The 72,089-nt window shown below is 42.8% G+C and overlaps 1 long non-coding RNA gene across 1 annotated transcript; it reads right to left on the minus strand.

Annotated features, from left to right (window-relative positions):
• Nucleotides 1-23,363: 23,363 nt before the first annotated feature.
• LOC132097936 (uncharacterized) lies at nucleotides 23,364-32,397 on the minus strand. The gene is made up of 4 exons (XR_009422801.1): nucleotides 32,229-32,397; nucleotides 31,973-32,103; nucleotides 23,697-23,789; nucleotides 23,364-23,496 (listed from the first exon to the last, which is right to left on the minus strand). It is a non-coding gene; the product is annotated as an uncharacterized LOC132097936 (long non-coding RNA).
• Nucleotides 32,398-72,089: the final 39,692 nt, after the last annotated feature.

Genomic DNA, 72,089 nt, shown 5'->3' on the forward strand with positions numbered 1-72,089 from the left:
AAAATGATATTAAATATTGGGGCAAAATCGGCTGCCAGGCCACCGAGAATTGTCCCGGTTCTCCCGGTGTCCAGTCCGCGCCTGATTTCCACAGACACGCAGAATGTGCAAGTCATATATTGCATTTTTGGGGCTTGATATTCACAGACACTAGTCCATGTCATGTTTTGATTCAAGTGTAATGACCTACTTTTGATTTAGTCATCCAAAATGTGGCATATTCCGTCCGCGTTAGGCATTTCGTTTTTATGACTGGATTCAACGAACCAGACTGTATTTCCGCATCCCGGAAATTATTAGGGCGGTATGTCTCAGAATAGTCAGTGCAATTTGGGAAAGAAATCAGTTAAATCTGTATGTGGTTGTGTGTAAATATTTAAATGTAATCCCCTTTGTAATCGTAAAAAATTTCATAAGTAACTGTAATTTAATTACTCATTTTTTCGTAGTAACTGTAACTAATTACAGTTACAATAATTTTGTAATTAAATTACGTAACGCCGTTACATGTAACTAGTTACTCCCCAACACTGGAAACATGTTATCTGTTTCTGATGCAGAAAAGCTAGTTCATGCTTTCATGACCTCTAGACTGGACTATTGTAATGCACTTCTAGGTGGTTGTCCTGCTTCGTCAATAAACAATAAGCTACAGGTAGTCCAAAATGCAGCAGCGAGTCCTTACCAGGTCAAGAAAATATGATCATATTACCCCAATTTTACAGTCTCTGCACTGGCTACCTATTAAGTTCCGTATCAGTTACAAATTATCATTACTTACCTATAAGGCCCTAAATGGTTTAGCTCCTGCGTACCTAACTAGCCTTCTACCACGCTACAACCCATCACGCACCCTAAGGTCACAAAACGCTGGACTTTTGGTAGTTCCTAGGATAGCAAAGTCCACTAAAGGAGGTAGAGCTTTTTCACATTTGGCTCCCAAACTCTGGAATAGCCTTCCTGATAATGTTCGGGGTTCAGACACACTCTCTGTTTAAAACTAGATTAAAAACGCATCTCTTTCGCCAAGCATTCGAATAATGTATCTCTTAAATTGTGAGTGTAGTTGCATCTGCATTTTTATTCTTTAGCTTGGGTTAAACTAATTTTACTTTGTTGGATCAGCAGCTATGCTAATGATGTCTCTATTTTGTTTCTATGTTTTGCCACGGGATTTACATCCATTGGTAACTAGGATTTACACAAGCTCCAGTCTGGATCCAGAACACCTGAGAAGAGATGACTTAATCCTAACCTTGAATCAACAAACAGAACTAACAATTATTGCTACATGTGTGACTGCATCATATAATTACTATTAATTAATAATATTGATAGTTCATCATCTAGCTGACTACGTCTTGTATTATTATTATTTTTATTTTTCTAAAATCCTGTCAAACGTGCACAAAATACTAGCTACTACTAAATATTGTAGAAACATAATTTTCTGTAAAGTTGCTTTGTAACGATTTGTATTGTAAAAAGCGCTATACAAATAAACTTGAATTGAATTGAACTGAATTGTTCTCATTTGTTATGTTGACTTTCAAACAAAAAAGTGTTGGTGGGGGGGTAATCAGTACTTTTGCTAATTTATCTCTCCTGTTTCACAAAGGAGGTTAAGTGAAAACTCTGAGTATGTAAACCCTGAAATGAGGGAAACTCTAGGTTTTCTGTTTCAGAATGGGAGGTTTGACAAACCTGAGAAAGCAGGGAAAGTCAAACCCGTTTCTGAAAGAGAGGTAACTTTTATACTCAGGGTCAGAGTTTCTTTTGGTCTTCTCCCCCTTTTTGAACACTTAATTGATGCACTCTGGAAAAATGCTCTTCTTACGAAGTGTATTTTTTTTTTAGTTTTTTTCCCCCAAGTACAAATATATAAAAAATAAAATAAAATAAAGACTGATTCTCTATATATGAAAATTATATAAGATACTTAGTCTTGTTTCCTGTGGGATCTAAATTAATTGCATTTTACTTAAGTAAATTTATATGCCAGTGTGGTAATAAAAATAATCTTAATGCAAATGGAAACAAGACTATTCTGAGAGTCTATTACTAAGTGCAAATCTACTGTAGCTCCGCTGTCCATCGACACATAAGGTTAAATTCGACACATGTGAATAACGGCTTCAATGTTGTAGGCAGTAATGTTTTGGGCACAGAAAACTAGCTTGTAACGCGATTGATTGGGTTAGAGTCTGCCTTTTGCCGAGCTCGTACTTCTCACTTTTCCCATCACATGTCACATCAGAATTTATTTTCAATAAAAATGAACAAAATGTTCTAAAAGTGGAAGTAAAGTGCCTAACGAGTGTTTAATAATGATGCAACTATTTATAATTGTAATAAATATAATAATTTACAATCTGTTATTATTGTATCCTGTTAATGTATAACAATACTAAGGTACCAAAGGGCCTAGTATGTATCTGCCAGTATAAAGTATAACTAGCATCCAATTACTATTTACACTCAGCCTGTTGCAAAGAACTGCTACTTTTACATGGTAAATAGAATATATCAAGATTTTCATTGTACATTTTTTCCTGTAAATAGCATCTAGAGCTACTTGGCACTTAGCCTACTGTAAATAGGATATATCGCTAAGAAAGAATTGTTTATTCCACTTAGTGTAAATAGCCACTGCTGTATTTTTCTTGCTCTCTTTGCAGATCATTTGTAAAATAAGAAAAATGCACTTCAAATATTATTATTATTATTATTATTTTATGTATATACTGTATATTTTGCCCATGAGATACCATAAAATGATTAGCTATTAGTTCATTAATCTAACGTTCTGCCAGTTTTCACCTGTGGTGTTATAACACTGAGAAGAATTATATTTGTATTGAGTCTGAAGTATGCAGACGGCTTTTTGGCGGGAGCTGTTGCCATGGTGAATCGTAATATTGGCCCTCCATTGAGTTAAGCGCATGCCCCACAACTATAAAAAGCCATTATCAGAGTCAGTCAATTTAGAGTTGATTAAACCAACTCATTTCAGCTGTTCTGTAACCGAAAACTCATAAGTCAACTCAGAGTTCAAGTTTAAACTCAGAGTTGGTTGAACCTCCTTAGTGAAACGGGCCCCAGGCTATAGAGGATACTGCAGGAGAGAGAAGAAAAACTTTTTATTATTGTTGTTATCAAAACTAATGCCATAGCTACTGTTGTTCATTGCAGTGGCTGAATCAAATGCATGTTACCTGATGTTTTAATAGTGCTACAAACAGAAAATACAATGTCTCTCACTTCTGAACAAATGTGATATTACTCAAAAGATACTAAATCATATGTTTGGTTTTGAATAAAATTCAAATCCCTGCATTAAAAAAGCAATTATTTCTAAGTAGTTTGAATCGAATAATGGGCATCAATGTATGTATAGACAAACATCCATTAATTGGTCTCAGTTAAAATTAGGTATCGGTTTTATCTAGTTAAAAAAAATAAAGAATAATAGTGACCTTTCCACATCAACTTGGAAGCATGGCTGGACTGGCCATTGGGCATACCGGGCATTTGCCCGGTGGGCCGACATGCTTTTTGGGCCGATATATCTCATACTCATACCTTTTTTTTTTTTTTTTTTTAAACGGCCCATAAAATTTGTACATCGGCGGCCTATTCGTTTTGTTTTGTTTTGCTTAATTGGCGGCGCTGGGTTTGTGCTGGTGTAATGCATTGGTCAAAGTCAGTGTTAGTTTTTTTTTTCCTGACAGACCAGCCCATGAAACATGTAGATCAGCGGCCCATTGGGTCTTTTCTTGATTGACACTGGGCTGGCCCAATCACAACTTTAAACGAGTGAGCGAGCGGCAGCAGTGTCAGTGTGTATCTGTAAAAAAATATTGAGAAGAAACGCAAGGAATGTGCAGATAAATAGCGTGAAAAAATAGAACCAGGCTCTTAAAGCAGACACTGTAAACTGTGTCAAAATATATGTTTTCTGACCTTCATCAGCTCCTGTAGCAGATGATGATAGTGAGGACGGAGGATCAGGAGAGAGATGAGAAAGTGTAGAGCCTGCGGTAAGCATAAATACTTTCAAAACACTTAGGACATGTAATGAGTGTAGATTATTTCCACATCTGCATAGTTGACGAATACCGCAATTCACTAGAAATTTAATAAGAGGTGTTTGTAAACCATGTTTTCCGCCAAAATAAAAGCTTGATGCAGTTTGCGTCAAAATAAAAGATCATGTGCTTATCTCTTTCAAGTATAGAAATTGGTACAACTAATTAAGAAAATTTCCTTTATTTTTTTGTGCATTTGTTTTACAAAATATGACTATTACTGTCATTGGATTAATATTATAACTATTTATAGGTGTAATGTAAATAGACACTGTAAATAAAAGATGTTTGAATTTTTCTTTGTTTAATTTGCACACTGAATATGGGTTGGAGCTTTTAATTTTGAACTCTCAAAGTGCACCAGATTAATGAATTTAACATTAAAATGCACAACATTTTCTCACGGGGGGGCATGCCCCTGAACCCCCCTAGAAGGACCGAGGACACACCACCATAGTTTTAACAAAACTCCTGTAAGAAACACTGGTATTGCTATGCCAGAGCCGCTTATAGCTTGTTTTAGGATTCACCGCTGTGGAGTATAGTTCAACTGTATTAATAAATATACAATTTTGACTTATTTCATCTGTTAACTCTCACTCGTTCCTATACTCACTCATTACATGGCATTAGTGGTTTTAATGAATAGGAGTTGGTATGCATATAATTAAGGGCGTGCAAAGATGGGTGGTGTTTATGATCATATAGTGGGCCGGTCTGGGCAAAAATGCCCGGCCGATTTTTTGTCCCAGTCCAGCCCTGCTTGGAAGGAAATAAAAATAGTACTAATAGAAACAGGGGATTAAAAACTAAGATATATATAAAAAATTGATAGCCGAGGAAAGTAGTCAAAATTCAAAAATCATTTACGATGGTAAAGTTTCTCAAAAGAAGCCACACTCAGATTCTGTATTTTAATAACACAATTTTTCAAAGGTGCCTGTTAAGCATATCTAGACACATTTACATTTCAAAAGGATAAAGATTGCTTGTTTTTTGTTTTTGTTGGGGGGGGGGGTGTTAAAGAGTTGACACTGGGTGCTGACATTCCATTTAGTAAGTTGTGGCTTAATGGTTAGAGACTTGGACTCGTAATCTAAAGGTTGAAGGTTTGAGTCTTGGGCTGGCAGGAATTGTAGATGGGGGGAGTGAATGTATAGTGCTCTCAATACCATGACTGAGGTGCCCTTGAGGAAGGCACCAGACCCCCAACTGCTCCCCAGGCGCCGCAGCATAAATGGCTGGCCACTGCTCCGGGAGTGTGTTCATTTCTGTGTGTGTGCACTTTGGATAGGATAAGTGCAGAGCAGGAATTCTGAGTATGGGTCACCATACTTGGCTGTATGTTACATCACTTAAAAAAAAAAAAAAAAAAAAATATATATATATATATATATATATATATATATATATATATATATATATATATATATATATCTCCAAGTTCATATGCAACATGTTAGACAGGTCCTTCAATGACTATTAGAGAACCGTCTTTTTGTCAAGGTTTAGAAATGCACCTTTCACGCTCAATCTGTCATGTTTCTCGGTTCCGTTATCTCTTCCCAGGGTATTAGTATGGACCCTGTCAAGGTTCGCGCTGTTACTGACTGACCCAGACCAGAATCTCGTGTCACTCTTCAACGCTTTCTGGGTTTTGCTAATTTTTACCGACGTTTTTTCCGAAATTTCAGGTAGCAGCCCCCCTCACTGCGCTTACTTCGGTCAAGACTCAATTCTCGTGGATGGAGGCCGCCCTTCGAACGTCTCAAATCACTCTTTTCATCCGCTCCTATCCTTATCTCCCCCGACTTAGAAAGACAGTTCAGCGTCGAGGTCAACGCTTCAGAGCTGGGTGTTGGGGCCATCCTCTCTCCTCGGCTGATGATCAGATTCATCCCTGCACCTTTTATTCGCATCGCCTTACTACTGCTGAACAGCATTATGATGTAGGTAACCGAGAGCTTTTGGCCATTCGTCTCGCATTAGGGGAGTGGCGGCATTGGCTGGAGGGAGCTGCGGTCCTGTTCGTAGTCTGGACTGACCATAAGAGTTTCGAATACATTCGGTCAGCCAGGAGACTTAATGCCCGTCAAGCTCGTTGGTCCCTTTTCTTTGCGCCTTTTGATTTTACGATCTCCTACCGGCCGGGGTGCAAGAATCTAAAGCCTGACGCTCTCTCTCGCCAGTTCCCTTTTTCTGAGTCCGTACCATCTGAAGAGGGCATCCTTCCTCAGCGGGTCATAGTGGGCGCGCCAGAGGTTTTGGTGGCCCTTCCGTGAGCGAGACGTCCGCCGCTTTATCGCGTCCTGTCCAGTCTGTGCTCAGACGAAGGTCAGTAGTAGACCCCCTGCGGGGTATCTAAGACCCTTGCCCGTGCCATCTCGCCCCTGGGCGCAGATCGCCCTTGATTTTATCACTGGCCACCCTCCCTCCAGAGGTAACCACGTTATCCTCACCATTATAGATCGCTTTTCCAAGGCCGCCCACTTTATTCCCCTCCCTAAGCTCCCCTCCGCCAGGGAGACCACTCAGACAGTCGTAGAACACGTTTTTAGGATCCATGGTCTCCCACAGAACGTAGTGTCTGACAGAGGACCACAATTCTCCTCCCTCTTTTGGAAGGATTTCTGTCGCCTTATCGGTGCCTCAGCTAGTCTCTCCTCCGGGTTTCACCCACAGACAAATGGTCAGGCTGAACGCGCTAATCAAACTATCGGTCGGCTGTTGCGTAGTCTCACATTTCGTAACCCCGCATCTTGGGTAGAACAGCTTCCTTGGGCAGAGTATGCATACAATTCCACCCCCACATCTTCTACCGGTCTGTCGCCGTTCCAAGGTTGTTTAGGTTACCAGCCCCCCCCTTTCCTTCCAACACTTAATCCAAGGTGCCTTCCGTAGGAGCGTTCATCCAGCGTTGCAGACGAACTTGGAGAACGGTCCGATCTGCCCTTTGTAGATCGTGCTCCGTTATGTGCCGCTCTGCTAATAAACGCCATGTCAGAAGCACCCATTATGTCCGCGGACAGAGGGTCTGGCTCGCTACCACTAACCTTCCCTTTCAGTACCCCTCGCGTAAGCTGACCCCTAAATTCATTGGACCTTTTCGCATCATTAAGATTCTTAGCCCAGTCTCTGTCAAACTCCGGTTGCCGGCCAATCTCCGAACGTGTTCATCCCGTGTTCCATGTCTCTTGTTTGAAGCCTGTTATTCGCGCACCCCCCCCCCATCCGTCGTCCTGTCGTGTCCCCGGTTCGTGTTGATGTCTCCCCCGTCTACCGAGTTTATAGGTTGCTCAATGTTCGCCCCCAGGGGGAGGGGTCATCAATTTCTGGTTGATTGGGAGGCTTATGGTCCTGAGGAGAGATGCTGGATCCCCTCCCGGGACATTCTGGACCGCTCGCTTGTCGACAATTTTTACCGCTCCTGTCAGTCCCAGTCTTCTAGTGCGCCAGGAGGCGCACCTTGAGGAGGGGGTACTGTCATGATCCTGGCTCTTTCCTTCTCTTTTTTTCATCCCTTGCATCCCTCTGCTGGTTGTTGTTTTTTTGTCCTACTCTCACTCTTACCCCTCATTACCGTCAGCTGAATTCCATTCTCTCATCATCACACCTGTTCTCTATCTGCCTCTTTTGCCTTCGCTATATCTAGCTCTCTTTTTCATGTCTGTGTTGTCGGATTATTGTTTAACCTAGATGCACGGAGCTGAGTGTAACCATTACTTCGCTGTAGTCGTGTCTTGTCCTGTCTAGTCTAGTCCAGTTCTGTCTAATCAGTGTTTCACATAGAGCCTCAGTATAGCAGTTGTGTTTACATCTTCTGTGCTGTACCCAGCGGTCTTCGTAGAGGGTGGCAGAGTACTTCTCATCTCACCTGTGCCCCTGGTCTCTCCGTTCAAGAGTCGCCCAGATCTCCGGCTGAAATCTTCAGTTACCATTTTGAAGAAGTGGTCAAGGACCCTGAATTACTTTTGTGTATCTTTCAGTTCTGTTTGTCAGCCGTGCGGCACATCCTTATTTTCTCATTAAACAAGACTGTACCTGGTATCGTCTCTGGACCCCTCTCTTTCATCACAAATATAAACATAAAAGTATAAAAAGTCACATAAATCCACTGGAGTATAAACTTCTTCATAATGTGCAAAAGTGGTAACATGTCAGCCTTTATAGTGCTATGGTCAAGATAAGGAGGTATATCTTACATACAACTTTTGTTTATTGGCTACATAAAAAGGAGACTTAATGCCCTTCAAGCTCGTTGGTCCCTTTTCTTTGCGCGTTTTGATTTTACGATCTCCTACCGGCCGGGGTGCAAGAATCTAAAGCCTGATGCTCTCTCTCGCCAGTTCCCTTTTTCTGAGTCCGTACCATCTGAAGAGGGCATCCTTCCTCAGCGGGTCATAGTGGGCGCGCCAGAGGTTTTGGTGGCCCTTCCGTCAGCAAGACGTCCGCCGCTTTATCGCGTCCTGTCCAGTCTCAAACGGTTGTCCAGACTCAACCGTTTGCCCTCAGTGAGATGATCTGAGAATTTAGCTTTTAGTTTTATGAGTATGAAATTCATCCTGAGTGTTACATTCTAGGAGGAAAAAAATACTGAGCAATGATACGCATAAACAGACACACAGCACACATATAAACACAAATGTCCATGATATCACGTGTTGTGTAAATATTGGACGTGACCACCTGCAGGCGCAGTCTTCACTCGTCATTAGACAAGCAAAGCATCACCCAACTTCAGATCCCCGTCCTCACATCTTTCAAAACAGCTTTCACATACTTGATGCCAAATCCAGCAAAAACACTGTAGCACGGCCCCCTTCATTATCATCTCATTGCTATACTTTTCCTCATATAGCACATTGTTTGGGTTGCATATATTTTCTAGCTAAGGACCTAGATAATGAACACAGATGCTGTCTGAGCAGAACATGGAGAGCTGCAAGCAGGTGGCACCACCCAAAGAGCTCATCAGAAATCAACACTCAGAGTTTCTCACAAGTTAACAATTAAAATTGTTGAAGGTTTCATGTTGAAGCTGGTGTTGATGAAGAAGACCTTATTGAGGAAGACGGTCTAGGTTTAGCGGTCTAGCATTTCTCAAGTTTATTCAATGCAACTTTCCAGCTTTGCTAAAATACAAAAATGTACCGTTAGATTTTTTGCAGAAATCGCCATTCAATTTGATTTGGTCTTCAACAACAGACTGTCTTCCACCAGTGGAAAAAAAAAAAAATTTACTAAGTGGACTTTCCTTTGGAAGTCATAACCTTCACCAAACGTTTCTTGTAATTGAGGATCAGACCTGAAGAATTGTACACCATTTTTCTGCTCAAAGCTGTTTTAGTTCAGCATTTTTCTTGGTATGTCTGGTGTAATTTGTTCTCTTGAGGTCAAGCCAAAGCCACGTCAACAGAAATGCTAGATGATTTCTGAGACTCTGCTTTACACTCTAGAGTTCTTCTGAACATAATCAAGCATTCTGTGCTCTTGATGCCAGCTTTGACTGGTAAAAATTTTGAAAACTACTATGCTAAACAAATGTACGTATACTGTTATAAATAAAGGTTGAGATCCATGGTTCCATAAAGAACTTTTAACATTCATGAAACCTTCCATTGCACAAAAGGTTCTTTCACAAGTTCACCCTTACATTTAATCTGAAGGCCAATAGTATGCATATTTTGGCGTGCTGTCCTGGGGGAGGGGTCCGGGCCCGGAGCATAGCCCGAACCCAAATAACTTCCCCTATCCCTAATTTGGGATAAATAGATTAGAAGTGAGGAGTTGGGGTGGAGAAGGGATGCCGAAAAACTGTCATGGGACATGAGGTAGGAAGACTGGATATATATACACTTGTGTGCTAGTTAAGATGATTAGCTAAACGAGATGCACCTGTGCCAAATTGGATGATTATCTGATCATGCTCCTCCCGAACTTTGTTAATAAAACCACATTTAAAATGGAAACAGATAGCTGTGTTTAAAATGTTTACAGAATCTTTAAAAACGTTATTTAAAATGTTCTTTAAACTAAGGGAAAAAGGTTATTTTAAGAACTGTTCACTGCAAAGATCTTTAAAGGGATAGTTCACCCAAAAATGAAAATTAGATGTTTATCTGCTTACCCCTAGGGCAGGGATAGGCAACTCCGGTCCTGGAGGGCCACTATCCTGCAGAGTTTAGCTTCAGCCCTCATAAAAACTCACCTGCCTGTATCTATCTAGTAATCCCGAAAACACTGATTGCCTTGTTCAGGTGTGTTTAATTAGGGTTGGAGCTAAACTCTGCAGGATAGTGGCCGTCCAGGACCGGAGTCGCCTGTTCCTGCCCTAGGGCATCCAAGATGTGGGTGACTTTGTTTCTTCAGTAGAACAAAAATTATGATATTTAGCTTCAGTCGTTGCAGTCTATCAACCGTATAATGCATGTCAAATGGTTACAGAACCTATGAGAGTAAAAACACAAGCACAGACAAATCCATATTAAACCCTCTTACTCGTGACGATACATTGATGTGTAAAGACACAAAACAATCGGTCTGTCGGTCTGTGAACAGTATATATATATATATATATATATATATATATATATATATATTGTTTATTTTTTTAACTATATTTTCTATATTTTCAAAAACTATCTCTCAAGTGGACCATTGAAACACCTAATTGAGATTGTAGAAAGAGTGTCAATGGTACAATTGAAAGAAAGTTGTCGGTAGTGCACTTATAAGTCTGTGATCTGCCATAATGCAAAAGAAGAAGAATGCCTCACACGCTAGCTGCTGTGAAGCATGTTCACAACAGTTCGAGGCATTGAGTGAATCAAAGGTAAAAAAAATAAATAAAAAAATAAACCTGTATAAATACTGCTCAGTTTCTTGCACAGACCGATCGTTTTGTGTCTTTACACATCAATGTATCGTCAAAAGCCGCAGGAACTATCCGTTTAAGGAAGCCAAAATTTGTTTTATAGGGAGAAATAATAAATCTGTCAGATTAGAAGTATCCACTGGAACTGTGTGTCTAGGCTGCTCTACATTCCATAAGAGCCATGATGTTGTTGTTAAAGTAGATGGGAAACCTGTTAATCTGACAAGCTAATTTAGCTTTTAAACCTAATGTGCAGTAGTAAAAAAATAAATTTGTACCATTTGTTTGTTTTTGTTTTTTTTTCTTTTGCTGGATTCACACTCTCTTTCCACACTACGATTATTTTGTCGGTGTGCATCTAATTGTGTAAATCCCACAGCTGATGTTTTCCAATGCAAATATGTTTGTTTTCACAGCATGAAGTATAGATCTTTTGTCAAGTGGTCACATCAGCTTCAGTCACCTGTCAACTGTTGTTTTGTTTCACACAGCTTCCATCTGAGTCACATCCCCTCCCTCAATAAGCTGATTCCTGCACATGTATTGGCACAAGCTAAACAATTTTTCATTCACATAGTAGACACAAGGCAGGATCTGGGCCATTTATCAGTAGGGGTGAAATTATCAAATCAATTCATATGCAAATAAACAGTCTCTGTTTTCTAGCTTCACAAGAAAAAAAAAATAATAATGGAAAGGGGTCTAACAAAGATGCAGAATAAAAATACTTCCACAACTTTATTAATTCTGGCCAAATTGGCACTTTACGTAACAATTTTACTCTCTTCAGCATCAAATATGTTGTAGGTCTGACAGATGAATGCAATAGTGTACCTCACTGCACTAAAGAGGGTTGTACAGACAAACCATTGGATTGGAGGCGTCAAATCTGTTTCAGAAATATATAACTACAGTGGATAGTTCAGTTGTGTAGCAGGAAAAAGGAATTTTATTTTATTTTGAAACCAATGCTTGTTGCAAAGACATATTATTCTGCCTAGAACAACTGTGCATCACTCTGACTGCTTCACTACAGGGATTCAAAGCCACTTTTCCTCCAGTTTCTGCTAACCAAGCAGGCAATCTCCTGAATAAAACATTTCCAGGCATCAACTACAGAATTACCTCCCTGAATGAGAAGAGAATTTTTGCTATGATTTTTTTTCCCCCTTATAACATTGAGTTTTGGCATTGAGGCCACGGAGTGTTACAAACAATATACAGGTTTTTACAGAACACCTGTTGTGCTAATGTGACAATACATACACATAACAGCTACTCTACATACATGGTCGGGAACCAAACCAACAGATGCCCATTTGTCGTGAATATCAAAGTACTTCGTTTGTTTCCAAGCATAATCTTATTTCTACAAACATTTTGGTAAATTGTACTCTTTGATTCAAAGTTTAAGATACTTTTTTTAAATGAATTTCAGCACTCATTAAACAGATTGTGGCCCAGATCTAGAACACACAGTCATTCCATTTATAATGTTTTATAAAAAATAAGAAGGTGCTGACAAGTGACTTTATAAATGATCGATTTAACTATTTTACCAGTTGATTAAAACATGTATTCCTTCAGGGGCAAAATAAGTGACTGTTTTTGTGAGTGAGTCACTGAATCATTCATTTAACCGATTTGTTCCAAATCATTGAATTATTTTTCAGTCTAGAAAAATACATGAATTAACTGGGAATAATGTGTCTAAATTCAGACATTCACATGCCCATCCAGGGCATGCTTCTCCCAAAATTGCATTCAGAAATTAACTCCGTCTTTATTGAACTGCTGAATAAAATTAATCACATTTAAAATTGATCTGTTGGTCTGAATATAAGTATGATTCTGATTTCTTATTACCTGTGGTCCCCTGGGGTAGAAATCAGTGAATATCCCTATAATCAATTAATGTAATTTCAGCGGTAAATATTCCTGAAATGCAAATTGAATTATTTCTTTTCATACATACAACATAATGAGTATGAAACATTGTGAGATATGATTGTTTTGACCGAAACTGAGAAGGACATTTAGAAACTGAACCTCTGGTAACCTCTGGTTTAATTTAACACTGCTGCTTTCGATCATTAATTCTGAACACTCATTGATTGGAAAAACATATTCTAATATCCTTCTATCAGTTAACATCACATTTCTTTCTTTAATTCAGTATTACCCTCTTTCTGAAAAACGTACTCGGTTACTAAACGTAACCTCGGTTCTCTCTAGAAGAGCGAACGAGTACTGCGTCTTAGCTAAGACGCTACGGGAAAAGTCTCTTTTCACGAAATACTGAAGCAAAAAATTATCCTTAATTTTGTATTTTTGTAAAGCGCATTTGCAGCAGTACACAGCCATAGGCGAGACGGCTCGCTCGCTCATTGGCTTGTTCTGCGGCAACTGCACAGCCTATCGAGCGCAGGCTGATGCAACATCAGACCAATAAGGGCGCTTCGCGCCCTTCTTGCCACTTCCCGCCGAAACGGGTGTGGCCCAACCTATAAAAGGAGCTCGAAAAGGCTGACTCACCTGATTTATTTCATCGCCGATGCGAACCAGAGTGAATCGTACGCACGGCAGAGAACGCAGTACTCGTTCGCTCTTCTAGAGAGAACCGAGGTTACGTTTAGTAACCGAGTACGTTCTCTTACGAGAGCTCTCTCGTACTGCGTCTTAGCTAAGACACTACGGGAACCCGATGTAAAACGCCGTGCACGCAGGGATCACACACCAATAAACCTGAAGCAACGCCCAGGATTTACAGTGCACAGTCACCTGAGGGACTCACAGAGAGTCCGGGACAGAAAAGGGGGAAAGCCCTCCGTCCCATATCTAGCAGCATCCGTAGATGCGGCAATATGACATCACACAGCCGAGGCAAGGCCTGACCAATGTGGCAATGCGGGTCTTACGCAATACTGCCCATATAACAGTCGGCAGCGCAGCGCAGCGCAGCGGCAGCGCATAGCGCTCATGAATTCAGAATTCCCCTCAGGGCCCTGATTCTTCTATACCGACAGCACCTCCAGGTTATAGAACCTGATAAATGTAGACGGCGAGGCCCAACCCGCCGCCATACATATATCCTGCAAGGAGATCCCAGTAGACCACGCCCACGACGAGGCGACGCCTCTTGTGGAGTGTGCTCTGACGCCCAACGGGCACTGAAGGCCCCTGGAAGCGTAAGCTAACGCTATGGCGTCAACTATCCATCTGGATAGAGTCTGTCTCGAAACAGCCATTCCTTTGGAACGTCCACCGAACGAAACAAATAGCTGCTCCGTCTGCCGAAGGGCAGCAGAGCGAGACACATAAGCTCTTAAAACCCTGACAGGGCAAAGAAGACTCGAGTCTCCATCCTCCCCTGACACCGGCAGGGCAGACAGGGCAATAACCTGAGCCCAAAACGGTGTGTTGAGGGATTTCGGCACATAACCGTGCCTAGGTTTGAGTATGACCCTTGAGTCAAATCACCCACACGCTTCACAGAAGCGAGAGCCAACAAGAATACTGTCTTGAACGACAGATGCTGAAGGCTAACCGATTGGATAGGCTCAAAAGGGGGACCCTTCAAGGCCTCCAAAACCGCCGCGAGGTCCCACATAGGGACTGACGGAGGTCTGGGAGGATTCAGCCTCCTAGCTCCTCTGAGGAACCGGATGACTAAATCGTTCCTTCCTATTGACTGACCGGACGCCGTTTCAGAAAACGCCGCGATGGCCGCCACATAAACTTTGAGCGTGGATGGGGCTCTGCCCTTATCCAACAGCTCCTGTAGGAAGGAGAGAACCTCCGTCACCTCACAACTAAGGGGTGAATAACCTCGAGCTGTGCACCAGCTGGAGAACACCGACCACTTCGAGGCATACAGACGTCGTGTCGACGGAGCTCTAGCCTGAGTGATGGTATTTAGCACTCCCACTGCGAGATCAGCGGGTAACCGTTGAGTGCCCATACATGGAGGAACCACAACTCCGGTTGAGGGTGCCAAATCGAGCCCCTGGCCTGCGAGAGGAGATCTCTCCTCAACGGTACCGGCCATGGGGCGACATCTGCTAATTGCATCAAATCTGGGAACCATGGTTGGTTCTTCCAAAGAGGTGCCACAAGCAGTATTGAACATCTCGTTTCTCTCACCCGTTCTATCACCTGCGGAAGGAGGGAGACGGGAGGGAACGCATAAAGCGGGCAGCACGGCCATTTCCGTGACAGCGCGCTTTCGTTCTTGGAAAAGAACGCGGGGCAGTGAGCGTTTTCGTGGGACGCGAAGAGGTCCACCTCCGCCATGCCAAATCTCTCCCACAACAGCCGAACTGTTTGCGGGTGTAGAGACCATTCGCCCGTAGGGACATTGCCTCTGGACAGCCTGTCTGGACCCAGATTCTGCAGTCCAGGCACATGCACCGCTCTCAGCGAGCGCACGTTGCGTTGAGCCCAAATCAGGAGGCGTTCCGTCAGCCTGTACAGGTTTCGGGACCCGAGACCGCCCTGGCGATTTATGTAGGACACCACGGACATGTTGTCCGAATGGACTACGACATGGTGATACTTGATATGGGGACAAAAGCGCGTCAGCGCGTTCTCCACTGCCAGCATTTCCAGGCAGTTGATATGATGGAGCTTTTCCCGTTCTGACCATAGGCCAAAGGACGGTCTGCCTTCGAGCAGCGCTCCCCATCCCGAAGTGGAGGCGTCTGTCGACACCATTTTCACACTCGGGGAAGTCCCCAGGCTTACACCTGATCGGTACCAGCCGTTCGCTGTCCAAGGTGCTAGAGCCGCAACACAGCTCTGATCGACCTTGAAATGCAGCCGGCCAGACGCCCACGCTCTGCGCGGCACCCGAGCCTTCAGCCAGAACTGCAGGGGGCGCATGCGGAGCAGGCCCAGCCGCAGAACCGGAGATGCTGAGGCCATGAGACCCCGCATCTTTTGACAGTGTTTGAGCGACACAGTCGCGCCGCAGCGGAAAGAACTCGCTGCGCGCTGAATGCCCATCGTGCGCTGTGGTGACAGTCGCGCCGTCATGGAACACGAGTTCAGAACTATACCCAGAAACAGGATCGTCTGACTGGGGTTCAGCGAACTCTTCGCCCAATTGACACTGAGGCCGAGCTTCTCGAGGTGATCGAGTAAAACGGCCCTGTGGTCCACGAGCTTCGCTCGTGATTGGGCCAGAACCAGCCAGTCGTCCAAATAATTCAGCACTCATATGCCTCTGAGTCTGAGAGGAGCGAGCGCTGCATCCATGCACCTCGTAAACGTACGAGGAGCTACGGACAAGCCGAATGGCAGGACTGCAAACTGGTATGCCTGGCCCTCGAAGGCGAATCTCAAAAACCGCCTGTGGTTTGACGCTATCTGTATTTGAAAATACGCGTCCTTCAGATCTATTGACATGAACCAGTCCCCTCCGCGAATCTGCGCGAGGAGCTTCCTGGTCGTGAGCATTTTGAAACTGCGTTTCATCAATGCCTTGTTCAGCTGTCTTAGATCCAGTATGGGCCTGAGACCCCCGTCTCTCTTGGGCACCAGAAAGTATCTGCTGTACAGCCCCCCCTCGCTTTGAGCTTGAGACACAGGCTCTACAGCCCCTTTGCTCAACAGTTTTGATATTTCGGCCCGAAGTATGTGTGCTACTTCTGTTTTGACCGTAGTTTCGACGCGCGCTGAGAAGCGCGGTGGGCGTCGAGAAAACTGTAGCGAGTAGCCTCTCTTTATAATGCCTAGCACCCAATCCGAAACCCCTGGAAGCGCTGACCATGCATCTGCATGAATGGCTAAGGGCTGGATGTGACACGCGCTCTGTTGACTGGGCAACGGCGGTGCTCGAGTGTGCTGCGCATCTGAGGCGGGGAGCGCGCTGATTACAGCGGGCAGATCGCTCATCCTCGACCCCGTTCCGGCGCTTAACCGACTGGAGGGAGGCTGAGCGGGTCCCGTGGGACTCAATATATCTGCGAGTAACCGTGGGCTGCATGTGTGCACTTTTACCACTTCCAACTCGCCGTCTGCCTGTGCAGAATGTACGTGCACGGGCCTCGTTTTTACAGAAGCCCCGCGCCGTAAGTGACATAGTGTATGTGGGCACTGGGAAGTGGGCACGTTTACTATGCGGCGCGCTCGACCGATCTGTGTCGATCTTATGTGCGCCAGCCCTGTGTGCAGGGCTGTGCTTACATGCGGGGATGGGCACTGGGTAGTGGGCATCGTCACTGCATTTAAAGCACCATCGGCTGTGGCCGGACGAGCGTGCACGGGTTTCGTTTTTACAGAAACCACATGACGCGTGTGACATAGTAATTGTGGGCACTGAGGGGTGGGCACGTTTACTATGTAGTGTGCGCGACCGACTTGAGTCGACATTATGAGCGCAGGCCCTGTGTGTAGGGCTGTGCTTACATGTGGAGATGGGCACTGAGGAGTGGGCATCGTCACAACATTTATAGCACCATCGGCCGTGGCCGGAACACCAGAAAATACACTGTTTTTGTGAAACATCTGGGTAGCCGTGATAACGGCTTTTGTTTGCAGGCAAGCGGGCACTCGTGCAGGCTTGCGCATTGCAGAAGACACTGAGGCAGTCGCAACTCTTGGAACTGCAACAGCGGCGCGCTTGGGTGAGAGCTCGGCCGCAGCGGAACTCGAACACCGGCGCTTTCCCAGCAGTGCTAGGATGCTTTCGGGGCTTCTGGCTTCACCGCAATCCTCTGCCGCGGCTCCCGCGGCGCGGGGCGACGGCTCGAAGAGCGAAAACGGGGTCCCGAGCTGCGTTGCTGACGCTGTCGTGATGGCGCAGCAGGAGGCGGTGGGCGTGACTGAGAGCTCTGTGGGGCCGGTCTAGAGCGGCTAGCTGCAGAACTGGAGCGCTTCGGCAAGAAGTGCTTGAACGCCTGTGAAGCTTTCTGGTCCACAAACTCGTTGACGGAAGATCCAAAGAGGCCGGCAGGAGTTAGCGGAGCGTCAAGAAACGCAACGCGCTCAGACTCCTTGATGTCAGAAAGCGTCAGCCACAAATGCCTCTCAGCCACCGTAGCGGAAGCCATAACCCGTCCCATGGCCTGTGAAGCGGACGTAGTAGCGCGGAGGGAGAGATCCGAAGCACTCCTCAGATCCGCGAGACAGATCGCTTCAGGTCCCATCTCATCCAGCTTGCGGAGAAGATCGCCCTGGAAAATCTGTAGCGTCGCCATGGTGTGTAACGCAGACGCAGCCTGCCCAGCAGCAGAGAATATCCGTGCGAGCAGCGATGACGTCATGCGGCAGGCTTTGGATGGCAATGCCGCCTTAGTCCGCTGTCCAGCAGAGGGCGGGCAAAGGTGCGCTGCTATAGCCTGTTCCACCGGCGGAAGTGACAGGTAGCCTCTGTTCTTAGCACCGTCCAGTGTGGAGAATGCTGACGAAACAGATGAGCGGATTCTCGCCGAGAATGGAGCGTCCCAAGCCTTCGCCACTTCTTCGTGAAGCTCAGGAAGAAAAGGGGCGTGTTTTGAGCTTGAGGAAGAGCGCTCATCCGGAAGATAGCTACCATCCAGCCGGGAACGTGAAGGGGGCGCTGGTGCAGACCACTCGAGGCCGAGGCTCGCCGCGGCCAACGAGAGTACACGCATCAGCTCCTTATCGATATCCCCCCGTCTGCTGGGCCTCTGAGCAGCGGGCGCGAGATCCACGGAGCTCGCCCAACCCTCACTGCCCGAAGCAAGCAGAGAGCACGTGTCTTCTTCCTCCGACGCGGGCCTGAGATCCACTTCCTCCGATGACGCTTCAGCAAGCAGCGGACGCTGAGCATCGGGAAGCGATGCAGGGGAGACCGGCGAAGCGGAGGGAACCGGCGACCTCGGCCGAGCTGGAGGCGGTTCTGGTAGGCGCTGCGAGCGGCGCTTCTTACGTCGCTGCGGCGCAGCGGATGATGCAGGCTTCGAGAAGGATGCCAGGCGAGTCCTCAGAGTCACCATAGGCATCAACTCGCAATGAGGACATCCGCCATCAGCGAGCGCGAGCGCTGCATGGTCTTCACCCAGACAGGAGACGCAGATGACATGACGATCTCCTTCGCTGAGCGGGGTTCTGCACGAGCCGCACGAAGGCATCTTTAAAAATACGCAGCTCTTTTGTGAATGTGCGTCGCAGGGCGAACACACACACAGAATATCACAGAACAAGGATTATAAAGGATATGGGCGCCGGATAGCGCAGCAGGGACGGCAGTGGAAGGCGGCGGTGCCAGCGGCTTCAGGATGGCTCGTCCTGCTGATATGCTCTTCCAGACGGCGCTTGCTTCCTCGTGATGCAGCGATGCGTGAGCTTCGCTGAAGAGATGAAAAATCAGGTGAGTCAGCCTTTTCGAGCTCCTTTTATAGGTTGGGCCACACCCGTTTCGGCGGGAAGTGGCAAGAAGGGCGCGATACGCCCTTATTGGTCTGATGTTGCCTCAGCCTGCGCTCGATAGGCTGTGCAGTTGCCGCAGAACAAGCCAATGAGCGAGCGAGCCGTCTCGCCTATGGCTGTGTACTGCTGCAAATGCGCTTTACAAAAATACAAAATTAAGGATAATTTTTTGCTTCAGTATTTCGTGAAAAGAGACTTTTCCCGTAGCGTCTTAGCTAAGACGCAGTACGAGAGAGCTCTCGTAAGAGAACCTCCATTGCCAACTTGTTGCCTACTTACTGTTATGCTATGGAGAAAAACAAAAGTAAGACACCAGCTAATTATTCCAGTGTTAGCCAGCTAACTACTAAATGTCTTTCTCAAGATGTTACAGTTCACTCTAGGGCTGCAGTTTGAATTAGTAACAAAATTATCAGCATGTGAATACTCGCACACTTCATTCCATAAACCAACTGTGACGAGTGGGGCGGGGCCGAGGGACATGGGAGCGAGGCTGGTGGAGTGATTGGAGATGAGCTACACCTGTTCGACCCGCCGGTCTCGAGGCCCACGGAGGAGATGGAAGGATATAAAACTGGAGCGACGACAGTGAAGGACGAGAGAGGACCAGGCCTGGGCGTTATTTTAGGTTTTGGTTTCATTTTGTGCGCACCAGTCGTCCGTGAGGGGCTGGTGCGCTGTTTTGTGTTTGTTTTGTAATTAAAGTTTTATGTTGATTGTCCGCCGGTTCCCGCCTCCTTCTTTCCGATGACTAGGAAGTCTTTTATCATTACAGTGGTGCCGAAACCCGGGAGAAGGAGGGACGCGCTGCTGAAGATCCCTCGCCGCTGTGGTGAATCCGCGGTGCCAACGAGCAGGCGAGGAGTGTGCCGCCATGGACGCTCGAGGCGGTGGGCTGGAGCGAGTTGCCGGGGACGGGCGAGCTAGGGATAGGGAGGGGCGGCTGCCGTCCGTGAGGGAGCGGAGGAGTCTGTGCCGTTCGCCAGGTGGCCGGAGCCTGCTGCCATCCGCCGGAATGGGGAGGAGCAGGGAACGGGGGACTCCTGCCGGCTGCCCAAAACCGGAGGAGCCGTCGCCGTCCACCGGGCGGCGGAGGAGTGTCGTGCCGTCCGCCGAGGGCCGTCCAGTGCCACCGCCAGGCACCGCGGAGGAGATCACCCAGCTGGTGGAGGGCCGAGCAGCGGTGCGTCTGGGAACCGTTTTTTTTTTTTCCTCCTCTCTCCCCTCTCTCATCTCTGTCGCTCCTCCTTCCATCTCCTTTTCTCTCGCCTCGCCTGTCCTACCCCCAGGTTCCCGCAGGTCCCCGTGAGCGGTATCCCCCGGAGGGGGGGGGGGGGGAGTAGAGCGCAGTCTCGGGAGTACCCCCCGGCCTGCGAGGGGCGATGGGGGTATGTGACGAGTGGGGCGGGGCCGAGGGACATGGGAGCGAGGCCGGTGGAGTGATTGGAGATGAGCTACACCTGTTCGACCCGCCGGTCTCGAGGCCCACGGAGGAGATGGAAGGATATAAAACTGGAGCGACGACAGTGAAGGACGAGAGAGGACCAGGCCTGGGCTTTTAGTTGTGTTTTGGTTTTTATTTTCTGCGCATCAGTCGTCCGTGAGGGGCTGGTGCGCTGTTTTGTGTTTATTTGAATTATTAAAGTTTCATTTGATTGTCCGCCGGTTCCCGCCTCCTTCTTCACGATGACTAGGAAGTCTTTTATCATTACACCAACCAATTCACATTCATCCTAATTTTCTCCACTAATTGCTGGTGGACATAAGCATGATTTAGAAATGAAAAAAGGTTGAACAGAAGCATACCCTTTGGGTTTTAATTGGCTTTTTCTTTTTCTTTTTTTTTTTAGAAAGAAAAGGCTCGATCAGAAAGAAAATGTATTTTATTAGCATATAGGTATGATTTTAAAAAGCTAAAACTATTTGTATTTTTCAGAACAAGCAAATGCAAATGTGAATTTGAGTTTCATCCATTGTTTCATTCTGCTTCAGCACACCGTCCCTCTTCGTCTCCACTTCATAACACACACATTGGTACATCTGTCCTACCTGCTGGTCCCCTATCCCAGTACTCTTAAAGCTCTCATTCAAGTTCTGACAGCCATGGAACACGTTTATCACATCAGTGGGACTCCTGATCACTAGGGGCTTTGTCAGCACTGCTATCTCCATAAATTACTTGGATTGTGGAGTACGTAAGCAAGCTTGTTAAAACTGCAAATGAAATAAATGGAATTGAGGGGAAATAAGAAAAGGGGAGAAAGAGCAAAAAGAGAAATGGATTTAGGAAGCGATAGAGTCAATATGAGAAAATACTAAGAGAAGGCTGATGCTGTTACACCTACAAGGGAACATCTCAAAGAAGAGAACACGATGCTGGTGTAAAAAGAGAGAGGGAGCTATCAAACATCAAAGCTATTCAAATTGTTAAAGGGATGATTTGCAAATAAACGTTTCATGGGTGGGTCCACTGGGATGTATAAAAAGCTCTCGGTCTTCCTGAGGTTGTGAAGAGTGGGTGTCATGTCAACAGATGAGAAAAATCCACATGGGGCACATTTCTTCTTGCACTTTATCCACAGTTGGACTTTCTTACAAATATTGTTTCTTGATTTTTAGTGTATTTCAGAGTTAATACTGGTTGATTGTATGTAAGGATTCATGGACAAGCATTTTGAAAGCAATGACTGTTTAAAAATTAATAAGTCAATCTTACAATTTTTGTGTATGTTAAGTAAAGGGGGACGGTGCTTGTGTGTGTGTGTGTGTGTGTGTGGGGGTGCCAACAAAATTTTTTGTGAAATAAATTAGCTTTGTTTTTGTTTTGTTATATTACACACACACAGACACACACACACACCCACACACACACACATATATATATATATATATATATATATATATATATATATATATATATACATACATACATACACACACACACATACATACACACACACACACACAATTTTAGAAGCCAAATAGAATACCAAATAGAAGGTGGTCAGGGCTTATTTGTAGAAAAAAATATAAAAATAAATAATCAATTCTAAAGCTGCCCCTAAAAAAGGAGGAAAAGCACAGCTTCACGCTTAATCACATAATGGATAAATGTGAAATGTCAGCAGAAAAAGTTGGATTATCCTCTCTGCACAGAACTACAATTTTACAAGATAACTATACAAAGAATTAATAATATTGACATTAAACTGTCACTTCATAAAATCTATTATGCAAGAACTTATGTGCGAACATGTGAAATTGGTATCACATGTAATTGGCATGTTATGGAATAACAGTAGTTTGATGGAGTTTAGACTAATGCTAAATCAAAAATGCCTGTCAAAATTAACACTGGAACAAACACAATCTTTATTGATTGGACAGCACAAGTACTTCGATTTGAGCGTGTAGAACAAAAGTCATCATAACAGTTATTTGAGAATTGGCTTACTAGTCTGGAGCGAAGTGTCCTGGAGATGTTGTCAGAGAGCAGCTCCGCTCCGCCTCTGCTGGGGTGCAGGCCATCAGAACAAGTCTACTGAACCTTTCGTGTCCTTGTTGATACGTGGGCACCACTTCGCGGGCAGTGGTCAGCGGGCAGAGGTCCTGACACGATGATCATCGCCTATGTCTCGATCAGGCTTCTGAATTCCCTCTCCATCTGCCGCAGCATGGTGTCGTTAACCCCGGCATGAAGCACGACCGCTCTGGGACTCTTGTCGGCCTTCAGGATCGTGGGTATCTGCACAGAAACATCGAGAACACGAGCACCAGGGAAACAATGAGTGTGCACTTTAACTTCAGCTAACGTAGCACGGATGTGTCGGACGATGGAGTCTCCGATGATCACAGCGTCGTGTTCTGTCTCGCGAAGTGGAGATCCTGAAGACCGGAGGCGTTGGAAGCAGAGAGGTCATCGCCCAGGTCCTGGCTCATGTCTCACGCTGTGGACATCTGGGAAGATCGCGTCCTGGGTGCACCGGTAGGAGGGTTAGCTGTATACTCACCCTGACTTATGAGCGTCAACCCCTGAATGTTTCCAGCACGGCTCTCTGCTCTCTCAGCTGGGCCTGCTTCTCCACAAGGTCACGGATCTGCTTCTCCACAGCCTCCAGCTCCTTATTAGAAATAAACAAACTAGAGAATAGGGGAAATGCAGAAAAGAAAAATAGCAAAATGGAAGTGGAAAGTGAAGTGGAAGTGAAGTGAAGTGACATTCAGAAAACATACATAAAAATCTTAAGATACCAGTATTCACATTTTTTGATTTTACAGATGCATGATGATATGTTGTGTAAAATAAATATTAAGTTATTTAATAAGCTTCCTTGGATCACCTGTGTTTTCTATCTCTGTCAGCAGCTCCCATTAGAAATTTTCTTGGAACTTCCCCTCTGTTTTAGAGGGTTTTTAAGACACTCCTGAAATCACTGTCCAATTTTGTTATCAATATTTGTTTACAATGAAAAATTCAAAATTCAGTCTCAGCCCATTTTAGACCGCGAGTGATGTCACTGATAGACTCTACCACTCCTTTACATTACATTTACATTTATTCATTTAGCAGATGCTTTTATCCAAAGTGACTTACAGATGAGGACAGTGGAAGCAATCAAAAACAACAAAAAGAGCAATGATATATAAGTGCTATAACAAGTCTCAGTTAGGTTAACACAGTACACGTAGCATGGGATTTTAAATAATATAATAAAAAAATAATAAAAAAAAGAAAACAGATAGAATAAAAAAAGAATAGAGCAAGCTAGTGTTAGAGATCTTTTCACACACACACACACACACACATACAATTGCATAATAAATGAAAAGGAAATAGAATACAAAAAGATTAGAAAGGTAGTTAGATTTTTTAAAGAATAGAATTAGAATAGTGAGTGTTAAAGTTAGAGGGTCAAATAAAGATGGAAGAGATGTGTTTTAAGCCGATTCTTGAAGATGGCTAAGGACTCAGCTGCTCGGATTGAGTTGGGGAGGTCATTCCACCAGGAGGGAACATTTAATTTAAAAGTCCGTAAAAGTGACTTTGTGCTTCTTTGGGATGGCACAATCAAGCGACATTCACTTGCAGAACGCAAGCTTCTAGAGGGCACATAAGTCTGAAGTAACAAATTTAGGTAAATGGGTGCAGAGCCAGTGGTAGTTTTGTAGGCAAACATTAATGCCTTGAATTTTATGCGAGCAGCTATTGGAAGCCAGTGCAAATTGATAAACAGAGGTGTGACATGTATTCTTTTTGGCTCATTAAAAATTAATCTTGCTGCCGCGTTCTGAATTAATTGTAAAGGTTTGATAGAATTGGCTGCAAGACCTGGCCAAGAAGGCATTGCAATAGTCCAGCCTGGACAGAGCAAGAGTTTGAACAAGGAGTTGTGCAGCATGTTTCGAAAGAAAGGGCTTGATCTTCTTGATGTTGAATAAAGCAAATCTGCAGGATCGGACAGTTTTAGCAATGTGGTCTGAGAAAGTCAGCTGATCATCAATCATAACTCCAAGGCTTCTAGCTGTTTTTGAAGGAGTTATGGTTGATGTGCCTAACTTGATGGTGAAATTGTGGTGAAACGATGGGTTTGCTGGAATCACAAGCAGTTCTGACTTGGCAAGGTTGATTTGAAGGTGATGGTCCATCATCCAGGAAGAAATGTCTGTTAGACAAGCTGAGATGCGAATAGCAACCGTCGGATCATCAGGATGGAATGAGAGGTAGAGTTGATTGTCATCAGCATAGCAGTGGTATGAAAAGCCATGTTTCTGAATGACAGAACCTAATGATGCCATGTAGACAGAGAAGAGAAGTGGTCCAAGAACTGAGCCCTGAGGCACCCCAGTAGTTAGATGTTGTGACTTGGACACCTCACCTCTCCAAGATACTTTGAAGGACCTATCTGATAGGTAAGACTCAAACCATTGAAGTGTGGTTCCTGAGATGCCTTTTGCCAGTAGGGTTGATAGGAGGATCTGGTGGATAACCGTGTCAAAAGCAGCGGACAGATCAAGCAGGATAAGTACTGAAGATTTGGATTCTGCTCTTGCCAGTCTTAGAGCTTCAACAACTGAGAGCAAGGCCGTCTCAGTTGAATTTCCACTTCTGAAGTCAGATTGGTTGCTGTCAAGGAGGTTGTTGTTTGTGAGAAATGTAGAGACTTGGTTGAACACAGCTCGTTCAAGTGTTTTTGCAATGAAAGGAAGAAGGGAAACTGGTCTGTAGTTCTCTAAAAGAGATGGGTTGAGGTTGGGTTTCTTAAGTAGTGGAGTTATACGTGCCTGTCTAAATGATGAGGGAAAAACACCAGTGTGGAGGGATGTGTTGATGATGTGAGTGAGTGAAAGAGAAATGGCTTGAAGGAGATGAGATGGAATAGGATCAAGCGGGCAAGTAGTAGGGTGATTAGAAAGGATGAGTTTTGAGACTTCTGGCTCAGAGAGTGAAGAGAAAAATGTAAATGAGTGTATGTTTGCTGGTGATATGAGCTTGACTGATTGTGGTGTGGAAAATTGTGCACTAATGTGTTTAATTTTATTAATGAAAAACGTTGCAAAGTCGTCAGCTATTAGAGATGAAGCAGGAGGTGGAGGAGGAGGACAAAGAAGTGAGGAAAATGTTTTAAAAAGCATGCGAGAGTTAGACGAATTGTTAATTTTGTTATGGTAGTATGTCATTTTAGCAGTGGAGACATTAGCAGAGAAGGAAGATAGGAGTGACTGATACACATTAAGGTCAGTAGTATTTTTGGATTTGCGCCACACCCTTTCAGCAGCTCTAAGCTTAGAACGGTGTTCGCATAGAACATCACATAACCAAGGGGCAGAAAGGGTGTTACGGGCTGGCCTGGAAGATAAGGGACAAACAGTGTCTAAACAAAAGATGTAAGAGTGGAGCAAAAAGTATCAGTAGCACTGTTAGCATCCAAAGATGCAAACAGTTTAGGGGAAGGAAGTGAAGATGAAACCATTGCAGATAGCCGGGAGGGTGAAAGTGTGCGTAGGTTACGTCGAAAGATGACATGTGGAGGGGTAAGTGACGTGTGCAGTGGAGTAACCAGAACATGATCAGCAGGGCAGTTTCGTGTATAAATAAGGCCCAGTTGGTTGCCTGATTTGTGAGTAGCAGTAGTTGACACTCGGTTAAGATCAAAAGAGGCAAGCAGAGTGTGGAAATCAGCAAACAGAGGTTTATCTAGGTGGATGTTGAAATCTCCAAGCATAACTAGGGGAGTACCATCCTCAGAAAAGGTTGAGAGCAACACATCTAATTCATCCAAAAAGTTACCCAGTGGTCCTGGGGGTCGATAGACAACTACAAAATGTATTTTAAAAGGGTAGGTAACAGTAACTGAATGAGATTCAAAGAAGCTGTTGATACCCAAAGATGGTAAAGAATTAAATTTCCAATCATTAGAGATGAGCAGACCAGTACCTCCACCTCTTCCAGTCAAACGGGGGGAGTGGGAAAATGAGAAATTATTGGAGAGTGCTGCAGGTGTAGCAGTGTCCTCTGGTTTGATCCAGGTCTCTGTTATTTATTTAATTTTATTTAATAGGGACATGTGTGAACAATAAACCTGTACCACACTACAACATTTATAGCCAAGGCTAATTTGCAATGTCCGTCCCTAGAAGGGCTTTTCACATACATACAAAAGGTACAATAAAAAAAGAAATTAAGCTTTCAGTGACTAATAATAGAAGTAATGAAATCGGCTTTGTTTACAGCAGACTGGCAATTCCAGAGACCAATAGAAAAAGAAAGTAGTGTATTAGCAGATATAGGCAAAGTGTGCAGATTGTTAAGATTGTGCTGTCTACATTGTGTGATGTGTGGTTTGCGAGTGGTAGTGATAGTAGGGATCTGGAAACACATAGTAAGATTTGGTTATAAACAAAAAACAACTGAAATAGAAATGAAACAAGGAGAAGGAAAAAGAGATTAATCAAAACAATACTTATATTCCCTGCCCGGTGGTCGATGGTCTTTACACTCTTCGGTCTTCACACGAGGAGGGCTTAACTGGAGGGCTGCCGCGACCGCTGATTATACTAATGTCACGCTGTCTAGTCTCTGTTTCCCTGGGTGTCCACTAGTGGGCTCACTTCCCCTTAGGCACTTCACCGTAGGCACTAGAATTCCTCTAGTCTGGTCCTGTTTTCACAGTAATTGCACTCCTGTTAATTGCACCAGGTGCAGTCACTTGATTGTCATTAGCCTCCTTATAAATACCTGTCTTTCCCTGTTGTTTGTATGGAGTCCTTACCCTTCGTGTATCCAGCATTCTCGTCCCCCGAGATTCTTCCTGTCTGCTCGTCCTCTGAGTCATCTCGTATTCCGAGTTTCCTTTCCTGTCACTTTTCCTTTGTTTGTTTGTTTGTTTTGGACTGTCTTTTGGTTTTGACCTTGGCTTGTGTTTTTGGATTACGATTTGAATTACCCTATAATAAAGACATCTGCATTTGGATCTCTCGCCTCCCTGTCTCTCTGGATACGCGATCGTCACAGAAGGACTCCATCTAAAACAGAGATCCAGCGGTATGTCAATTCATATTTCCTCCCCAGTCACCGAGCGGGTGAGGAATGGATTCGAGGGTACTCGTCTGGTCGTGTTTCGTGGGACCAGGGGAGGTCGCTCAGGAGTGAGTGGTCGAGAGGAGGTCCGGCATCACTCTCCAATATGGCCCACAGGCGACCCTGAGTTCGGTTGGGAACCACCGTCTCACCATTGTGGACAGAGAGGGGAAAGGAGGCGCAAGTCTGCCGAGCCAGCGCCGCTGCACAAGATGGCCGCCAGTCCAGTGGCGCTGCACAAGATGGCCGCCAGCCCAGCGCCGCTGCGCAGAATGGCCGCCGACCCAGCACCATTGCACAGAATGGCCGCCCACCCAGCGCCACGAGGCAAGATGGAAGCCAGGCCAGCGCCACAGCACAAGATGGCCACCAGCCCAGAGCCACTGCACAGAATGGACGCCGGCCCAGCACCACTGCCCATGATGGCTGCAGGTCCTGTGACACTGCACAAGATGGCCGTCAGCCCAGCGCCACGAGGTAAGATGGACGCCAGCACAGCGCCACAGCACAAAGTGGTCACCAGCCCAGCACCACAGTGCAAGATGGCCACCAGCTCAGCGCCAACGCCCAAGATGGCCACTGAGACGTTTTTTGATTATTTCTCCATGCTGTCAAAGATCCTACAGATTCCCAGGAGTGTTCACGTCACGTCTGCTGATCCAGAGACTGTTCACGTCACGTCTGCTGAGCCAGCACCACAGTACAAGATGGCCACCAGCCCAGCGCCACTGCACAAGATGGCCTCCAACCCGGAGCCACTGCAGAGGATGACAGCTACAGTGGGCTTTCCTGAGTTGAGTCAGATTCCCGTTGACTCTCCAGAGTTGAGTCAGGTTCCGGGTGACCTTCCAGAGTCGAGTCATATTCCTGTTTACCCTCCAGAGTTGAGTCAGGTTCCCGTTGACCCTCCAGAGTTGAGTCAGGTTCCGGTTGACCCTCCAGAGTTGAGTCAGGTTCCAGTGGACCATCCAGAGTCGAGTCAGGTTCCTGTTGACCATCCAGAGTCGAGTCACGTTCCAGTTGATCCTCCAGAATCAAGTCAGATTCCTGTTGACCCTCCAGAGTTGAGTCAGGTTCCAGTGGACCATCCAGAGTCGAGTCAGGTTCCGGTTGACCCTCCAGAGTCGAGTCAGGTGCTCGTGGACCCTCCAGAGTCAAGTCAGGTGCTCGTGGACCCTCCAGAGTCGAGTCAGGTGCTCGTGGACCCTCCAGAGTCAGGGTTAGTCACCGTTGACCTTCCAGACTCAGGGTTAGTCACCGTCGACCTTCCAGAGTCAGGGTTAGTCACCGTTGACCTTACAGAGTCAGGGCTAGTTTCTGTTGACCTTCCAGAGTCGAGTCAGGTGCCCGTTGAATTTCCAGAGTTGAGTCAGGTTCCGGTTGACCCTCCTAAGTCGAGTCAGGTGCTCGTGGACCCTCCAGAGTAAGAGTTAGTCACCGTCGACCTTCCAGAGTCAGGGCTAGTCACCATCGACTTTCCAGAGTCAGGGTCAGTCACTGTTGACCTTTCAGAGTCAGGGTTAGTTCCTGTTGACCTTCCAGAGTTGAGTCAGGGGCTCGTGGACCCTCCAGAGTCGAGTCAGGTGCTCGTGGACCCTCCAGAGTCAGGGTTAGACACCATTGACCTTCCAGGGTCAGGGTTAGTCACCTTTGACCTTCCAGAATCAGGGCTAGTCATCGTTGACCTTCCAGAGTCAGGACTAGTCACCATTGACCTTCCAGAGTCAGGGCTAGTTACCGTGGACCTTCCAGAGTCAAGGCTAGTCACCATTGATCTTCAAGGACAGAGTCAAGTCACTGGTGATCTTCAAGGACAGAGTCAAGTCACTGGTGATCTTCAAGGACAGAGTCAAGTCACTGGTGATCTTCAAGGACCGAGTCAAGTCACCGGTGATCTTCAAGGACAGAGTCAAGTCACCGGGGTTCTTCATGGGAGAATTCAAGTCACCAGTGATCTTCATGAACAAAGGCAAGTCACCACTGATCTTCATGAACAAAGGCAAGTCACCATTGATCTTCATGAACAAATACAAGTCACCAATGATCTTCATGAACAAATGCAAGTCACCAATAATCTTCATGAGCAGAGTCAAGTCAGCACCGATCTTCTGGAATCCAGTATAAACACCATGGGATTACCAGTGTTCCGTCACTTCTCGGTGGAACTACCTGAGCCTCTCCATGGCTCTGATGAACTACCAGAGTCTCTCCTCACCTCTGTGGAACTTCCAGAGACTAATCATGTCTCCGTCGAACTCTCTGAGCACCCGACTGTTCCTGTTGTGGCCACGGAGGCTACCCCTAACATGTTTATGTTCTATGTTTCAGACTTTCCCAACCAGACTTGTCCTCCTGTTGGTCCGGCCGCACGGATGTGGTGGTCTTCTGCTCCGACCTGGGGGCCTTCTGCCTCGACCACAAGGATGTGGTGGTCTTCTGTTCAGCCCTGGGGGCTTCCACCCTGACCACACGGTTGCGGTGGTCTTCTGCTCCGCCCTGGGGGCCTTCTGCCTCGACCACAAGGATGTGGTGGTCTTCTGCTCCACCCTGGGGGCGTCTGGTTTGGCCGCACGGTTGTGGTGGTCTTCTGCTCTGCCCTGGGGGACTCCGGTCTCGACCACATGGACTTGGTGGTCTTCTGCTCCGCCCTGGGGGGCATCCGTCCCGACCACACGGTTGTGGTGGTCTTCTGCTCCGCCATGGGGGGCTTCCGCCCTGACCACACGGTTGTGGTGGTCTTCTGCTCCGCCCTGGGGGGCTTCCGCCCTGACCACACGGTTGTGGTGGTCTTCTGCTCCGCCCTGGGGGGCTTCCGCCCTGACCACACGGTTATGGTGGTCTTCTGCTCTGCCCTGGGGGGCGTCCGTCCCGACCACACGGTTATGTTGGTCTTCTGCTCCGCCCTGGTGGGTGTCACGTGATGTCCTTCTTGGACTTGTGTTTTTGTGTTTATTTTTTGTTGTTTTTCTGTCTGTGTCTTTCTTTCTGTTTCCTCCTATGGACCTGGCATTTCGTCCCTCCCCCTGATCCTCTGCCGGTCCACTTCCCTCCTGGGTTTCTTGTCTGTGTCTTTCGTTCTGTTTCCCTCTAAGGGCCTGGCCCTCCGTCCCTCCCCCTGATCCTCCGCCGGTCCACCACCCTCCTGGACTCCTTGTTTTTTTGTTGCACTTCTCTTGTCTCTGTTTCCCCATTCTACCTGGTCCTCTTGTCTCTGTTTTCCCCATTTTACCTGGCCCTCCGTCCCTCCCCCTGGTCCTCCGCCGCTCCACCTCCCTCCTGGTCTCTTTGTGTTTTGGTTTTTCCTTGGGTTCGGGTGGAGCATCTGGCAGCTGCTCCGTGGAGGAGGGGGTAATGTCACGCTGTCTAGTCTCTGTTTCCCTGGGTGTCCACTAGTGGGCTCACTTCCCCTTAGGCACTTCACCATAGGCATTAGAATTCCTCTAGTCTGGTCCTGTCTTCACAGTAATTGCACTCCTTTTAATTGCACCAGGTGCAGTCACTTGATTGTCATTAGCCTCCTTATAAATACCTGTCTTTCCCTGTTGTTTGTATGGAGTCCTTACCCTTCGTGTATCCAGCGTTCTCGTCCCCCGATATTCTTCCTGTCTGCTCGTCCTCCGAGTCATCTCGTATTACGAGTTTCCTTTCCTGTCCCTTTTCCTTTGTTTGTTTGTTTTGGACTGTCTTTTGGTTTTGACCTTGACTTGTGTTTTTGGATTACGATTTGGATTACCCTATAATAAAAACATCTGCATTTGGATCTCTCGCCTCCCTGTCTCTCTGGATACGCGATCGTCACAACTAATCTTTTTTTAAACATCTTTTTTTTACTTATCCTTTACACAGAAGATGTGATTAAAAGCCCAAACTTTCATTAATAAGAGCTCAAATCTATTATGTTATACTTATGCTTCTAAGTTAGCATAACATTTGCTAGCAGACATATCAGATAATTAAGATGCCATAATCACAGAGGTATAAATGTTAACAAAAGTACTTAAAGTAGACTGTGGATAATATTAACATATGTTACTTAACCAATCTGTCACAGTTGTTGAACTTTTCTTTGGTATAACTGACAAGAAACAGAGAAACTGTCAGATGAGTCCTCTCCTCTCCAGCAGCTGATGTGTCCGCGGTTGCCATGGTAACTCTCAACGGCTAGTAGGCTAATAAAAACAATAATATTAAAAATGGGTTTTAGCGTCTTTTTACGGAGATCAATACTTTTGTTTTTACTTTGTTTTAAAAAATTTGATCCACCTCTTTATTTATTATAAATTGTAAGACTCACCTCAGAAAAGCTCATTCTCCTGTCAGACACAGTTGAAGTGAAAAGTGCTTCAAACAAACGCGCTGTCCTCCTGATACTGTATCTGCGGCAGATGAGATGGTGTAACCAGTCTGTCATTATTTCATGTTCACAACTCCTTACGAAATAGAAAGTTTCACAACAAAAATGTATTTCCTTTCTTGTCAATATTGTGCGCGCTGTATGCCACGTCACAATATATTAAAAGCATGTCCATATTCTGACTTGGTGAAAAGAAACACATTTTATCTTCAAGGAACGTTTAATCGTGTGTCTGAAGTTTAATTACACTTTATAAATAGCACTATACTCAGGGAGTATATAAAGAATGTACAAAAATTATAGTAATAAAATTACATGCATACGAAGTTGTATTTACGTTGCCAGTAAGTCATGAAGTTACCAATATATAACGAATAGAGGACCTATCTGGGACGTTCTTGGTTATCTTGTTACGTTGGAAGGACGTACTGACGACGTTGTGAGTTGGTAATGTGATGGTAATACAATTACGGGCATGCGACGTCGTAGTTACGTTGTCAATTGGTAGGTCATGGAATTACCAAAAATTACCAATACGTTACGTAACTGTTACGTCGTGTGTTAGCAGGGATATCCACTCTGGAACCCGGTTTCAAAACGCCAGATCCCTGTGGACGAAAATGCCTATCCGCTAAAAAATTTTGTGCGCCGAAAAAAAAAGGAAAAAAAAAAAATCTCGGACACCCTATCAAACGTCATTGGATAGTGCAGGAAGGAAGGAAGAGAAGGAGGAGGAGGAGGAGGAGGAGGAGGAGGATGATGAGGCGCGTCATGACAGACCTTCAAAGAAAAATTAAGATATTTTTTTTTTCTGTTCAGTTTTTTTTCTTATTTCTGTTCTTGTACTATTTGATTGTTCTTATAAATACATAATGTACATTTCTATATTTTGGACTTTTATTTATGTTGCCAAGCAGGTTTTTGTCTTATTTTTGTTCTTGTACTAGATTTTTTGTTTTGTACTATTTGATTGATCTTGAGTAAATAAATAATGTACATTTCTACATTTTGGACTTTTATTTATGTTGCCTAGCAGCTATGGATTTTAATTTTACTATTATAGGTGAACATATAGGTGCATATATACCTGCATATATGTACCTATATAGGTATATCTATGCACATATATATGTGTACATATATGTGTAAATATATGTGTGCATATATGTACGTATATATGTGTATTTATATGTGTGCATATATGTACAGTACATATATGTACATTTAATATAGGAAAACGGCCAATTTTATATATGTTTATATATATATAAGTTGGCTGGAAATAAGTCAAGAAAGAGCAAGCGCACCAACAGAGTTCAACATCATTTTTTTAATGGTTGCTATTAAGCCAGAAGTCCTGAACTCCAGATACACAAAAACACCAAGTTATTATTTATTGTAAAGTTGAGTCCATTTCGACTGCTTAGTGGCAGGCTTCACTAGATGTCTATTGATTTCTTTTTTTTCTACTGTGATAGAAATTGTATTTGTAAATGGATGCATTTAAGTCTTTGCTTTTGGAATGCTTTTACCTGCAGAGAGTCAAGAGATACAGTTATCCATGGTAAAATGCTTTGGTTTCTTCCGATTGACTTCTAACACCTCTAATGTTGTATAATTTCTGACTAACTATAGGTACGGCTCACTCAGAACATGTCACCTGACTAGTCAGATCTCTGCCTTTTTACTGTACACGTGAGTGTTAAAGAACCTTAAAAAACAATGTCCACTATCAGTTGATGCCAGAGAACAGAACTTTCATAGACTGGCTTGCCAGATATATGAAGCAATTTCAAAAGAGAAGACGAGGGGGGGTTATATGCATTATGCATTATAGCATAAATTAGGGGAATCTCTCTCTCTCTCTTCTTAACTCAGAAGATAAAACTTCAGACACAGCACTAATCTTTTGGTAATTTACACAAAACTTTTACCGGCATGTCTCTCGTGGCACGATTAGCAGGGGGATTTATTTTGTATTCGCTTCCACTGGAATTAATATCTAAATCTGGCAGAACCAGTTGTGTCAGTTTGAGTTGATAAAGGGAAACATGTCTCCACTAGATTGCTTGCTCTCCCTCCCTTCCTCTCTCTCACACAAACAAATACTTTATCCCATTCAATTTCCTCTGTTCATTTTGTTTTTATGTTTTTCCACTGGTATAATGATTTACATTTATTAGACGGTTCATGGCTGTTGTATCTGTCTGTGTTTCTTTTAAGGGCTGTATGAGACATTTTGTGTCAAAGCCTCTGCAAATCACATTCACAGCACCTGTTTGCATCAATGCCAATAAATGGCTTTACCCATTTTTTTTGTTTTGATTTATTGAGGAAAGATATATTTAAATAATGCAGGTGTAATAAGCAGCAGAAGATGCTTTTCATTAAAAAATAAATAAATAAATTACAAATTTTTTACAGTTCAGTATATAAGATCAAGCATTGTATACCTATAAGAAGATCTGGTTTATTGTATTACCCTTCAGAGTGTGCTACTAGTATGCTATTCCAATCGAATACTCTTTTCTGACAAACCAAAAACTCTGGAATATTTGAGTACCATTGGTAAATTATCACTGCACTTTGTGGTTAAAGTTGGGATGTAACGGTAGTAGGGGCAGATTTTTTCTTCCATATTTTGACAAACTATGAAGCTTATTAGTGAAAAAGGGCAAGGGTTCAGCTCATCGGATGGTGATTGGTTGTAGGCAGATCTGAATATGAGCTTACAGTCAACTATAAAAAAGGGTCATTCACCAGAAGATAATGTTATGATATTTTATTTATTTTTTTTAAATGAAGAAGGAAACATGCATGAACACTTAGATACGTCAATGAAGATACGTCTATGAAGTATCCACAAAGCTGTTTAAAAAGCATGATAACACTATACAGTCGGCCAGTCCTTATTCAAAAAAAAAAAAAAAAAAACCTCTACAAGGTTTGATTTGCAACTACCTTATACAAGTAAAATAATTACTTCCCATTGCAAAAATTTGTATGGCATTTTTCTGGTTGAATGTACTTTAAATCAAAATCATGGAGAGCCTTTCTCAACAGTTGTTTAGCTGAGGTCAGCTTGCTTTGCTTACCCTTAAAGACTTTCCCTCAATGCTCACATCCACCAGGAGCCCTCTCATGGTTCCAGCCAGTGCCCAGAATCAGCAGGACGGCTGCTGCTTTCTCTTCCCCATCACTATGCTCTGAGCTGAGAAAGAGAAACGGGGAGGTGGGCCAACAGCAGGAGGAATCACCCCCAGGGAACAGGGGGAAAAGTGGGTTGCATAATGATAGGCTGGTTGTACAATGATAGGAATGTGTGTGCGAGCTGTTGAATTTCCAAATGTGATACCACGAGTGACCACCGTTGCAGACAAATGATGACATGAATATTTTTTCAACCATGTTTATTTAAAATGACTGTGTCACTCGGTGGCTTCCATTACAATCTCATTCCAGCATGCACATGGGAGAAGCTGAACTGAATATCTGGATTTACAGGAGTACAGCTACATATTCCTGCATCCTGGGACCTATTTGCATAGACTCCACATCAGCTGCCCTATACACAATGCTAGACACATCAATGTTTAATGCATCGTAAAAAAAAATAAAAAAAAAATTCTACTTTAGCGCACACAACCACAGCAGTGAGACCGGTCTCAGCAGCTTGTGCTTAAAGATACAGCATCACATATTTGCTCACACCTCTGTAAGAACAGCTCAGAAGACTCTATTTACTAACTAAGCACTGTTGCTGAAAATGATGTATCTGTGAAACATAGCATTTAGCATTTATCATTCACTAAGTGTGAGCTTTTGTCCCAAACACCACAAGCTTTTACCTTTCTTTCTTTTCTCTTTCTTTTTTTTTAATAAAGAAAGTGAGATGCAAGAACGTACTGCCTCATGGGGATATCAGATCTGTTGACTTTGAAAACCTTTTTACAGATGTGCATTTACAGATATCTGATAATTAGAGTAAACACTCAAGATGTTTTTTTATAGGTTATATTTCAATTTGTTGTATATCCTATGCATGCGTTTACACGTGTGTGTAAACATAAGGGTAAATCATGTGAAACAGAGGCCTATATGTATGGAAAAGAACTTATTGTCTGATGGATGACCCAAGCTAAATGTTCTTACTATACAAAACATCTTTATGTCTGAAGAACTGTAGATGCACTTTTCAAGTATGAATGATTAGATTTTTTTTTAGCCTACTGCAGTTTAGCTTTTATTATAACGCTTATAAGAAATAAGCTTCAAGAGGAGTTAAGAACGGGACAAAGCTAAGCATAAAGTAAACATTTTTAAAAAATGGTCCCTTTAAACATATCACAACAGGTTTGACATCATTAATGCCAAAGCCAATGTCAAATAAATTTTTATTACTTTGTGTTTTCATAAAAATAATAATAATAACAACCATAACCGTAATTGTACTAAAGCAAACAAAAATAACTTACTGTTAATAAGCACTTCCTGCAGTCTGGGGTGTCAAACATCCAATCTTTTTTAATAAAAAAAAAAAAAAAACTTTTTATAAAATGTTAGAGTGCCTCGCTTTGGCCTGTCATCTCTTCCAACATGATTTTGTGCAGCAGTAGTAGCAACTGTGCAAGCTAGTTGCATCTGAACTCACATACTTCTCTAATATTCACTAGACAAAAAACAGTATATACAGTGTAAACAGAGCAGTATGTCCAAAATCACACTATGTATGAAGCAGTAGGGGAAAAGCTGGATACCCGGATGACCTAGCACTTCAAGTGAGATTCTGGACTGCTCATCTGATGGACATTTTACTGTCCCATGAGGCCACAAGGATTTGTGAATTGTTGTGAAGCGAAGAACTAACAGTGGTACATCACATGACAAAGACAACATAATACATCTGGGTCATATTCATAATATAAACATTCATACTACATAGAACATATTTTTTAATGTTTGCAAAGTGATTACCTAATGTTAGTTACATATTATTATTATAACTATTAACTTATTATTATGTATTACAAAAGAAGCATCTATTCTGTGACTATGCAATTTCAGACGCAGCCAATGCATCTTAATATTTTTTTTTATTCAATTTTATGGCTGGTGGCAACCAGTGTTAAGGGGCAATGCTGCCATATACTGTATTGAAGTGTCAACCAGATGGATTATTTAAAATATTATAATTTATGTAGTATTAACATGACATAACAGAAACACGAACCATGCTACTGATACTCTTTGTTCAACTCTAACCTCTTGCTTGGACAGCTTTTACCCACTGTCATCTAGACCAGCACGCACCACCCCATATGCCCCCGGGCTGTCCGATGTTCTCTGTGAACATCGCTCTAAACTCAGGGCTGCAGAGAGGAAATGGCATAAATCAAGAAACTCTACCGACCTCAGTATGTATCATGACGCTTTTCCATTACCAGCACCAACTCGACTCGACTCGACTCGGCTAACTTTTCGCTCTGTTTTCCATTGCAGATAGTACCTCCACAATAGTACCTGGTCGTCATAGTTCTACCAGAAAGACTCGGGAGATAAAATGTACAAAGCATGCATTTATTGACAACTCAGCAAGCATAATTATAAATTTCTTTGGCGGAAGGCCCCGTCCATGGTTCGTAATCCGAGGGTAGCGGACCTGCATTTCCTGCCTGAAGACGAAGGCAGGGGCGCAGCCGACCCCCAAAATAGGAGGATTATGAAACCACCAGACGGGCCAGCCTTCCCCCCAAAATAAATAGATGAAAGTATACAAACCAGTTGTGAATCCTAAGGTTCCTGGAAGATAAAAAGAGAGAGTTAGCATGATCAGTATGATGACGTTAGATTAACCTCATATGCCTATGTTTAATTTTTTTTTTTTTTATTAAATATATGTAAGTTTTATATTATTTGATAGACCATACAGAAATAGCCACAATAGGCAGACACAGACAGGCCTCGATAGACCGTACAGAAATAGCCACGATAGGCAGACACAGACAGGCCTCGATAGACCATACAGAAAAATAGCCATGATAGCCAGACACGGACAGGCCTCGATAGACCAACAGAAATAGCCACGATAGGCAGACACAGACAGGCCTCGATAGACCAACAGAAATAGCCACGATAGGCCAGACGCAGACAGCCACGATAGGCAGACACAGACAGGCCTCGATAGGCCGTACAGAAATAGCCACGATAGGCCAGACGCAGACAGCCACAATAGGCAGACACGGACAGGCCTCAATAGACCATACAGAAATAGCCATGATAGCCAGACACGGACAGGCCTCGACAGACCATACAGAAATAGCCACGATAGGCCAGACGCAGACAGCCACGATAGGCAGACGCAGACAGGCCTCGATAGACCGTACAGAAAAATAGCCATGATAGCCAGACACGGACAGGCCTCGATAGACCATACAGAAATAGCCACGATAGGCCAGACATAGACAGCCACGATAGGCAGACACGGACAGGCCTTAATAGACCATACAGAAATAGCCATGATAGCCAGACGCAGACAGGCCTCGATAGACCGTACAGATATAGCCACGATAGGCTGGACGCAGACAGCCACGATAGGCAGACACAGACAGGCCTCGATAGACCGTACAGAAATAGCCACGATAGGCCAGACGCAGACAGCCACGATAGGCAGACACGGACAGGCCTCGATAGACCATACAGAAAAATAGCCATGATAGCCAGACACGGACAGGCCTTGATAGACCATACAGAAATAGCCACGATAGGCAGACACAGACAGGCCTCGATAGGCCATACAGATAGTGTGTTTTATTTTTTTTTTTTTTTTTTTTTTTATTATTAAATACCGCTAGTAACACCACCACCAGTAATTGCGTGAATTTACCTGATTTCTAGCAGGAGAGCTTGCTGAGCTTCGAGAATGGTCAGGTCTGATGTATGATTCGAACACGGAGGAAGACCATCTGCCCATGATCTTAATAGTGGACGTAGAGATTCCTCGTTCAGCTGCTGAAGTAGCTGGCCCAATTCTGAATAATGCTGGTATAGAGAGAGGGGGATAGACTGCAGCTTGAGAACAGCGGTTAAGTGAGTTCTAAAGCAGGCCTTGGAAACGGGTGCTCCGTTAGGTAGAGTAAAGAGCGGTGCGTTTTTAGAAGTTCTAGGCCGGATTTTAAGGAATTTCACCGTGGCCGAGAAGGGACAGAATTATTGATTTTTGAAATTGTTAAGATAGCACCAGAACCTTGTGCATCGGTTTGGAGTGCTTAAGGAAGAGTGTGAAGAATTTAGGTCTGAATCGTAGATCGGAAAAGGAATGCCACGAGCAGGATCGAATTAATTAGTTCCTGAAGTGAATTTCCCTGGACGCATAGACCCGTAGAAGGCAGATGAACACTGCCTCGAGAGAATATTGTGATATTTAGAAGGGAGGCCATAGCTGATGGAAGTAATCAATTTTTGCAATATGGCATGTTAATAGCAGATATTTGCCTTTGTCTTTAATTTTGTTCGGAGATTTAGCTAACCCCTTCAATAGTAATCGAACGGAATATCCAGAAAAGGCTTTGAAAATTAGGATTTATAAAACTTAGCGTAGAATTGGATGCCGGCAAGGAGTCTGCGAATAGAGAAATTTTAAGATTGCGATTTTTAAAATTAAAAGACGAGAAGGAGCAACGGTCGAAATTAGAAAAGGTAAAACGGAGATTTGGAAGGAAAAAACATTAGAAGCGGACCATGCAGACGTGTAGGCTTGAGTATAGAGGGAGCGACGCATTTAGAAATGTGATTTCTAGCTGACATAAGCAGGTCGTTTAGTTTAGTATTATGTCTGCTAACGGAGGGCAGATTGAAGGATCCGGGTTGACTGAGGGGCACGGCTGTCTGAAAGTGTAATGTGAAGGCCGCAACAGCCGAGTAAGACTGAAGTCGATGGTATGCGAGACAGAATGAACCAACACCAGTAAATGCGCGAAATAAACAAGCCTAGATTGCAGCTTAAAGTCCGCATAAAATCGAAATTGACTTAAACATACTAGCACACATTGCTAATCTTGATGTAACAATTAATCATTGTTTGTCTTCGTAATCTTTATCGAAATCTGAACATTCCACTCTGTAATGCATAGTTTTTCTGATGACGTCAGGTTGACAGCGTGCAGAACCTCCTTAACGCACCACTCCAGCCATTAGTTTGCTATGAGTGAGACGGAGACCAGGAGCGCAAACAAACCATGCCCGCTAATTAATAATCGGTTTAAACTGGAGATATGTCACTACACTGAAATAAAGTCAGCAGCAACTCCGTGTCACATGGACTTAAGATGCCTACTGAGCATGGAGCCGAATCTTACCTACGACTCAAATGAAAGGGTCCATATACGCATCAGCTTGATAGATCCAGTGTTCATAATGGCGCTAGTCCGTAAGCCATAGGCCGTAGCCGTAGCCGAGTAAGCCGTGTAAAGATGAGGTGAGAGCAGCGGTTCTCTGCATCTGCAGCCATAGAATCCTGTTCCAGAACGAAGCATCCAGGAATAGATGAAATGAAACAATGACTGAATAAACAAAGATAGCATAGGATTAAAACAACAATCTTAAGTGTGCTAGACGAAGCATTTTTTTGTTTTTACAGAAATGCGAACACTCCTTATCAGTATAAAAGATTGTAGCTTTTATTACAAGCCTTAAAAGGTCTCATTACGAAGGAGTTATCCAAAACATTGTTGCACTATGATCAACATCTTAATTATGCATTGCGAGTCTATTAGATAAACAAGCACGAAACGCCCAGTGCTTTATCTTGAACGTGTGAGTATAAAGCCTTGCAGAGAATAAAGTGAATGCCCGAACGCCACAAGTGCATAGAACAAAATGATACTTATAAATGTTGTAGATTGATGAAGTAATGGAGGCGAGATGCCGAAAGAGACCGGCAGCCTTGATTCTGTCTGCTGGTCCGGAGAGACTTCATTCGTGCAGGTTCACGTGTTGCGTACGGATGAAATATTTGTTGATTGAGACCAAAATCCTTTCAGGTGTTGAGACCCAAGCAGCACTGACGCGACATCTCGGAAAGCACCGGTGTTGCCAAGACCGGTGTTTTTTTTTGTTTTTTTTTGCTGCGGGTTGCTATTCCGGTCCGGGGTTTGAGGTGACCCCAATAATGTCATACATAGCCCCTAGAATGTGAATTCTTCGAGAAACCCCTTTTGAACGCGATTGGGCTATTTTTAGTAGTAACTGACGGTTTTGAGAAAACCTGCCAACCCTGGAAAGCACGCGAACTCCGCCAATGTTTCACATCCTCTGCCGAGAAAAGCCAAAGTTTGTATATCATCCGACACGAATGACCGCAGATAATTACCGCGACACGGAGCAAAGCCAGCGATCTCGTGTACATCTTAGAGGAACGTCGAACTCGCTATAGTTTGCAGGACACAACTTAACTATAGCGAGTAAATCAATAACGCGACAGCTTGAGCAAGGAACAATCGTGTCGGAATCTGTGGTTGTTATCACGTCGGCATCTGTGAACTCAAACATGTGTAAGTACGATCTTTTATACCAAAGTATAAAGACGTGATTGGATAATGAGGAAGGTAATTAGTGGCGAAGTAATTGAGTCTTCCTGGCAGAACTTAGGCTGAAGCTTTCATTGACACCACAGGAAAGTGCCGTAAATTTTCTAGGTGACACACACACGCTACCTACACACACAGGACAATGGAAGAAAGGAGTGTATGCTGTTTTTGATCCTTGGGATGTGGCTGTTTCTCACAGCAAGAAGACAAAGTTGTTTCTGGAGAGGCTGAGGGCAGCAAAATGAAACTAAATGTAACATATTTTAGTATCGCCTCAGCTCGCTCGCACACTCTTCAAAACTTTCTCTTCTCTTCTCTTCTCTTCTCTTCTCTTCTCTTCTCTTCTCTTCTCTTCTCTTCTCTTCTCTTCTTATTCCACCTCCACCTCCTCCTCCATCAACTCTTACAGCTGACGACTTTGCAGTTTTCTTCAGTATTTCAGTATTTCTGCAGTTTTCACCTCCTTCAAGTGATTTCTTCTTCAGTCATACCTTCACTTACTCACATTATCAACACCTCTCTTCACTCTGGAATATTTCCTTCACTATTTAAGCAGGCTCGGGTAAACCCACTGCTTAAGTAACCATCTCTAAATCCAGCACTTCTAGAAAACTACAGACCGATATCCCTTCTTCCATTCATTGCAAAGACACTTGAGCGAGTTGTGTTCAACCAGCTTTCTATGTTTCTTGTACAGAACAACCTCCTGGACAGCATTCAAGATCCTCAGTACTCATCTTGCTGGATCTGTCTGCTGCTTAATCACCAGATTCTACTATCCACCCTCAGAAAGATGGACATCTCTGGAACCGCACTCCTGTGGTTTAAGATAGATCCTTCAGGATGTCTTGGAGGGGTGAAATTGTCACAACAACTTGCTACTGGGATTCCTTAAGGCACAGTACTTGGACCACTTCTCTTCTCCATCTACATGAAGTCATTAGGATCTGTCATTCAGAAGCATTGCTTTGCCTATCACTGCTATGCTGATGACACTCAACTCTACTTCTTATTCCAACCAGATGACCCGAGGTTAGTTGCTCGCATTGCAGCCTGTCTGAGTGACATTTCTAGCTGGAAGAATGACCATCACCTTCAGCTCAACCTTACTAAGACAGAACTGCTGGTGGTGCCAGCTAACCCATCGTTTCATCACAACTACTCTATACAGCTGGGTTTGTCAACCACAACTTAAACCATAACACACCTATCTGGAAGTTCCCTCTCGAGGCAGGAACTCAACATTATGTCAGCTAAGACGTATATGGGAACTCCTCCCTTCTCCCACTTTTGCTGAAATTTTATTGGCTAACGCCAGCTGGGGGCAGCTGGCCAATTAACGCGAAGCATGCAAATACTGACAGGTTCGCGGGCAGTATAAATTGCATGGACGCGAAAATTACGTCAGAATCTCTTTCTTCACGCTAGAAGTCTTATCTAAGTCATCATGGAAGTTGCAATAGAGGACTACTCACCCTGTTTTCCTCTCCGCATCCGATGGCTGCTAATGCTAGATTCGGACCTTCACCAGTTCTGTGTGACCTGCCTGGGATTCTCACATGGACCACACGTGCGCCCACTGTGCCGAGCTGCCCTCAGAGCCAGAGTGGCTCGGGAAACAGCGGGAATGAGGCCCACTGCCGCCAGCGAGCCACTGGTGGGCCCTCCCCCGCTCGAAGACGAGTTGACGTCGGCGTGGTGGGCGATAGCTTCATCAAGCGCTGACGTCATCAAGGATCTGCGCGCGGCAACTGATCACGCGCTGATGGTTACTAAGCGCTCTGCTCAGCCGTTTCATGGGGCTCATGGTCGTCCTTACAGGCACCTATGGCTTACCCTAGCTGTCCTGGAAGACGCGGACCGTAGGACACTCCTAAACGTTCTAGTTGCTCCCTCCGGCCTCTTTGGTGACGTCATGGAGCTTTTCTCAGAGACGCAGAAAGCGCGCCAAGGCGATAAGCCGCGTGATACCCCGTCGGTCACTCCAGTCTTCATCTGCGAGGTTGCGCTCTTATGCACCTCGTCAGGCTCTAAGACCAGCTAAAATAGCCCGCAGTGACACCCCGCTCTGAACTGGGCGCTCGTTTCGGCCGAAACCAGCAGTGGTAAGAATCTGGGAGGAAACATCAGGGTCGGTTTAGGACCCCGCAGCGCGAGAGAGCCAGCGCGCCATCGAGCCGTCTCCCTGACTGACCGATAGTGAAAGAGTGAGTGCGCGGGAGGCCCTGCCCCCAAGTGCCATGTTCAAATGCATCATGTCCCCCATTCCTTCGGGCGACGATTGCTATGTGTGTTTGAATGCTGTTTGTGTGAGTTCCACAATAGAAGCATGTACACAATCAACAAAAGAGCTTTTCTTTCTCTTACACTCAACACTGTGTCACTCGCCCTGTCTCATAGCAGCGCTGAGCCACAAACTATGATTATAACGGCCTCGCGAGGGAGCGAGAGTGCCAACACCACAAATACACGGTGTCACCCGCCATGTTCAGATGCATTATGTCCCCCATGTTCCTTCGGGCGACGATTGCTATGAATGTTTAAATGCTGTTTGTGTGAGTTCCACAATAAAAGCATGTATACAATCAACAAAAGAGCTTTAATTCCTCTTACACTCATCACTGTGTCACTCGCGCCCTGTCTCATAGCAGCGCTGAGCCACAACCCGTGATTATAATGGCCTCACGAGGGAGCGAGAGTGCCAACACCACAAAAGCACCGTGTCACCCTCCATGTTCAGATGCATTATGTCCCCCATGTTCCTTCGGGCGACGATTGCTATGTCTGTTTAAATGCTGTTTGTGTGAGTTCCACAATAAAAGCATGTATACAATCAACAAAAGAGCTTTACTTCCTCTTACACTCATCACTGTGTCACTCGCCCTGTCTCAGAACAGTGCAGAGCCACAACCTATGATTATAATGGCCTCGCATTGTCACTCGCCCTGTCTCTAACAGCGCAGAGCCACAAACCCATGATTATAATGGCCTCTCGATGGCACAAGAGTGTCACACCATTAAGCGACGCGACCCGCCCTCCCAGCCTCGCGGGGGCGGGGCCCTGGTCATAATAAGCCATCCGTGGCTGTAGAGGTAACGCGTCCGCGGTGTCATTTCATGGACGGTAGAAAGGCTATCCCGGGCGTTTCACCGTGGATACTGGGAATATTCACGATGGATATTCTCTCTAATTCAAACGCAGACCTCCCCGCTTCAATGGCGTGGTCCCGTCACTGACTTTGCCCCAGAACCGTCCTGTTCTGGGACAGGAAGTTCTCATTCTGCTCGATAGGGAACGATAGAGCGAAATTTCCCCTCAGGTCGAGCGGAATGCGCATGTTGAATTATTTGGACGATTGGCTGATTTTAGCCCACTCAAGAGATGTGCTATCAGTCACGTGAAAACAATGCTCCGCCGTTTGGATACGCTGGGACTGCGTGTGAATAAGCAAAAGAGCGTGCTTTTACGAGTCAGACTGTAACATATCTGGGAATATGTTTGGACTCGATGGCGATGCGAGCCCATCTCTCTCTAGAGCATTTCATCAACTCTGCGCTGTTTCAGACCGGGCAGGTCGTTTACACTGAGGGAATTTCAGAGGCTTCTGGGACTGAATGGCGGCGGCTTCTTCAGTGCGCCATCTGGGTCTGCTACATTGCGGCTGCTACTGTTTTGGCTGTAACTCGAGTTCCACCGAAGGCGTGGTCTTCGGTCCACAAACACATACGGTCATTCACAGTTGCGTCAGCACTCTGAGACCGTGGAACAGCCCGGATATGTTCAGCCCAGGAGCTCTTTTCTCTACGAAAGCGTCTACTTCAGGCTGGGGAGCAGTGCGTCTGGGCGTACCTGCCTCAGGCCTGTGGTCGGAGTCACAGAGAAGGTGGCACATACACCGTTTGGAATTGAAAGCGGTGTCATTAGCCCTGCAATCCGTTCGGTCGAAATTGGAGCGGCAACTTGTACTGATACAAACCGACAACACGTCTGTGGTCTCGTACATAAATCGCCAGGGCGGCGTGCTCTCCAGAGCTCTATTCAAACAGGCAGCGAGGCTCCTGTTGTGGGCGGACCGACACTTAATCTCCATAAGGGTGTCGCACATCCCCGGTACTTTGAACCGTGGAGTGAGCATGCTTTCGAGGAACGGGATTCCTCAAGGAGATGGAGGCTTCACCCAGGATCAGATCTAATGATTTGGGAGGGAGGAAGTGGATTTGTTTGCCACGAGCGAGAACACCCACTGTAAGATGTTTTTCTTGCTATCTCACTCCCCCCTGCCGGGAGATGCTCTGACATCGCGTTGGCCGGAAGCCAGGCCTACACGTTCCCTCCGGTGAAGATTCTGCCTGTGTTGTGCAAAATCAGGGAGGAGAGAGCGTCAGTTATTGTGATGGTTTAGTATGGAAGACAGGAGGCAAATGCAAGTTGACAGGGTTTATTGTAATGAGATGAGATGGATGAAGGTTGGAGAGTGACGCAGGGACCTCGATGGCAGCACAGACTGGTGAGTAGGTGGGTTGAGTGCGCTGGTAGAGATGACGGTGGTGTGAGATCCGTGAGAGGTGAAGATAATCCGTGTGAGAGAGAAACAATCCAGAGACAACCGAACAAGAAACAAGTAAGAGCAGGAACATGGGAATCAGGACAGACATCTAACACGGAGGACCTCAAACAACGATCTGACAAACAAGAGATGAAAGACAGGGTGTTAAATAGGCAGTTGGAATGAGATGCACCTGCCGCTGATCAGACGATCAGCGGCAACACCCACATGAAACAATCAACCTGACGTAACACGAATACAGCTGGAGACGGTGCATTCATGAACCGTGACAGTTATACTCGTGGCCCCGAACTGGCCGAATCAGCCCTAGTTCGCGGACCTGAGAGAGTTAGTGATGGCTCCCCCATGGTGAATCCCCCTCAGGCAGGACCTGCTGTCTCAGGCGAACGGCACAATATGGCACCCTAGCCCCGAACTGTGGAACCTTCATGTGTGGCCGCTGGGTGGACCATAATAAGCGGGACGCTCTGCACTCACGAGTGCTAAACACACTTACGGAGACACGAGCACCATCAACATTCGCTCCTACGCGCAGAAGTGGGGAGTTTTCACAAAATGGTGCAAGGACATTTATGTTGACCCGGGGACCCGTTCCGTGTCGGATGTTTTGCGCTTTCTACAGCACAGTATGGATAACGGGAGTTTGAAACCATCCACGCTGAAGGTGTATGTGACCGCTAGTGCCGCTTTTTGTCCCCGGTTGACGGGCAAGCAATCGGTAAGCACGCTCTGGTAATCAGTTTTCTCAGGGGAGCAAGGAGATTGTGTAATTCATGGCCGCCCTCCGTGCCGCCGTGGGATTTAGCTCTAGTTTTGAGGGCTCTATCTCTTACTACCGTTCGAGCCCTTAGCTTCGATTCCGGTTAAGGAGCTTCCCTGAAGTCTGCTTTGCGTTTGGTGAACGATATTGCATCGTTTCGGACCTGGCGACTGTAACGTCACTCTCCGGCCGAGACCGGGTTTCATTCCGAAGTCACTCAATACACCGTTTTGTTTCCCTGCCCGCCTTATCTGTTGAGCCTTCAGCCTCGCGTGACGCTGATACTCAGAACGCCGAGACCCTGTTAGGGTTTTACGGATGTATATGAATCGCTCGGCCGCCTTTCGTCAGTCGGACCAGCTGTTCGTGTGCTTGGTGTATGAAATAAGGGACGTGCTGTTTCTAAACACAGACTTTCTCACTGGATCGTGGACGCTATCAAATGCCAGGGGAAGGGTTATCCCCTCAACATCAGAGCTCATTCTGCGAGGACAATATAAATGCTTCCTGATGGGCCTGGTCTAGAGGTATGTCTATCCAGTATTTATGTTTTGCTGCTGGCTGGTCTTCCCAGAACACAATCGCCAGGTTTTACAAGCTGGATGTACCCTCTGTTGCGTCACATGTACTTTCGGTGAGTTAAGTTTTATTCATTCTGTTATAACCAGCTATGCAGTAGTTACCATGGCTGCTAACTCTGTGTTATGGTTTAAATGGTTTATGCAGTTGTCACCGCTAAGCTGTGTTTACTCTCAAGCTTGAGTGCTTTTGTGTTGTGTCTGCCCTGTTTAGTGCGGGCTTCACATTTATTGCATGAAGATATGCTAATTTTGTTAGTGTCGGAGCTATGTCTCATTAGTCTAGTTCCGCCTATCAGATGCAAGCACTCTTAACGACACGGCCATTGGCTAGAACTGTCCTGCTTATGTGTGGGGGTGATTGACTCCGTTCAGGGCTTATCTTCACTGCTCTCACGGCGGGATTTTATACAGTTCCCATATACGTCTTAGCTGACGTAATGTTGAGTTCCCGCCTCGAGAGGGAACGTCTCCGGTTACTATCGTAACCTCGGTTCCCTGAGAGACATTAAGTTAGCCGCCGTGGTCGCTGTTTGATCAGCTGTGCTAGCGTTCAGTCGTGATTCTGACGTAATTTTCGCACCCATGCAAGTTATACTGCCCGCGAACCTGTCAGTATTTGCATGCTTCGAGTCAATTGGCCAGCTGCCCCCAGCTGGCGTTAGCCAATAAGATTTCAGCAAAAGTGGGAGAAGGGAGGAGTTCCCATATACGTCTTAGCTGACGTAATGTCTCGTTCCCGCCTCTCAGGGAACCGAGGTTACGATAGTAACCGGAGACGTTTTGTAGTGTGTCTATTAAGAGCTTGAATTTACTGATTTATTTCCCAGATACCCGGATGTAAAAGGTTTGTGAAACCTCAAAAAACGCCAAATTCTGGCTGAATCACAGAGATGCCGATTCGCACAGGACTAATATTATCACAGGACCTCGTTTTTCTGTGAAATATAGTAGGTCATTTGCAGGGTAATTTTTACTTAAAAAATTACAGACATGTCCGATTAAGATCACAGACAACATCCGCAATTATTACAAATGACTGGAGGTCACCAGGTAATACTAATCCAATACGAATAGGGAAAGTCAATAATTCGGTGATTAGTTTTTCTTGTTGTTTAACACACTTAGCCAAAATCTCATGATATAAACGATTAAGCGCTTATGCATAGGATATTTAAAATGTTCAAAAGTATATTGGCTAAATGGCAAATAGCCTAACCTACTTTGCTCTTCAAACACACAAAAGCAATAACCTTTACAGACATAGTGTGAGTAAAGAAAACGCTGTAGTATTCAAACAATCAGTTATTTATATACCCTTGCATTGCGAGAAAGCGTAGATGTCTCCAGGCTGTGCGTGGCGCGTCAATCTGAGTGGAGAAGGGAAGTTACCAGGTTTCGCTGAGAGCTTGAGGATCCAATGGCGTTACATGCTTTAGTGACAAGCACTTTGTAATGCTTATCATTGGTTAAATATTTGTTGCTTTATTAAATGCATTATAATAAAGATATGAAGTTTCACCTGACTGAAATAAATACAGCCTAATTTGTCACACTGTACAACATTAATTAGTATTTCATTGTTGTAAATGGTAAGTTTAAGGCTATGTAGGTGTAGAGGTTAATAAAACACAGTCTAACAGGTAGAAAATTAAATAAGAAACATCTAAACCTTTCAGAACGCAGCAAGTGCACCGCTGGTGCATCCTTTCTTATAACAAAATTGAAAACTAAGCCAAGATGGAGAAACAGCTGATCATAGCTGTGCAAGGATAGCCATTTTTTAATGAATTTATTAGCAGAGCTACTGCAAGGAATCTGGATTTTTATTGCTGGAAAACATTTATCCTTTGCTGAAACATCTGCGTATTCATGGAGAGCAGGTCATGGTTGCTTAGCAAAGGCAGACGCCACTGGAGCGCAATCATAGAGTGCAGGCTACAGATTGCTTTGGAAATAAGTAGAAAACGGCACGCCTAGCATTTTCCACACATTTTCAGGTGCGACATGCAATCGTGGTTTTGTTTTGAAGGAGAAAAAAGCTTATTGCTGGACTCTGTCGAGACCAGCAAGAACATTTGGCGAGTCCAACGACCAAGTCCGAGACAAGTCAGAGTGCAAACACCAATGAGTCTGAGACAAGTCCGAGACAATAGAAAAATGTCCGAGACCGGACACGAGTACTAAAGCCCTAGGAAAATTAAACCCTTTGTGTCAGAGCAAGCCACTCAACTTCTTGTCCAGCAAGCTCTTGTTCTCTCCAGACTGGACTATTGAACGACACCTTGTGGTGCAATCTTTACTCTTTACAATCTTTACTTACTGAGTCTTTACTCGTTTTCAAAAAACATCTAAAGACTCATCTTTTTCGCCAGCACTTAACCAATTAATACTAGCACTTACCTTTTCTTTTTTTGTTTATCATATTCTTAAAAAATAAAAAAATAAAAAACCTAGCTACGTGTTCTGTGCAAGACTAACTGAGACTTATCATTGCACTTGTATACTGTTGTTGTTCTCTTGTTGGTCTAATTGCTTCTATTGTTCTTATTTGTAAGTCTGATATGTAACATATCAACATTTCATTAAAAAAAAATATATATATATCATCATCAAAATGGTATATTGTTACATACATATTTTTATACTTACATTAAATTCACAGCAGTTAAATTCTGTTGCATGACACAGAAGACTTGGATTATAGCCCAAATTGGTAACACTTTATAATAGAGAAAACTTATTCACTATTTACTACAACTTTTTTTAAGTTGGCTAAACTTCTACTTAAGTAAAGTGGTTTCAAATACAACTAGGTGGATATCTTGGAGTAACTTCCCCAAAACTGTTTTACTTTCTGGTGAGAGAAATAGGAAATGAGAGATGTTTTTTTTACACTTTATTTGTATGTATTTAGTTACTTATTTACTGGATCATCTGAATGTCATACTAATCCTCACCTTGATTACTCCATGAGTTGCTCAATATTTCTGTGGTATCAGCATCTGTATATCTGCTGTCTAACTAATATTTTATTTGACTATAAATGTAACTTAAGAAGTATCAGCAGCAGCAGTGTTCATCAGCAAAAAGCCACCTCATCATCATTACTGAATCCTTCCTCTTATTTCACATAACCTTCACTCGAAAATATCTGTTGTTGGTTTCCGTACTGTTCATGAATGTCTTCTATAGGACGTATCTGGAGTGGGTTTCCCTGAAGGTCCATCAACGGTCATGTTTTATTCAGCCTGAACAGCCGAGGGAATAATTAAGCTAGCTGCCTATTTTACAGCAAGAATCAATGAGCATCACGGAGGGCTGCCAACCTTCCCACCTTTCTCTTTCTAGCAATGAACAGGAATTATCTCAATCACATGTGCACAAGCATTTTCCCATACATTGGATAAACACGAGAATAAAACACACACACACACGCGCGCGGAAGTCCTAGACCTGCATGTTTGTGTGTGGGAGAACAGGGGAATCAAAGTAACAGAGTATATCTGGTGGAGAGAAAATCCACCTGAAACACAAAAATGCATAGGCTACCTGAAACACAAAAATGCACAGGCTACAAACACCACGTGTCTGCTTTCCATTCATGTTCTTCTAATAAAAGTAGTTGTTCTAGTACAGATATTCACAGCAAAATGGTGAAACTGATACAGATATTTCTGTGTTCTTCTAAAGAAAGTTAAATCAAATAACCGTTATGGAAAGCCACAAAAACAATAAGTATTCGCCTGCACACATATACACACACATGTTGTGACATATTACCCATCATTTTGCTTCATATCTTATCTGTGAAGAACAATGGAAATGTGTTTGCTGCAACAGCAGGATCAAGCTGGCTTTGCTGCCTGTAACCTTCATACTATGGTACAATACAGACCCCTGCTGGATGGAGAACTGTATAGCAATCAGTATTTGTTGAAAAAAAAAAAAACTGTATATGCACTATAGCTGTATTTATATTTTACCTCATAACCTCACATTTTACGCCAGTGTGCAACTCTTTGAGGTTCAGATTGCATCTTGACCTGAAAATACACACACACACACACACACACACATGCACACTTCAATCTGCATTTCCAGCACCTCATAATATTAGCGTTCTTGCTCTTAGTTGATTAAATTTCAGATAAATTTGCATTTGTTCATTAATATGCACATATTATCTAAATTAAACCTGAGCTTCCTGCTGTTTTCCGAGGATGGTGCACTCTCTCCTTCTACCACTTTCAGACTCTCTCATTAACATGGAGTTCAGCTAAATGGACAGAATGATTCTCAACCTCCTCCTTTTCCCCTCCATTTAAGAAAATCTCTTTCCTCTGTGCCCTGAGGTTTTATCGCTCTTCCCTCCTCTTTTCCTCTCTCTCTCTCTGCCCGCAGGTCCCTTCAGTAGATTAAGTTCAGTGTGGTTGTGAGACAGAGCGTTGCTGATTCAACCATATTCTTCCAAATGACCCAAATCCTTTTGCACACTGGAAGAACCTCATTCACTCGCAGATGACTCTCTCGCTTGCTCAACCTCTTTCACCTTCTGTTATTCCTCTTCTTTTCTTCAGCTGCTCTTCTGATCTTTAAGCAGTATACATTTCTCTCTCTCTCTTTCTCCTGATATTCACTGTCATTACTCCTCCCACACAGCAAACATTAATAATAACAAACATTCAATTGAATTTATGAATAATTATAACAGCAATTCCTAGAGAAGCTCATCACAGCATCACTGAGGATAGACCAGGAGATCATATGTGTAAAACAACAGAAAGTGAGTACATAAATGCATCATCAATTGCTTTACCTTATGACACAATTTCTGTACATTGGACAATATTGGAATAATGCCTTAGCAACAAATCCCCCTTTTTTAAGTTGTGGAAAAAATGTATAAGCGTCTTCTGCTGTTAGAGAAAATGGGAAGGAAAAAATTATATTTGCTATGGTATATTTACTTGGGTTTAAACATTTGAGGTCAGTAAAACTTTAATATTTGTAATGATTTTATTAAGCTAAGATTCATTGAATTGATCAGCATTTAAAATGTTGCAAAATATTTCCATTTCAAATAAATTATGTTTTTTTTTTTTTGATTATCAAAATGTATTGAAAAAAAAGAAGTTTTCAGAACTAATAAATGATACAAAATATTACTTGAGCAACAAATCAACATATGAGAATGATTTCTGAAAGATCGTTCACTAAAGTCTGGAGTGTAATAGCATTTCACAATATTACCATTTTTACAGCCTTTTTGATCAAATACATGCTGCAACCTTGGTCACCATCTAGTTAATTTAAAAAACAAAAATTACAATTAAAATCTCAACAATCGCAATCTTTGAATGGAAGAGTACATCTATCTAAAGTTTACACTCCAAACACAAAAATCTTGAAAGTGTCCATTATTTGGGATTTGAGTCAAATGAACTGAAATCCCAACATGTAGTGCTTCCTGGCATGACTACCTGAATAATTGATAATGACGTTCTCTGATACTACATCAGGGCTCTGTGATTGTGGTTGTTCTTTAACTTTGTTTTTATAGTATTCAGCCATAAGTATACATCAACACTGTTTTCTTTCGCTTTTATGAGTGTTGTTCCCGGCCAAATTGGACTTCATTAGACCAATACAAACACAGCTGAAATCCACTACTGTCATCCCCCTGCTGTGCTCGGGAGAGCTGCTCTTAACTTCCACTCAGCCATATTGGAATTGCCAGCCCCATTGCTGGCACCATGGGGTAGACCAAAACCCATGAACAATGCCGGCCTCATAAGCGTCAAAGATCATTGGTTTATGACAAACTACTTGCATGTCGACTCTGAGCAAACCACGGGTAGCCAAACAAAAGAACAGTGTTTGGCCCCTCTGCTCATTGGCCTCAGCATTTGTACTTGTGATTGTAAGCAGGACTCCAAGATATTTGGGCCATGGAGTTTAAACATGGATGAGCCCACCATGACTTCAAGAGAGTTTTAAAAGTTTACTTTTCTCAATGAGCCATTCTATCCACTGAGTAATGATTCCTTTCATTGTCTGCTCACATTGTGTCTGCTTTTGGGAACTTGTCTTTGAATATGTGGAAATTCGTATTAATTGAAGTGTTTGTCATTATTTACTCATATTTTCTCTATTCTATGAAAGACAAAAGAAGACATCTGAAAAATGTAGTTCAGCAATGTAGTTGCTGTAGTTCTCAAACTCCAAAAAGAATGAAAAAGTGCTAACGGATAATTGTGGTTTATTTGACTTGTCCTGTTTTTAAATTCCAATGATGCTATAACGGCTTTGTGTGAGTAAATTACTGAAATTTAAGTCTTTATGAACTGGTAAACTTCCTCGCCAATTAACCTTTGGCTCAAAAACTACTGCGACCAGCTCAGTGAGTGAGTGAGTGAGTTTAACTTGTAAACTCGTATCAGTAACGAGTGATGGAAGTGTTGGATTTTGACTTGTGTGAAAAAGGGACAATGCAAATAATGGGAGATGGAAACTATTTGCCAAATAAATTGTAAGAATCCACCCGTCATTCCAGCAGCCTGGTCGAAAGTTTAATGCATATTCAGTCTTTTACTTGCACTTCTGAATTTATCTTCTAAATTTTAGTCTAGCTCCATGTTCAATCTGACTGAAATTTCATGTGTTCCTCAAATCTAGGCAATTTTTCGAATTAGAAACTGATCACAAAGTTGATTATGTATTAATTGAGATATTTGATTATTCCAGACTCACTATACTTTCAATTATCTGTTCACTGGGGACCTAATGTCTCTTTTAAGTCTCACGTTGGGCTTACGTGGATCTTACGATCACAAACTTGCCAGTCTGACGCTAGTGAAAGGATGTAGGTAGACAAATACAGGTTTTGCCTGCCACCTACTGCTTGCTTATGACGCTTAGTACTTTCCCGTACGACTTGCTAACATCAGTGATAGACAGAAATCAGAAGGTCTCTGATGACGTGCCTTATGAATCACATAATAACCGTTTGGCAAACCAGCTCCTGTACATAGACTGTAGCAATATGGGAAACATTATTGCCAAGTGTTCCATGAAGGAGACAAACAAATGTAACATTTATCCTAAATTTAACATAAGACATTGTCTAAGAAGCATAGCAATCCTTATGAAACAAAAATATATTGCAGTATATTGGAAAATATCATGTAATATATTAGGCATATATTCTTATATATATTTATTTTTTCCAATATATTGAAATATATTGAAAGCGGCAATCATTTGTATATTTTGCAGTATATTATGTAATATATGTATCATCAATATATTATTAAATGTATTCAAATATATAATATATTAGAAAATAAAAAGGGAAAATAATATATTACAATATATCACAATATTGTATCACAAAAATTGGTAAATATATTTTCTTTTCGTAAGGGAAAACACTGAGGTGTTTTTGAGAATAAACTTAACTAGCCTATGTGCACGTGTAGCACAAACAACTATACAGTGTGCTCTATGGGCACAATGTGTTTGACACAATTACATTTTTGAATCATACCTGACAGCAGAGAGACACACAGCAGCGAGAGTTCTGGTGCAGAGCTCCAGAGACTCTCACACACTGCATGTGGGTTTCTGGCAACAGAATCCCAAAGTAGTGTTTTGTCACTTCCTTTATATACTCAGACCAGACAACAAAGAAATCTTCAAATCAGTTGTACAAACATAAAAGACCTTATGGTTGTTGGGTTCGGTGATCAAGTGTCACACCTGCTAGAGATAGATAAACATTCCCACAGACCCCTAAAGGGGACCACACCCCCTCCTCAGCAGAACACAATTCTACAAAAGTTTTCAATCTTTCTTGTGACTACTGTAAAACTGAGACCAATTTACCAAATGTACCTTTACAAAAGTACCTTTAAAATGACAACAAACATGAACATTTACGATTATGAATCCTCAAGATGAAGTAAATGTTTTATGTGAGCATAGTAACTTGAGTTCTTGGCATTTCTCTGTCAACTTTTAGTGACCTGGGGTCTCAATTTAGTTTAAAGATGAATTATTGTGCAAAGCACTCCTCGCTGTCATTTAAAAAGCATGCCACAGGAAAAGTGATCAAGCCCATCCAATAAATATGTCTAAATTCTTATAATTTGTGTTTAATTCCTGCGTAATGAATTTATGTATTTTTCAGTGCTTATCTCCATTAATGAGAGTGGAATATTTAATGTAAATGTGTATATTGAAATCAAAATAGATATTAAAATCGTTCCTAACTTCATTACTTTTCACACACCAGGAAAAATGAGTGTGTACGCATGGTCTAGAATGTCCGTAAGGTGCGTACATATTTACGCCAAGTTTATTTTTTTTTTCGAAATCCCGTTATATGCGTACAAAATTGCGTACGCAATTTCTATGCCTATTTTGGTGTGCACAACATTTATAAATGAGACCTCAGGACCATATTCCCAAGGTTGGAAGAATGGGTATTATATTATATTTATGTATAATTGTTTCCCAGAACTATCTTACACAACTGCGTTCCCAAAAAGCAGCATCCACCTCAAAAACCACTGACAGCATTTATTGTTTTTTGTCTGCTCGCTAAAGTAAATTTTTATATGAAAATTATTCAGTGGCTTCTCCAACTTTTCTTAGTGATATTTAGTGCCAGTTTATGAGAAAGTGATGATTCATAACATAACGGGTTCAAAAACAACATGGGGGTGATTAATTACTGAATTTTTATTTTAGGGCGAGCTATATCTTTTTACAGTTTTTAAATAAAGCTGTTTCAGTTCTTTTCCCTTTTCTCTTGCTGTCAAAGAAGTCCATTCTCTTGTTTGTTTGATTCTTTTGGAGATTTTTCCCCTGCGTGTTCATTATATATATATTTTTTTTTCTTTTTTTTTCTGTTTAAATATCTTTTCGTGGTTAGGATAAAAGGAGGATAGAGTGAGAGGTAGGAGATGTAAGAAAAGAAAAGAGAGCTCCAAAGTAGATGAGAGAGAAAGTCAGTGTAGAAGACAGCAAATACGACAGGTAAAAGAAAAAAAAGTGTGATTGAGGGAGCAAAGCAAGTGAGCAAAAAAGAGGAAATGATGAGAGCTGCACTGGAATCAATCAAAAAACATGGAAGGATAGCCTGAATCTTTTTGATCAGTTCAGCACAGAGAGATGAGAATGATTGAGAAGAAGAGACAGAGAGGAGACAGAAAAAGCCATAAAAACAAGTGAGTCAAAGAAAGCAGGGAGGCAGCACCGTGACTGTCTACCTTGACAGAAAGTTACGATACGGTGCTTTTCAACTGCCAGAGATGGGATTGGAGAGATGGTTGGTTTTAAGAAAAAATAAGATCCATATATCAGGCTTTACAGATACGGGCCCTTATGCATTTGCGATATTGGCGGAAGACAGCTGCAGAGGCTTAGCTAGAGGTGGCTGATAAGTACTATCTTAACATTCTACCATAATCAAAAGGGAGAGAAATTAAAGCACAGCTTCTCCCAGGCCCCTGGGGTGTTTCCCTTCTCTCCTCGCTGACTCTTGATTTATATTTGGCTAAGATATGTGTGGGTTTTGGATTATTTTTTCTCTTTTTTGGGGGGGTGGGTAGGGGTTAAGAGGTTTGTTGTGAGTATGGAGAAGAGAGGAGATGAGAGGAAAAGACAGAAGAGGAGCTTCTGCAACCGATTCAATTTAATCGCAAAATGGATGAGAGCAGATGACTGCATTGACACTCTTCAGAACCTCTGTGGGTCAAGATAAAGGAGGGATTATATCCAATATGTTTGCTGATGCTAAATCCATGTGTAAACAAGTGTTGGAGAAGCCGTTCTGAAATTGTAGCTTGTCAAGCTACAAGCTAGGCCTACTCAAGATTTAAAATACTTAGAGGACATTGGATGCCCATTTTCCACAAATTGGTATGATTCTTTAGGGTCTTAATGAAAAGTATAACATACTTTGTTGCATTTTCTCAGTGGTAGTGTAAAACATCACCCTTTTTACCTTGTTAAAAAGAGCTCTGTGTACAGGGACCCATTTCATTGCATGTATTTTTAAATGCTAACGAGCTCTGCTCATCCTGCCCCTCTCTTCCTAGGAAGGGGAAAGGTGATTTGCAAATAATCGTAAGATATATATATATATATATATATATATATATATATATATATATATATATATATATATATATCTCCATTATATATATAATCTTCCATTTACAACAAACAAACAAGGTACATAAACACAATCCAACAAGTGATCAGCCTTATGTTGAGCATAACCAGTGACAAACAAAGATCACAATAATCCAATAAACTAAAAATAAAATAAATGATAAAGAAGAAAAGAAAAATAAGTAAATCAATAAATAAATCAAATGAAATTTTTTTATCTTAATTCATATTCGCACCCCCAGTCATAAGAATTATAAAGTGCGGGACGTGCATCTTCTGGAGATGCAGCTGGATTACAAACAGTGGGTACTGATCCATTCTTGAGTTTGAACTTTTTAGCAAAACCTGCCTTGAATGGTCCCACATTCAGAAAGCAGCCTTGTGTAAAATAATTTGTGCAAAAATATACATATTTAGGTAGATGGGGGGGCACATTCCCTTCAAAAACAAAAGTAATCCACTGCATCTTCAGCTGCTCGGATATCGGAAGTAAATGTCGACTGCTATGTTTCTTTTTACATCCAAAAACAAAACACATCAGTCGCTTAGGAGACATTCTAGTCTACACCTGCTGTGGCGTCAAAACAAAAGCTGATTGTTTACAGCTCACTAAGGGTGAATCTATGCTAAAACGGCAGTAACGGTCAATGGATGTGGGAGGGACTTGTGCAAGGTGACGATACTTTGCCCAGATTTTGTGTATGGCTTTATCTGAGAGAGTGCGTATGATTTGTGGGGATTTAAAAAGTACTGAGTGGATTTTTATTATTATAGGGTGGTTGTGTACACACACTGCCAACACGCATTAAAGTTCAAACACCATGTAAAATGAATTTTGTTTGAGTGGTACTGGTAGGTTTTGCAGGAAATACGAGCATGGCACTGCATCTATACATCACATCTGTATACATAAAGAAGAAGTCCTGGCCAGTAGGCTGCATCACGTGTGAGGATGCTGCAGGTGGCAGATCATGCATAGCCTTTTCTTACAGTGGCTGGAGTAATTAAAACTTGTCATGTTCTAAGGAACATTAAATAGTTTTTTGAGGTTATAAGATTAATTTATTTCAATGACACAACAATTAGAGATTAGAATTAAAATTAATTCTTCAGATAACTCTAATAACATAGACTCTATGGCTAAGAGACACTAAATACCCTACACATAGTGATGCAATATTGATGTTTTTAACATTAAGTATAAGTATAACAATAATAATAATTTGCTCGGTTTGCAAGATCTGAAGTGATCGTTAGATTTAACCAGCAAGGTAGCGCAATTTATTGTAATTTATTTTTTTTTATTTTATTTTTTATTGGTCAGAACAAAACTGGCAGACATGTTACTTAATTATTCAGATGACATTTTTGGGTGAAATTTCTTGTTTTGGACATACTTCCAAGACGTAGTATCTGTAATTCCGAAGTACAGTGAATATCCACACTGGCAAATTGACCGACACCCCACACATACACCTCAAAACATTAGATTCATCCACACCGGGGGACTATGGGGGTTTGGTAAGTCCAGCATTGGTTATGTGGGAGAGAAAAGAAAAGTTTCTGTAGAGAAATACACTATTAAATTGACCTGAGATGTTCCTTCAGTCTCACTCTGCTGGCTGTGTACAAACAGATGTCATTTAATTAAGATTATACAAGCAAATTACAGAAGTAAGGTGGCTGTAATCAGCTGGAGTGACAATTGTTAATGTGCTAATACATTACAGTTGCACTCACAGGAATTACATAATTACATATTTTAATCCTGCAAAATATGGCAGTAATAGCTGACAAAACTTTGAAATATTAACAAACAATTCGGTATACCCTTGATAAAATGAGGACTATGAAAAATGACTTCCTTGATAGCCAAATAAACAAACAGATCAAAAAGTTTGGGGTTGCTATTTTTGATATTTAAATTGTTTTTAAGAACTTAAAGTACTTTTGAAGTTTGCTGTATCCACCCCCATACCCATACAGACCACACAAATTCTACACCTCATTCACAACCTAAAGTGTCCTCTGGGTGATGGACACCATGGCCCGTATTCACAAAATATCTTAAGGCTAAAAATAGCTCATAACTCACCCGTTTAGGAGAAAATCTTAAATATAATGGGCATCTCCTCCTATTTCACAAGGTGTTTTAGCTCTAAAACTAGCTAAACCTAAATCTATGAAATGTTAGGAGTACTGCAGAGGACTCCTAAGTCATTAAGACCGAACCACAAACTATCCTAAACCTACCCCAACCCTAAACCTACTCTTATAGTAGGATAAATACAGTGTTGGCAACATAATCTGATAGCAAGCATTATTTGTCAGAACACCAGCAATCTGTCTTGGAATGTAATCATTTTAGAAACAATTGGTGATAATGAGCTTTTAAAAGGGTCCCCTGTCGGGGACAATTTTCCTTTTGATTGCCCTATATCCTTGTTTTCATTAAAAAGCTGGGCAAAAAGTAGCAGCTCTTCTTGTGTCCAGTTTTCATGTTTTACTATCAGCCATGTTTATTCCACTGTGTTAATTAAAAGGCTTTTTATATGCATATTCACTAATTGTTTACAAGAAGCATACATGTAAGTTGCTGAAAATTAGCTGAACATATACTTGTTTAATTAGTGACTCTTAGCCTGCATTTTAAAATATTAATTTGAATGTGGCAATTAATATTTTTATTTTGAATTTGAATATGGCAACATAAAACCGTGCTCTACAATATTTCTATGTATAAATCTTTTACAGAGCCTGGCCCTATCGGTCAATCACTGTGCACATAGTTAGTAAGCATGCTGACATCATCCATAGCAATTAGGTCAACTCTTAGCTTAAGACTTCTCTCTATTCCTTAGTAAAAGTTTGTCTCAGCAGTTTTTTGAATTGGTTAAAACTCTTAGCTAAAAACTTTTACTGCTATTCCGGAGAACTCTTAGTGGTAAGATGAAAGTGAAAAGTGAAAAAAAGTGAAAGTGACGTGACATTCAGCCAAGTATGGTGACCCATACTCAGAATTTTTGCTCTACATTTAACCCATCCGAAATACACAGACACAGAGCAGTGAACACACACACACACACACACTGTGAGCACACACCCGGAGCAGTGGGCAGCCATTTATGCTGCGGCGCCCGGGGAGCAGTTGGGGGTTCGATGCCTTGCTCAAGGGCACCTAAGTCGTGGTATTGAAGGTGGAGAGAGAACTGTACATGCACTCCCCCCACCTACAATTCCTGCCGGACCAGGACTCGAACTCACAACCTTTCGATTGGGAGTCCGACTCTCTAACCATTAGGCCACGACTTCCCACAAATAGTGGGTAGATAAAATAGTTTGTGGATACGGGCCCAGTTGGGACTGAGATATACACTGTAAATGCAGAGTATAGTAAAATAATGCAGTTTTTCACAGGAGACAGGTAAAATAAATGAAAAGAGAGAGATTATAATATATAGGATCGGATAATGTGTAAAGCACTCATTTTATTAAAAGTAACACTGCCCACTAACACCAGTGATGCCCCCAGCCAGCTATGTGGTCACCGAGGTCTGGACCTTGGTAAATTTTTAATCTTCAAAAATAAAATGTGTTCTCTATTTGACTGATCTGCTGTTGAAAGCTCCTCATATGAGTGTCTGCATGTATAATTAAGTTTAGACAATTTTAGACAAGCGTTAAGCTAGACAGCCACAGCCTCTGCTGGGTTTCCAGATCCAGCTATTATTAGTGTCTTTGGACTTGTCTTTTCTACTTAATTTGACATTTAGAGAGTGGGAAGTTGCAGTTTAAGGTTAGCGATATCTTCATCTTATCTTATTTACAAAACATTATAACAATATCTGGCAACATGGCAATGTTTCAAACATAAAGTGACAGTGTGAATAATATGTGAGCTCATTATGAATTCAATTTTGAGCAGGTTGAAAAGAGGCAGTTTAAATATCGTTCACTGGGAATAAGATCATCTACATCTTGGAAAAGATTCCTAAAAGTTTCGCACCTACAACACACATACATTGATGCAGAAACGCTTGCATGCTCTACCTGTCTAGAGTATATAGAGACTCCTTATTATTCCTTTTTTTAATTTCTCTACATAAATGATTTTGCCAGGTATTTTATTTTTATTTTTTGACTGCAGCACTGTATGTTGGCATGCTGCCCACGTGGCTATCAGTGACGACAAGAATATAAAGGTTTTAATAACATAGAATTTATAAATGGATTAACGAAAAGGGTCAACAAACTTCGGCTGTGCGTCTTCCGTCATCAGCCCAGAACTAAAACTCGATTCAGTTCGGTTACTTTCTATGAGCCTTTCGAGGAATTGCTGTTCTGTTCTGATGCAATGCTAAATGGTTTCTTCATTTGCTATGCACATACACTGATATGCATTGTGGCCTGGCCCCACGTTAGCAACTTAGCCAGGTACTCATGTTAGCCAGGTAACGTTACGTGTGAACCAGTCATCTTGCCAGGAACACACTACGACTGTAAGACTGATTATGAATGTGATTTAAAACTTACAACTCACACCCAAATGAATCAGAGCCAGTTAGCCTACATTCAGTTGGTGTTTTCGGTCAGCATTTAAAATCATAAGTGTGTTCAGGTCAGTCTTACAATGTCAGCATTGTCTTCTCTTCTGGGTCTGTTGTGAGCGCGTTCACAACACTGCAGTGACGCTGCTGATGTATGATGCTGCTGACATGTTATCTTTGTTATTGGGTGCACCAGAAAACACGTCAGTGGCGTCATACATCAGCAGCGTCAGGAACGCAGTCACAACAGACCCGGAAGAAAAGACAATGCTGAATAAAGTCGTAATTTTTTTCTTTTTGGACCAAAATGTATTTACAATGCTTCAACAAATTCTAACTGATCCTCTGATGTCACATGGACTACTTTGATTATGTTTTTATTACCTTTCTGGACATGGACAGTATACCGTACATACATTTTCAATGGAGGGACAGAAAGCTCTTGTAATGAAAGGAATGGGTGAGGAAGCAAATGCAAGTGTAAGTATAATTTAATGGATAGTGATACAGATGAATAGAGGATAACCAACAGGACAACTGGATGGAGAGAGTCACGGGAGTAGAGGTGGAAGTGGACCGCAGGAGAGTGTGACGCAGGAACTGAGATGGGCGATCCAGTGGAGAGGTGAGTGGATGGGTTCACTGCATGAAAATGTGCGTTTCCAGACTGTTCACGTCAGCGTATAAACCCGTAAATGGAAAGTTTATCAGTTTCCATCTATGTGCTCTGGCGTTTCTGATTTCTGGACACTGTCGGAAAAACAGACTGTTTCGTGTGCGGCAGTTTTCAAGTCCGCTCACTAACGCGATAAACTCCAAGATACGGACGGAAATGTTTACTCACTCACCAGTAAATCCACATACATCCATGTGCATTACAATAGTTTCCGCAGTAGTTAATAGTTAAATCTTCGTAAACGGACACTCATGTCTCAATAAACGTCCATAAATTACTGTACACTTAATATGTTTTAAATGCTACGGGCCTTCTATACAAAAATGCGTCATATGCGCTTATAATAACTGTAAACAAATCCACAAACACTGCAAGGCATCAACAAAACTCAATTTAAATTTATTAAATTTATTAATAAATTTATTAAATGGACTCAGCAGGACTGCAACATCATTTAGATTGAGAAAAATATTTTTAATATTTGCAAACACAGACACTTCAAGTAAATCATTAAACTCATTAAATATATATATTTTTAAAAGAAACATAAAAAAAATATATTAACCAAAAGACAAACAATAATGAATACAATTGCAATGGATACTGCAAAGTCAGGATGCTGATTACTGCTCTCTCAATCAGACAGACACAGCATCAGGACCATGCCATGTTTTTTTTATTTATTTTTTTCATTTAATTCTTCCTTTCAGAAGCTAAAGAAGATAAAATTATGCTCATAAGTTTGCATACCCCTAGCACAGAGATGGGCAAACTCAGTCCTGGAGGGCCGCTGTCCTGCAGAGTTCTGCTCCAACCCTGATCAAACTCACCTGTAGCTTTCTAGTAAAGACCTAAAGACCTTGATTAGCTTCAGGTCTGTTAAATTAGGGCTGAAGCAAAACTCTGCAGGACAGTAGCCCCCCCAGGACTGAGTTTGCCCCTCTGTGCCCGAGCAGAATATACAATTATTTTAACAAAACTTGAGGTATCTATGCCATTTTTATGTAGATATTTACATTTACTGATTTTCAAAAAATGAAAATGTACAGTTTATAAAAATGTTCAAAAGTTTACATACACTGGATTACCCACAGCTGTTTTTGTTTTGGGATAGTTTTTCATGAGACCAGAGTAGTTCAACTGCCTGCTGTTCTTCAGAAAAATCCTGCAAGTCCGGAGGTAAGTGATTCTTAAACATGAATAATTTTGTGTTTATATGTTAGGTTAGCATTCTCAGCACGTGAGACATTTGTCTAAGTGGTCTCTGGTGTTTGTTTTAAAGTACATTTTGTTTAAAATTGATTAGAACGCCACCGTGTCTACTAGGCTTAAGTTACACAGACAAGGTCGTGAGCGGCGCGATGCAACACAGTGCTTGAAGCGACTGTTGCAAAGAGCTGGGACTAGGTTAGAAATAGGATGGGGAATCCGTGTGCTGTTGGGGATTTCACGGGTTACGTCGCACCGTTCGCGTCCGGTGTTGTGTAATATTCGGTTCCCGTGAAAAACTGTTCCCGTGGTTAGAGTTTACATGAATATTCATTAGTTCCCTAATCAGTGCACGCTCCTCAAATCGCTACTTGGATTATTTTGAAAAGGTAACGAAGTGTCTATATTAAGCACTGAAGGACTGTAACAGTGTCAAAATAATGCAGTTTGTGTAATATTAATCGTCTGTAAGCTGATTTGCTTGATTGATTGCAGGCACACAGAAAAAGTTAGGAGTACCTGGTCAAATTCACTCAGACCAAGGTCTAAACTTTGAGTCACAGTTAATGCGGCAGTTGTACAACCTGTATACGGTCGACCGGTCTTGCACTACGCCATACCATCTGGCCTGTAAAGGTCAGTGCAAGCGGATTAGGGACCGTACATTGCACAATCTTTTACGTACCGTCCCAGCTTCAAGGAAAAGGGATTGGGTATCCTGTCTCCCGCAAGTATTGTTTTGCTACAATACTATCCCCAACCAGAATACTTGTGAATCACCCTAACTTCTGATGTTTGGGCAAGAACCCAGACTCCCAGTGGATTTCCTTCTGGGAAGGTTCCAGGATGTGGTACCTGGTACGGTACATGACTGGGTGGTAGAACATCAAGCCATGCTTCAGGTTGCTTTTGAGGGGGCTCGTGAACGTATAAAGGCAGCGGCAGACCGTCGGAAGGCTAATTACGATCAGCACGTTCGGGATGCCCCGTTGGTTGAAGGTCAGACGGTTTATCTCTGGGACCTTGGCAAGAGGGGTCGTAATAAAATTCTTATGGAGTTATGTAGTTTACCGCATAGTGAAGGCACCGAAGGATGGTGGGGCTGTTTACTCAGTGGTACCAGTGCATGAGCCAGATAAGGTAAAGCATGTTCATCGTTCTTTATTGAAGGCCCGAAATCAGGAGGAGCTGCCTGAGCAAATGCCGCAGGATAGTCCTCCAGCGCAGCAGGTGGTTGTGCAGGATGAAGAGCTGGATGAGGCAGACTGGTTACTGGTGGTTCCCAGAGAGCATCAGGCGCCCGTGGCCCTGGGTCCCAAAGAGCCAAGTTATGTGGAATTACTCGTTGATGGGCTTTTGGCCCTAGAGCATCAAGTTCCTGTAGCTCTGGGCCCAGAAGTGCCAGGTGATCTGGAATCACCCACCGCTGGGTTGGCAGTATCTATGGGGGGAATGCCTGTAGCACCGATAGGTGCTGATAGGGCTCAACGGTCGAGGCGAACAAAGGCCTATCATCCTAACGTTCACCACCTCCCTCGGGCAGTGGGACAATCCGTACCCGATACTCCTATAGGTTCTAGCGCGGTCTTTGTACTTTTTAGGCCATGGAATTGAAGCTATCGTCGGAGCGACTACGCAAGATCAAGGGGTAGATTTCCTGAGTTAAATGGTTGGGCTGGGCATTTTAATGTTATGAATTGTATGGGCTATAACAGCCAGTTTCGAATGCACCTAGGCAGAGTGTCATTTCCTGGATGTGGTCTGGTTTCCGCTGTCGTGATCGAACGACTGGGTTGGTGCGGTAAAGGAGAGTGGCTGTGTTTATGGTCGTTTCCGCGGTTGCCGTTTTGTCACAGCTGCTCTAATCGGCTGATGGCTGTGAGTTGTATCTGTCCTCCGGGTATGTGTTTAACTTCATTATATCCGCTTATCAGCTGTGAAAGTGGTGCGAGTCGCAATTTGTGTTTTATTTCAGTTGATGTGTTTTGTGTCAGGAAAAACGGGCTGGATTCAGTTGCAGGTTTACACAGAGCTTTATTGAAAGCAGATGAGACAAGGCAGAGGAGTATCGTACCACAGTTAAGCTCGTTCGACAGCCGAGACCCAGAGAAATGAGAGCTGGAATCTTCTAGGAGTACTGCATTCGTGAGAACAAGAGGCAGAGCAAAACAGCAAAAGACACTGCAGCCTGAAGACAAGACAAGGTGAGTACACAGACCAGCTCGAACTATTGGTAAGAGTTACAACAGTCTGGCCATGGACAGAGAAACACAGGGAATTATAAAGGGAAGAAATTAGAATAACATTGAGAACAGGTGGCGAACAATTACGGTTAACCATGGAGAAACAAGGAGGGCGGGGAAAACTCAAATCAAACAGGCAGACGCAGTGAGCTGTCAAACCATCCAAACACACATTCACAACCCCAAAAGGCAGGTGATTAGCCCCGAACCCTGACAGTACCTCCTCTCCCAGGAGCGTCACCTGACGCTCCAGAGAGGGGCCCACCTCGATGGGTTTGACAAGACAAACAGAAACAACCTTTAAGGACAGGAAAAAACAGACAAGATAGCCCCCTCAGATGACTGACAACTAGCAGGAGCATCCTCCGAGGGACTCGTCAGAAGCAGCAGACAGCTGGTCTGGTATGATCTCGTGGTCGCAACCTCTAGCAGGAACAACCTCCGCGGGCTTGACAAGGCAAACAGGAACACATCTCCACGGCCATGACCCAACTGGCAAAGACGACCTCAGGACATAACCGTTCCTACAGGAACATTTTACATGACCATAACTTGACAGGCAGGAACACCGTCTATGGCCTTGACCCAACTGGCAGGAATGACCTCTGTAGGTCTGAAAGGATAGACAGGAACACTTTACATTGCCCAGATGTGACCGGCAGGAACAACACTTGAGAACTTGACAAGATAGGAACAATCTCTATGGCCTAACAGACAAAGTAGGTAGGGGCAACCTCTGAAGGTGTGATCTCTGGACACTTGACAACATCTGTGGACATGACGGGAGGAATCTCTGGACACTTGACAACATCTGTGGACATGACAGGAGTGATCTCTGGACACTTGACAACATCTGTGGACAAGACAGGAGAGATCTCTGGACACTTGACAACATCTTCTGGACACTTGACAACATCTGTGGACATGACAGGAGTGATCTCTAGACACTTAACAACATCTGTGGACATGACAGGAGTGACCTCTGGACACTTGACAACATCAGTGTGGCTCGTCACCTCTTGCTGAAGGCTATCCAACCGTGTGAGGAGTTCGAAGACTCAGGCACTAAGAGCGTCCACATCCTGTGCAATGGTGTTGAGCTGGATGGCATGCTGACCCAATCAAACTCCCTGCTGTATGAGAGCCGAGCGAAGTGGATCAGATCCCGCTGAATCCATAATTGGCCAGACTGTTCTGTCAGGAAAAACGTGCTGGATTCAGTTGCGGGTTTACACAGAGCTTTATTGAAAGCAGATGAGACAAGCAGATGAGTATCGTTCCACAGTTTAGCTCGTTCAACAGCCGAGACCCAGAGAAATGAGAGCTGGAATCTTCTAGGAGTACTGCATTCGTGAGAACAAGAGGCAGAGCAAAACAGCAAAAGACACTGGAGCCTGAAGACAAGACAAGACAAGATGAGTACACAGACCAGCTCGAGCTATTGGTAAGAGTTACAACAGTCTGGCCATGGACAGAGAAACACAGGGAATTATAAAGGGAAGAAATTAGAAGAACATTGAGAACATGTGGCGAACAATTAAGGTTAACAGTGTACAAACAATGAGGGCGGGGAAAACTCAAATCAAACAGGCAGACGCAGTGAGCTGACAAACCATCCAAACAACTCCAAAAGGCAGGTGATTAGCCCCGAACCCTGACAGTTTTGTACAGGTGACGGCTGTTGCGAATAGGCTGAGTAATTATACTTACAGCTACATCCCGGTTCCCACAGCTGTCATTTGGTAAGTTTATAGCTTTCTGGTTTTCTTTATAGATTATTGGATGTTCATTGTATGTTTCTTGCGCCAATTGCAGGGTGAATAACATCCTTACAGTGGCAGCACCATTGTCTCGTCCTATGGTCGATTTGCATTGAGTCAGTGTTTGTTTTAAGTCAGGGTAGTGTTTGACCGGTACCAGCGAACTGTGTCTTTGTCTATATGTTTTGTTTCAACAAAAGGCCTTGAGTGTTTTATATTTTGTGTTGTATTTAGTTGTGTTAAATTTTGTTTGATTCCTTGTTTATTTAATATTTTCCTTTGCCTCAGTTTAAATAGAGTTTATTGTTTTTGTTAAATGATTTATTTTGGTTGATAGTATTGTTAAACATTTGTTTGTACATTTTGTTGTAGTTTATTTTGGAGTTAAAGTATTGTTTAAGCTTTTCTTTACAGTTGTGTAATTGGTACAATATATTATATTAATGTGTGTATGTGTGTGTGTGTGTGTGTGTGTATTGAGTTCTTTTTGTTTAGGAGCTGCAGGCCTTCTTGACCAGGGCGACCATTCCCCTGTAGATGGTGGTGGTGTTTCTTCATCGTGTGCTGTGGTCTGTGGCATGCACTGGGGTTCTTTAATTGGTATGTGAGTGTGCTGTGCAGATTCTGATATCCCTTATTATTGGAATATCTTCCCTGTAGTTTGGCCGCAGCTCTATGACAGATGAAGTGACATGTAAGTTAACATTAAAGTTGATGTCATACATTGTCTAATTTATGCTTTTGTTATTAAAATGAAACTTTTGTATTTGACTGATACCTGTGTCTCCACGTTTTGCTTGCCTCTAGGTAGGGAACCTGTGTAGAGCCTTTTAGTTGGATTCTTTGGTTGAAGTTCCCAAGGTAGTGTAGTCAGGGATTATTCCTTATTTGATCGTCTCAAATCTATCTGCTAAATTTACCTGGGCCACATTGGGCCTCGGTTACAAACGCACATTAAATTACTACACGCACAGATTAATGGAGACCTTGAAGAGTGTTTGTGAATCGTGCCTCTAATCTGCCCTTAACGCACTCCACTATTACCCCCCAAGACTGTCACAGGATTGCGCTCGCGCTCCGTTCATCTCTGACGCAGTTGACCTATGATCTATATGACTCGTGGCCAGTAATACTAAAGTGAAGTAGTTTTACTTTTCTGTAGTTTGTCAATGGCTCTCTGCATCTTACAGATGGCATTACCTGAGGAGTCAAAAGCTGTATTTATTGCATGGACGGAGCAGAATGTAAGTGTCTAAATCATACGCACAGTTCCATTGAATGATAAACAATGCTGATGAACCCGAATGTATGAAGGAAACTGTTAAAATAACCACAGCATTAAAGACGACCTTGAAATAAAAGCGCAAGGTTTGTCTGATAAACAGATGCATGAAAGTAGCGTTTGTTTCTTTAGCAAACAGACATCGGGCGCGTTTTCTCTCAGAATCATCATTCGCTGATGGAGAGGAAAAGTTAAATACTTAGCATACTATAGCATTTTATTTTGTGTAAATGAGATGAAGACGTTTTCACACTGAAAGAGAAGTGATTTCGCTCTCATAGACGTGCCAGGCTAAATCTGCAGCTAAACTGAATAAAAGCAGAATGAACTGATGAAACGTAAAAAAAAAAAACAATAAATAAAATTTATAAATGATGCACTGCTAATTGACATTTCATGTATTACAGTACAGAAACTATAAAGTATATTATCTGCTTTATTCTGTGCCGAAAATTTAAATAATTGCTAAATAAATGTAGCCTAAAACAATCATAAAATTGCCATTAGGGAACAATTATCGATTACAAATGATTGATTATTTTCCAGTAGTGTATTTGATTTATTACAGCTAATTAAAAGTAATAAAAAAGAAGAAAATTCCTTGTAAAAAAAATAAAATAAAAAAAGATAATAATTATGATAATACATAGGCTACATACATAAAATTATTGTATTTGACATTTCTGTCACTTCTGAAATGATGGCTACGCCCCTGGTGTGACAAAATGTTAGCCTATACATAATACTCTTAAAGCTCTTTTTTTAAATCTTGGCTTAAATACATGTTTGCGTATGCCATATCGCATCGTTAAACTAGCATTTTACAATGGACAAAAGTTATTTTTTTTTCTAAGCTATGGTTCTCGAACCATAAACACTGCTTTGTAATTTGCCCCCTGACTAAGCATTTAAAGAATTTAGGGGAAACATTTAAATAATCCTGTGAATGCACTTAAAGAATGAAGAATCGAATCGTTATAATCAAATCTAATCAAATTTAATTGTGAATTGAATCAAATTGAATAGTTCTAAATTTCTAAATTTTGATTCTTGAATCGAATCGAAAACCTATGAGTCGTGAATTGAATCGAATCGCTGCCTTCCCAAAGATTCACAGCCCTACTTTGAACTGTTAATTTGTTAAATGAACATTACTTGAAAACATTCACTTCTGATAACAGATCACTGTAAACTGAAATGTAGACATATGCATTCTCTGTAAAGCTGCTTTGAAACAATGTATATTGTGAAAACTGTCATACAAATACATCTGAATTGAATTGAATTGAATTGAAGACAGACTGAAAACATAGAAGTATCCAAGGAGGCCAGGTAAGTCCTCATACAGTATGTGGAGTGACAAGACCAAGCAAGGAAGAAGTGGATAACTGCTCTTATGCAGGGTTTGATGAGATCATCTATGGCAGGTGTGGTGATGGCTAACTGAGTACAGGTGTAAACCAGAAGGGATGCTGGAAAATGTAGTTCTCAGTGGACTGGGATGGTGACTGGGGACTGTGATAGAGGATAGTAAAGTGGCTGGGAATTGTGAAGAGAAGGAGGGAGTTTCAGATCTGAGTTTATTTTCTGCATGTCAGCAAAAAAAAAAAAAAAATGTAGTAAAAGTACACACTAAAAAAATAAAAAAATATTTATCAATACAATATTTTGCAAAGTAGGCTTTTATGAAGCATCGTAAATACTAGAGCAAAACAGGTTAATGCAAGTTCCATATGCTGTTATTGGCACACAAACAACTCTGTGTATTGAGTAAATCTTATTGACGTTCTAGATGTTCTAAGCAATTTGTAAGGGAATTTGCTGCTATATATTGTATGCAGCTATCTTCTAAGCTAGAGTCTTAACTGATATCCAAGTTCATATAGTAACTAACTTGATCATAGTGTTGCATACTGTTTGTCAGCGCATTTAAGAGATATTATCTCGATGAATGTGTTAAAGTGCACTTTTTATAACTTTTGAAGGTGTTATGACCCTATAGCCCCTACTTACATTCTATGTAGAAAACATATTTACAAAAACTACAAATATATGGAAAATATGCTTGACCAATTATGACAACTAGCTCAAACATTTTGCATTGAATGACTTAAGCAATGAACCAATGGCTACACATTTTGGGTGGTAAGACTATTCAAAAGAGAACGAGAATAATTTAAACAAAATGATATAAGCAACTGATAATGAAGAAAACAGCAGACAATTGTACATGATCAATTTCATGAACGGACAAAAGCCTTCACAATGAAAAAGACAAATTGCTTGATGTGCACAAGTGACGATGTGAGGTTCAACAAGTAGTTTTGAAAATTTAAATTCTGATCTGATAAATGTACCAAAGTGAATGAAAAAAACTGTAATTTGCATAATGATTCAGGCATTAGTTAGTGC

This window comes from Carassius carassius, chromosome 2 (assembly GCF_963082965.1).
Source record: "Carassius carassius chromosome 2, fCarCar2.1, whole genome shotgun sequence".
NCBI classification, from domain to species: domain Eukaryota; kingdom Metazoa; phylum Chordata; class Actinopteri; order Cypriniformes; family Cyprinidae; genus Carassius; species Carassius carassius.